Source organism: Gossypium raimondii, chromosome 7 (assembly GCF_025698545.1).
Source record: "Gossypium raimondii isolate GPD5lz chromosome 7, ASM2569854v1, whole genome shotgun sequence".
Taxonomy (NCBI): Eukaryota; Viridiplantae; Streptophyta; class Magnoliopsida; order Malvales; family Malvaceae; genus Gossypium; species Gossypium raimondii.
The window spans coordinates 32,520,021-32,592,109 of NC_068571.1; the positions used below are offsets into that span (position 1 = coordinate 32,520,021).

General features: G+C 33.2%; 2 protein-coding genes and 3 long non-coding RNA genes across 6 annotated transcripts in view; 3 read left to right on the top strand and 2 right to left on the bottom strand.

The window, feature by feature from the left end:
* Positions 1 to 5,173: 5,173 nt before the first annotated feature.
* On the bottom strand, positions 5,174 to 8,885 carry LOC128042585 (uncharacterized). Its single transcript, XR_008198033.1, has 3 exons — positions 8,809 to 8,885; positions 7,667 to 7,752; positions 5,174 to 6,844 (listed from the first exon to the last, which is right to left on the bottom strand). It is a non-coding gene; the product is annotated as an uncharacterized LOC128042585 (long non-coding RNA).
* Positions 8,886 to 21,822: 12,937 nt separating this feature from the next.
* On the top strand, positions 21,823 to 24,977 carry LOC105795487 (soluble inorganic pyrophosphatase 1). Its single transcript, XM_012625131.2, has 9 exons — positions 21,823 to 22,041; positions 22,961 to 23,093; positions 23,201 to 23,229; positions 23,500 to 23,565; positions 23,742 to 23,849; positions 24,101 to 24,166; positions 24,250 to 24,370; positions 24,488 to 24,569; positions 24,740 to 24,977. The coding sequence occupies exons 2-9, from the start codon at positions 22,961 to 22,963 to the stop codon at positions 24,780 to 24,782; spliced, it is 648 nt and encodes a 215-aa protein (XP_012480585.1). The 5' UTR covers positions 21,823 to 22,041; the 3' UTR covers positions 24,783 to 24,977.
* A 198-nt stretch (positions 24,978 to 25,175) lies between these two features.
* Positions 25,176 to 35,570, bottom strand: LOC105795473 (endoribonuclease Dicer homolog 1). Of its 2 annotated transcripts, XM_052633407.1 has the most exons (22): positions 35,370 to 35,570; positions 35,126 to 35,290; positions 33,768 to 34,868; positions 33,557 to 33,670; positions 32,596 to 32,806; positions 32,059 to 32,453; positions 31,723 to 31,954; positions 31,279 to 31,451; positions 31,059 to 31,181; positions 30,802 to 30,962; positions 30,488 to 30,721; positions 30,247 to 30,397; positions 29,976 to 30,158; positions 29,076 to 29,237; positions 28,896 to 28,991; positions 28,166 to 28,788; positions 27,738 to 27,838; positions 27,453 to 27,643; positions 26,454 to 27,371; positions 26,165 to 26,329; positions 25,703 to 26,073; positions 25,176 to 25,622 (listed from the first exon to the last, which is right to left on the bottom strand). In XM_052633407.1, exons 3-22 carry the CDS (start codon positions 34,836 to 34,838, stop codon positions 25,445 to 25,447), a joined length of 5,853 nt encoding a protein of 1,950 aa, XP_052489367.1. In that variant the 5' UTR covers positions 34,839 to 34,868; positions 35,126 to 35,290; positions 35,370 to 35,570; the 3' UTR covers positions 25,176 to 25,444. The 2 variants fall into 2 exon arrangements, with proteins under 2 accessions (XP_052489367.1, XP_052489366.1); XM_052633406.1 differs by having other exon boundaries at positions 33,768 to 35,570.
* A 910-nt stretch (positions 35,571 to 36,480) lies between these two features.
* LOC128042295 (uncharacterized) lies at positions 36,481 to 45,672 on the top strand. The gene is made up of 3 exons (XR_008197451.1): positions 36,481 to 36,804; positions 36,975 to 37,189; positions 45,348 to 45,672. It is a non-coding gene; the product is annotated as an uncharacterized LOC128042295 (long non-coding RNA).
* Positions 45,673 to 70,986: 25,314 nt separating this feature from the next.
* LOC128042293 (uncharacterized) overlaps positions 70,987 to 72,089 on the top strand; it is a 2,292-nt gene continuing 1,189 nt past the window's right edge. Inside the window, exon 1 of the long non-coding RNA XR_008197450.1 lies at positions 70,987 to 71,056. This is a non-coding gene — a long non-coding RNA (uncharacterized LOC128042293). The remainder of the gene's footprint in view (positions 71,057 to 72,089) is intronic.

A 72,089-nucleotide genomic window follows, 5' to 3' on the forward strand; every position in this document is an offset into this window, starting at 1 on the left:
AGATGTCCTGTCACTGTAAGAACCAGCATCATCTGTACAAGCATGAAAGTCTATTAGCAGATTGTTTTTTATCAAGGAAGAAATAAATTCACAATAAAATCCTAAATAATCCAGTTGCTTATGTGATTAAACAAACTAAGCCATGCATGACTTGATCACCTGAACCAGAATCCATTTTTGCTGAATCTGTCGGTCAAACTGATGGGCTTGCAAGCAATGATGACACTGAATCTATAGAAGCATGGCCTTCAAAAAAGGACATGGGAAGCAATTCTTCTCAATTTTGGAGGTACTGCCAGAGATTAGGGATCAATCGTACGTGTTACAACAATGTGAAAGGGAATGCTTTTACTAGGTTTCTTTTCAATCTTAACATAATGTGAGGGTTTAGGTTTTGTCTCTTCAGGTCTTCCATAAGCTTTGTGTTGATATGTTCAAGTGTCTGGCTTAATTCATACCATCAGACATGAGTTTCTCGCTGCTCCTAATAACTACATGAATAATGTGGAGGAGCCAATTCAAGCCTTTGCTTTTATCAACAATACGTTAATGCAGGTGAGCAATGGAGATTGTATTGCAGTCATATCTTGATATTCATATCTGGTCAATTTGAGCAAGTAATACTTCTCATGAATTCAGAATTGTCTCTATTTCTTGTTTTCACCTAACAAGATTTTTTTTAATGTTGTTCTACAAGTTTTTTGTGACATTGGTGCAGAAACTTAGGATCAAGATTGAAGTTCGAAAAGATTAGATTCAAAGTAATCTGGATGATTGACTCTATTGGGGATAAACCCGGTTTAAGCAACAAATAAGTAAAATCATGGAGAAATTGAAAAGAGCGAACACAAATATTTTACGTAAAAAAACCTCTCCGAAGATGATAAAAATTACGGAAAAAGATAATTTTACTAAAACGGAAAAAACGGTTTATTTATAGGCTAAATCTGTAGGTCAAATAATATGAAAATAATTTACACTAATAAGAGTTTAAGTAGGAAGCTAATATTAAAATAACTTACACTAATCAGAGTTTAAGTGAGAAACTAAAAATAGAGTTTAATTGGGAGAATAAAAGTCAAAAAATACGAGGCATAACTCTATAAATCTCCACCTTAACTCGTATTTCCACAACACCTTCTTCGCCAAAGCCTGCCATAGGCTTATCTCGAACTATGCAAGATATTAACTAAGTCGAAGTTGTGCTTAGAAGCTGGAAGACTTCTAGTCTTCGACTTGTGCACTGCCAAATCAAAACTGACCCGGGTCTAATTTTTACCAACACAATGCCTTTATCTTTTCAAAACCTGCACCCAAAAGAGAACTTCTCTTATACGAAACGATCATACATTTTACCTCCTATAACTAAGTTGTCTCTGCTTCAAACGAGTCGACTTCGACTCCTTAACAGACGAGGGATGTCTTGTTTCACCAATCACCATTGATCCTTCTAGAATATAAAAACTACCAATATTTTTACCTTCCATCAAAATGAGAGCCCCATAAGATACTTAATGTTGCTTGACTCGATGTTAATTCTACAATCCTTCGAGTCCAAAATTTTCAAGGAGATGAGATTTTTCTTTAAGTCAAATACATGTCTGACATTTGAAAATGTCCTAATTGTCTCGTCCTGCATCTTGATCTAAACAGTACCAATACCAGTTACTTTATTGGGTGAACCATTCCCCATGTGCACAACTCCACTTCAACTGAATTGTATGTGGAGAACCAGTCCATGTTTGGACACTGTGGAAAGAACACCCCAAATCTAGGATCGACTCGAACGTAAGCTAGAAGTTTTCACTTGTTGACACCAATAAGAAATCATCAACCTTGTCATTGGCCAAATTAGCACCAGCTAAATCTTTCTCATTGCTCTCAGCAGTCATTTTATTTCGCAGTTTGTAACAACCTGCCTTGATGTAACCTAACTTCTTACAATACCGGCATCTCTTGTCTCGCTTCCTTGACGCTACCATAATCGAGACTTGCCTGTCTGACTTTCTATTTGAACCAAACTCATTGTCGAGTTTATCTTTTGCTCAAAAAATGACCCTTCACATCCTCAAATAAGATATTATCTCTGCCATAATTGAAAGCATATAATGATAATAAGAAGAAAAAAAATTAAAGAACAAGGATTAAGAAAAATGGAATAAAGATCATTAAGTCTATAACACTTCACACTCGTTTTCAAAGATTCTACCAAAGCACAAATCAAAAGAAAATTTTAAAAAAATACTTTAGATTTAAAACTTCGAATCAATTAAATAAATTCATATAAATGAAATAAAATCAATTAAAAGGTTTTAAAATAAAGTTGAAATCAATTAGGAACAATTCACATGTAATGGAAAGTGTTTAGGATCAAAAACAAGTTTCAACGGGCTCAAAATACTCAAAACAGTGTAGGGGCTCTACCCAAGGGCTAGTTGTCGATACCTAAGCCCTATATTACAATACCTTATTGTAAAATTTTGTTTTAGAAAACAACTTTATTGAATTTCTCTATTTCTTAATTGCTATATCTTTTATTGAAATTTAATATGTTGAAGTCTTGTTTAAGTGTTTATGCTTAAAAATTTTCATGGAAGGTTTTATTAAGGGGGGTTATGTTTTGAAAAAATGTCTAAATGATTTAGGGGGGATTTTTCAAAGTATAAATTTCTCTTAAATTTTTTAATTTTTTTATATCTAAAATGTAACACTTCGAATTTGATTTGACACGTAGCTTTACGTCAGTGCCGGATAAGTGATTATATGAAAATTTGGAAAACAAGTCAGAAAATGATTTATAAAGAAATCTTGGATATGGGAATTAATAGAAAGAATCTTGAAAACGAAAATATAGCAAAAGGATCAAATTGCAAATTTTGAAACATTTAGGATTAAAGTATGAATTGACTAAAATGGGGAAAATGAAATATTATTGATTAATGGGCTAAGAAACGTATTGAGTTATATATTAGTGAGACAAAATTCAGTTTTAGACTAAACTAGATGAAATTCAAAATTATAGGGATTAAATTGTAAATTTTTAAATATTATAAGTAAATACTTATTAAATATTATAAGTAAATTTTGAGATTTGAGATTGATAATTGCCCATCATTGTGAAAAAATGTACAAAGAGTTAAGAAAAAAGGAAAAAATAATAATTTTACTCTGAAAAGACATTTTATTCATTTCTCAAAAATTAAATATTGAAAATACTATTAGATGAGATATTAGATGATTGAAATGGGATTTACACCTTCGGGTTGTGAAATAAAGAAGTGGATCACATTTGTAATAAATTTTGGGCCAAAAATTATTGGAGGGACTTTTAAGCCCACTTGGATTTCATTTAAAGGGGAAGCAGGGTGTAGAACCATCCCATCTCCTTTCATGCAGATCATCTCCATCCTTTTCATGTTTCTTTTCTTTTTTTTCTTTTTTTTTTTAAAAAAAATCTTTAAAAACTCTAACACTCACTTTAAAATTTTGTTAAAGTTACATGAAAAATTATCACCAACATCTATTTCAATCATCAACTCTATTTCATGGGTTTTACTGTGAGAAATCTTCAACATGGTAAGAGTGGTGTTTTCTAACTTTCCTAACATAATATTTGAACTTGATTATTGTTAGAAAGCTTAGAAAATTTGATATTAATTTAGGGTATATTTTCATGTGTATGAAAATTGACGAATCGATGGAAATGGAACTTCCAAGCTTAGTTTATAAAATTTTAAATTAGTAATGGTAAAATTACATTTTGACACTCAAAAATGATAAGATTTTGATTTAATTCTTTAAAAATTATAAATACATAGACTATTAAAATGATAAAATTACATTTATACTATCATAAAAAAATACAACCTAATTTCGCTCCCCTCTCTACAAAACTTTCTAGCTTTGCCCCTATCCAAAGGTAAGTTCCTTGGATGCTCTTGTCCTATGTTAAAGTTTATAAATGAAGTAATATTTAGGTGATAAGTATGGAAGGAAATAAAATAACTATGTGTAAACTCCATGGCTTAAAAGACATGAAATGAGTTAATAATGTGATATGGTGAAGTTATTAGTCATGACCATTATTCTTGAGTACTTACTAAACACTTTGAGCTTAACGCGTTAGTGATTTAAAACGCATAGGTATAAGACTTTGTTGAGAAGCTTGGAGTTCAACCCAGGGAGCATTGCATTGCTATAGAAGTTTTAAAGTTGTATTGGTATTTATACTTGTGGTTATTTTCTTTAGAATTATGACATGTATACTAAGACTAATTTGGTTAAATTTTACAAGTACAATTTGATTGAATTTCAAACCCTTTTTGTACCCCTAAGTAATCTTAATATACTACTTGAGTTTGGGTTTTTTTTTTTACTTGTATTTTGAGATTAATGGATATTTGTCTTGTTTTATAATCATTTCAAACTCAATGATATGATGTGGTAGTGTTCGGGGATATTTTAAGGTGTTTTTGAGTTAATTATTTTAGCTTCAAGGCCCTAGGGTCCAATACTCTTGTCAAAGGTATCGCACCCCATTTGGTAGAATGCTTCCCAAAATAGTACAGAGATGTACATTCAGGCCCCAAGGCCTTAGGTACCGATACCAGGGGTCTTGATAGTGCTACTGCATTGTTTTGTGAAAAGTGAGCCTTTTAAGGTTCATATATGGTCTCGGACTCTTTCGAACACCTTTAAATCGATCAAAAATGGCTTTAACATATTCTAAAACTTAAAAATTGATTTTATCTATTTTCTATGATTTTATAAAAATATTTTCTTAATTAATTTCTTAAATAAATTTGAGATTTTTTACACAAAAGTGGTTCGGTAGCATCTCTCATCTGTACCGATCGTCAGGAAAGGTGATAAGTGTTACAAAAAAGGGGGAGATTGTTAGCTTTGATGTCTCAAGCTTTTTATATAACAATAATTAAAATAAATTTTACATATCATATTTTCCTAAGTTGTTTGGTGAAAATATGGTTGAAAATTTTATCAAACATTTTTAAAGAATTTTAAAGACTTGCAATATACTCAAAACATGTTTTAAATGTATTTTGATTTATCTAAATGTTTTTTAGTTAATACCAAAGTGTTCTGATACTTTGGTAATCAAGTCTTGAGACATATGACTATATGTCTCGAGACTCGAATGTAGAAATTTGCTTCAGAGGCTACATGTCTCGAGACATGGCCTGCATGTCTCGAGACATAGCCTACCAACGACTATGTTTCAGCTTTGTTTCAATACATCTTGGCAAGTCTTGGGACTTGGGTTAATAGACAATTTTTAAGCTCGAAATTAATGCTTCCAACGGCTAGAATTCATCCCCAACGACCATAAACGTCCATAAACTCTTCCTTGGTATAAATACAAGTTAAATACACATCAAGACACAAGAGAAAAGTCTTCAAATCCTCATTATCTCATTTCTCTTGTAAATATTCTCTAAGAGCTTATTGTTAGATCTTTATCACTCGCTTTTCATTTCTTCAAGAGCTTAATTTTTGTAAACACACACATTGTAGAGGCCTCTTTATTTACTCTACTTCATATCACTAATTATAAATTGGGAGGATTTTAGTTGAGCAATAAAAACTAATAATGATTCTAGTTTAGCCATAAAAGCTAGGGGGAATGGTTCTATCCAAGCCTTAAGAAAAAGGTAGATTTGTGAAAGTTATACCTTCTACTTGAAATGTATCAATTCTTATAGTGAATTGGAAGTTCCTTAGTTGAGGTATACCAAGGTAGAGGAGGTAGGAAATTGGCGTTGAACCACTACAAATCGAACTATCCAAGCTATTCTCCCTTTCTCTTTTATTTTGGAATAGTTTGAAGAGAATTTTAAAATACCAATTCACACTCTCTTGGTATTTTCAGTCCTAACAGAATGCACGATAAAGACATTAATGTTAGGTAGCCACAATCTATATAGTGAGATGTGAATTATCAAGATTGAATTTGTCCCTCCTACATAATAATAGTTAATCACAGGCCACTTAATCGAGTGAGACTAGAATTGCATGGCCATACTCAAATTAGTTGATATGAGATATCAAACTCATTTGTTTCTTTTAGTCTACTCGGGGTCAAGAAACAAAAAATTGGGCTATATAAGTGTGACTACTCCATGATTGGTGTTCAATTTGGATATCAAGGACAAAGAGATATACTACATAATTATTATCACAGAAAAGACTATATCGAACCATGACTTCTTGTAGCTTAGGTAACCGTGGTGTATTGCTAAATGCACTCATTGGTCGTAATATTAGAAGTGTTTTAATATTGCTACCAATGTTGCATGATTCTACAAGGTCACGCCCTATAGTTGTAACAATCTGAACCCAAAATAGTTAGGATTATATTCAACTTGCCACACAAATTTGACACGATTAATATTATATACAGTATGTGTGCATGCTTGATGCATATATAAAGAAAGTTTAACACCCCCTACCCGTATCCGTCGCCGGAATAGGATACGAGGTATTACCAGATTTTACTGAATAAATTTTTTTTAACTCAATATAACCCGTTTATAAATATCTACTCTTCCCTAAAATTTTAAAACCGAGACCAATCCAACACAACCAATCCATTTCAAAATATTTTCAAGATAGATTTATCGTATTCATAAGATAATCTTATCACATACCAAAACCAAAATTTTTTAGCCATATTAATGGCTAACCATACATTCATTCCACATTAACATCTACTTTACTAGCTTATGCATGCCATTGATTTCCAAAATAAAGTTTCTTTATGTACCGAGATCTTGAGGTTGATAGTGTGATGTGTCTCTAACCAAATCCGACCTCCGAGCTCTTAACTCTACAAACAGGGGAAAAAGAAACAGGGTAAGCACTTTGCGCTTAGTAAGCTCATGTAACAGGAATTATACTTACCTAATAATTTTTTTTTATACAATGCAATAAAACATTCATACATCCATTCAATACATTATTCCCCTATCATGCACAAACTCAACATTCAAATTAGTCCAATAATTTCCACGTATCAATAATATATATCATGATTGATGAGCTCATCAATTCCATGATTTCCATTTCCTTGTTATTTTTCCATATTTATCCCGTTGAACTACTTGGAATTTCGATGGATTTTCAGGGGTACACCTAAGTGTACAAATTCCGGGTCCATCAATTCATATTCATGTGCGCACATTTCCATTTCAGAGAGCACACTCCCGCGAACCTCATCCTTACAGCGGGATTACCAGTCTAGGCTAAATCCCCTGTAATATAAACTCATAGAGTATTGTCGGGATTACCAGTCCAGGCTAAATCCCCTACAACGACAATTACTCTAATGAGCTTGGATCTGAATTACCAGTCCAGGCTAAATTCAGACCCTAATTCGGATTACCCGTCTGGGCTAAATCCATTTTCCACATATTCTTCGGGAGGGCTATATCAGAATAGGATCACTAGTCCGGGCTAGATCCTTTTTACCGTTAATTCCTTTTCAGAGATCCATCGAATTTTCCTTTCATTCAACCGAGATTTATTTCCTCTTTTCATCAAGAATATCAATACTTCATCAATTATCATACAATAAACATCCAAATCATATTCACATCAATAACAAACATTTCAAGCATTTAGGAATATAATTCAAGTTACACGAACTTACCTCGATACTTGTTCGTAAACAAAAAATCTACTAATCCCGAAATTTTTCTTTTCCTCGATCTAGCTTCATATTTGAACTTTCTGGATCTAATAAATAAATTTAATCATTAATCTAATACATTTCATGTTCATGTGTAAGATTCTCTATAATTCCATTATTATTTATAGTGCATTCAAAGCTGTCTCACTGAGTCACAGTCACTAAATTATTTATATCTTCAGCTACAGAACTCCAAATTAAGATCTGTTAATTTTCCCTGAAACTAGACTCACATATCTTCTTACCATAAAATTTTCAGAATTTTTGGTGTAGCCAATAAGTACAGTTTATTCTTTAAAGTTCCCCTGTTTCACTGTTTTACAGTTCCGACCCCTCTTCACTAAAAATTAATTATCTCATTGTACAGAATTTAGATAATGTTTTTGTTTCTTTAATCTGAAAATAGACTCATTAAGGATTCTAAGAATATAAATTATAACTCATAATTATTTCTGTACAATTTTTAATGATTTTCCAAAGTCAGAACAGGGGAACCCGAATTCATTCTGACCTTGTCTCACAAAACCTATTATATCTCATGATTTACAATTCTATTGATTAAACCGTTTCTTCCATGAGAAACTAGACTCAATAAGCTTTAATTTCATATTTTATTAATCCTCTAATTTAATCTCTACAATTTTTGGTGATTTTCCAAAGTTAGACTACTGCTGCTGTCCAAAACTGTTTTAGTGCATGATGTTAATTACTATTTTTCCCTAAACTTTCAATAAATGATAATTTCATCCCTACTCAATTAACCTTTCAATTGAGCTGATTTTTCTCAATTAACACTATATTCCATCACTTCAAACTACTTTATAACCTTTGGAAATCAGAATTTTAGCACTAGACTTTAATTCCAAACATTTTCACAATTAGGTCCTATAAATCAATTTCTATTGAAATTACCTAATAAAATCATTTCATAAACAAATTAAAGCTTCAATTTCATGCTATTTTATCATGAACTTACAGCACTCAACCATAGTGACTTTCAATTTCATCCATGAAATCAAAAACTAATGAATTTAGTAATAGGACCTAGTTGTAAAAGTCTTAGAAACACAAAAATTATAAGAAAAAGGCAAGGATTAACTCACTTGGTGAAAAAATTATGAAAAACCAGCTTGAAGAAACCCTTAGGACGTTTTTGGCTGATGAGAGTGCAGAAAATATGAAGAGAATTCTAGATATCCCACTTTAGTCCTAACTTTTAAAGCAAATTTTTGCAATATTCCAATTTTACCCTTAATTCTTCGATTCTCCTGATTTTTCTCAGCTATTGCCGCCCAAAATATCTCATTTTGGGGTTATTTTCAATTTATGTCCCTCCTCATTTAACAATTGAGCTATTTAATCCTTCTAGTAACTTTTACACCTTTTTCAATTTAGTCCTTTTTACTTAATTGACTACCCAAACATTAAAATTTTTTAACGAAATTTTAATATCATTTTACTAACACTTCATAAATATTTATAAAATATTTTTGACTCGATTTACTGAGATCGAGGTCTTGATACCTTATTTTACTCAATTTCTTTAATACTTTCTTTTCTAACTAACCACTAAATCGGTAAAATTTTTCTATCAATATTTTCATACGATTTTCCTATCATACCAATATTCATGCAAAAATATTAAAATAAATTTCTCTTTAAATCGGATTTGTGGTTACCAAACCACTATTCCGATAGCCTTGAATATGGGCCATTATAGAAAGGTCTAATTAAAATACTATGAAATGTGTTTCACATATTTTTTGGATAAATTTGTTTTACCAAATTTATTAAGTAAATTTATTTGATAAATTTCGATTAATAAAAGATTTAAAAAGATTGATATAATTTTGGAAACTATATCATGTGATCTTTAAAATCCCTCTTGTTGGATTAATGTCGATTCAAAAAGGGAATGCTAGAATATGAAAAGCGAAAACTCTTTAATTTTTTCCCTTATTATGCTTGGTTGCACGAATTTCTTGGCCTAACAACTATAGGGAATTTTGAAACACTTTACAAAAGTTGCGAGAGAAAAACTCTAATCGTTTCTCCAAGGTGGCTATGGTAGAGTCTCGAACTTGGAGGTTGTGGTTTCAGTTCGATTGTTGTTTCAAATTGCCTTCTGCCATCAATTTTTTTATTTTATTTAGACCAATTTAGGTCTACATTCGTTCCTCACTTTTAACCTAGGTTCATTCCTTACACATTAATCCACGAGACTTTCCAACATTCCAACAATAAATACTATTTGTTATTATGATTACCCTCCTTATATTTATAATTATATACTAGACGATGCCATTCATATTACCATATGTAAAAAGAAGATACATTAGTTTATTTTTGAAGTTTGGGCTTAAGCATCTTACACGTAGTTTGTTTTTTCTTCTTGACTGAAGCTTGAACTCTAGATAGTTGTGAGTGAAAGTGAAATGAAAGTAGTAAGTTCGAAAATATGTGTTAAGAGATGTGTAGTTCACATATTATTTCATTTACATTCTTCATGTTTCTTGACTTTAAATCATTTAAATAATTTGTTTTTTGAGTTAAACTTAGGATATTCACCGTCAACTATAATAGTTAATTTCCTCAGCGCACATGCTATTCGAAGCAGTAAATAACTAGCCATAAAATGTAAATTACTAGAAAGAATTATCTAGGAGCCATATTTGATAATCTTCATTATTTTATTTTTAAATGATATATTCAAATAAGTTAGTCAATACAATCGTTTGCAAGTTGATTCATAATTCAAGTTATTTATTGATTGACATTATGTAAAGAGGTATAAATTATATCTTTATTTCGTTTTATTGTTATCTTTTGTACCGATATGTGTATTAATATTTCATATTTAATTTTCACGCTTTATACTACTTACTAAATTGTAATAATTTTTTCTTTGGTAAAGATTTGATAAAGAATGAACAGGTTGAAAAAAACCTACCCAAGAATAGCTTGCACAGACTAGTGCGAACTCCCTCTACTATCTTGCTCCAAGTTGGTAGTTGATCAAGTACAACCATATTAGTACCCAGCATTTTTCTTTACCTCGCAAGTTTTTTGCGCAACTATTCACCTCTTGCTTCATATGTCGCAGTTGCAGCTGCCCATTTCTTCTACAGAGGTCTCGAGTTTGATGTACCTCTACTAATACATGAGGATCGCCCTGACCATTTTGCACCAGCTCAATCAGTAAAGAATTGTCTGACTCCACTTTTATTAGTTGTATCTCTCTGTCCCAAGCCAACATCAGTCCTCGTAGTAGCGCCCTTGCCTCAGCTTGGAAGACACCAGCAACCCCAATATTTCCAGCAAATCCTACAACTCAACAAACATTAGAGTCATGTAACGCAACACCTATTGAAGCAGTCCGAGTATTTAAATCCACTAATGCATCAGTATTCAACTTGATCCAAATGACTGTAAGCGATCTCACCATTCATTATTTGCATAATTCAGAAGGCCATTTAAGTGTAATATTAAATTTATCGGAAAATATTTACATGTACTATGAATTAATACTAAAACTTTATTTTTAATCAACTCTTTAAACCGGGCGTAGCTGAGTAATAATAACTTTAATAAATAAAGTCCATATCCATATATTGTGATCATTGAATGAGATTGAGAATACCCCGTTGCTCCTCCAAAGCTGACTTGTACACTGTAAAACAATCTATTATTGATAAGCAGGAAGATGAGGTTGTGAAGCTGTTTTAAATTTTAATTGAATCCAATGGCCCATCTTATAAATTTAATTTTTATGATTTTTAAATAATGAAAATCCTGAAAAATGTTGCCCTGTTGCAAACTTCCCCACTTTTTGTACCAACGATTCTGACTTGGGATATGCGACATCTATTTTGGCCTTTGATGTTAAAAGGAAATGTGCTGTAAATTGAAAGGTGTAAAATTAAAAATCCAAAAAAGATTCCATGGGACACCCCAGGAGAGGTTGGTCAGTAACCACCACGTGTTCCTGTACCTCTTGTCAGGCTCAACGCTAATTGCTTAGATTTTAATGTGGACTTTATCAATTTGCATTTATTACCATTACTAAAGTCGCTCCTTGATAATTTTTATTTTCAGTATTGAAAATTAAAAGTTTGCACTATCGTTAACAAACTTTAATAAACATTTACATATTTTAATCATCCTCATTAATTTAATATTATTATACCTTCTTTTTACTCACTTAACTTTAATAAATTTTTATTTTAAAAATTAATTTTACTTTTACAAAAAACCTATAATTTTTCTAAGAAATTAAATTATTCAATTATTTCCCATAACCTAATTCTCTATAAAACTTAATTTTTTTCCTCTAAAATCTCCGGGTTTTCCTTAAGGAAACATAGGTTTTTCTTTCCTTTTCCTAAAAAATTATAAATTAATTTTAAAAATAAAAGAAATTAGAAAGATAAAACGATTTTCTTTATAAAACCAAATACTTTTTTTGGTAAGAACCCAGGTTCTTTTCCTTTTATAGGAAAAATTAAAATTAATTCTAAAAATAAAAATAAAGGAAATTAAAAATATAAATTGGTTTTCCTATAAAACCCTGATAATTCCTTGTAAAATCTCATGTTTTTTCCTTTTATTGAAAAACATAAAAGTAATTCTAAAAGGAAAATAAAGAATATAGAAAAAATGATTTTTTGACAAAATTCAAGTTTTTCTAATAAAACTCAAGTAATTCTCTATAAAACTTAAAATTTTCCTTTTACTAAAAAATCTAAAGTTAATTCTAAAAAATTAAAATTAATTTTTAAAAGACAAAATAAATGACTAAAATAAAATTTATTAAAATTGGGATAATAAAATGAGTAACTAGCTGTGTAATTGACCGTAAAAATATAACTTTAGCCTTATGTTTAAAATCTATCTACTTATTTCCTTTAGATTTCGTAAGGTTTGTTATTAATTAAATTCTCAATTAAAGATGAATTTACATTCTATTAATTTAATAATTTTAATTAAATTAATTATTTATTTTACTAGACTTAATACATAATTTGGTACCTAAGTTTGACACATTTTGTAAATGTGGTAGATGTGTTATTTTCGGTCCAATAACAAAAATATACTTTGATACTTGAAGTTATCAATGTTAATTTTAGTGTTTAATTCAAGTTTTAGAGCTAATTTAATGAAAATTCATAATTAATTAATAATATTAGCAAGTAACTTTCATCAAATCGATCCTAAAATCTGAATTAAAACACTTTCAACGAATTGTATTTGACAAATTAAATACAAAATTAAAAAATTCACAAGTAACACTAAATTTATTCTATAAAAATCATGAAAAATTCAAAGATAATTTCATTAGCAATTAAGTTTCATCAAATCTATCCTAAAACCTAAATTAAACACAAAAATTTAACATTGTTACCTTCGAGTATAAAAGTATATAACTTTTTCAAATATAGATATCACATTATATAAAAAAAATTAACATAGATACCACATTAGAAAAAAGTGTCAAACTCGAATACTAAATAATATATTAAAATTTTTAATTATCATTATGTTGAATTATAAATTACTATACATTTGAAAATAAACATAGCTTATGCTGTAAATAAAAGAAAAGATTAAAATAAAAAAATTCTCGGTATTTGTAACTAGAAGTTATAAATACATAGGAGAGGTACATTTAACAAGGAAATGCAGCATTACATATACATGAATTTGCATAATCCATATACCATCAGCATACGTGAACCTTATAAATGTCTAGGTACATAGCCATACACTACATTCAAATGATGTATGAATTCTCCTTGGATGGCTATTCACTATGAATATGCCTCGTTAAACCTTGAAAAACTCAATAATATAAAAACTTAATGAAAAAAAAAGTACAATATTTATAAAAGATTTCCACTCAAATGTAACTAATTATTCAATGTCTTTTAAGAAAATGCATTCCTATATTTTGTACATTGTAACACCCCTAACTCGTATCTGTCGCCGAAATAAAGTTACGGAGCATTACCAAAATTTACAGATCAAGCAAACAAATATTTCATATCATATAGTATTCATATCAGAAGTCAATCATAAAGTCTCTTATATGAGCCCTCAAAGCCCAAAATACACATTAGAAATAAGTCGGGACTAAACCGGGTACTCAGAGAATTTTTCGGGCCCGTGTGGTCAGCCGTGTGTCTCACACAGTCAAGAGACACGCCTGTGTGTCAGGCCGTGTGGGCATTCGAAATAAGGGCACACGACCGTGTCTCAGCTCGTTTCCAAACTTGGAAGCTCTCTAACTTGGGTCACACGGCCAAGCCACACGCCTGTGTGCTAGGCAGTGTGAGCATACTGACTTGCACTCTCTAAAAGATACAGGGGACACATGGCCATGTGTCACACACGGCTGAGACACATGCCCGTGTGGACGGAAATAGACTATTTTATAAGCCATTTTTCTCACCCAACAAGACATGTACCTATAGTTATCATTATACATACAAACAAGCCATATTATGGCATCCAAAACAAGTAAAAATCAAGCCTTAAATATATAATATCTTAACATACAACCAATATTTTTTAGGCACCTCAGATGACAGATTATAACATGTGTGTTCATGTATTCAATATATTCATATGTACAACTAATGTATATGCATAACTGTACCCAAGGTTTACCAAGCTAATTTGCATTATTTCAAACTAAGTCACTTACCTACCAAAATTTACCATCTGGTGTCAAAATGTATTTTATATACTAATATATTTAAATATACTTATACCTTATATATTAAGGTACCGATTCCTAATCAATTCATCACATCCCAAAACACATGCATATAATTGCACTTTTAGCTAACATTTTACCCTTTTATCATACAATCATAAACCAAATCACACATCAATCATATAAGGCAAATATGCACCAAACCAAAATGTGCCAACACACAAGCCAAATAAGTAACTAATTTTAACAAAACACATGTAGGCCAACATTAACCAGAATACCTATACATGTCATTATAACCAAAATTAAAACATCCGAAAGTATCGATAAAACTGTTGGATAGTGTTGTATATCTCCGACAAGCTTCCAACCCGATCGAGCTTCCGATAATCTGAAAAGTAAAGGAAAACAACTATGTAAGCAATGAATGCTTAGTAAGCTCGTATAAACTTTAATCATATCAATTCATTTCAAATATGAAATTTATACATATCAAGAATAATCTAATATTGACACTGCAATACTCGTGAAGTTATATTCAATAACTCACAAGGTGAATAAATCCACAACATCACTTATACATATTATTCCTAGCATAGTAGGATTTTAAACAACTTTAACTCTTCCAAATTTCTTTATTTTCATTTGCATTTCTTTACTTTCCACACTCATTCCATATGCATAACACACCAGTCATAAACATATCATTCAACCATAGCCACAAGCTAGTGCATTTAAACATAGCCTTTTTCGAATTAATCACATGATAAGTCATTTCATAAGAAATTGCAGAACTTAAACCTTACTACTCTTTCATGAGCACTAGCATATTTTCATTTGGGTACTTACCCTTTAAATGCATCATATAAATAAACATATTACCATTTAACCAATAGCTTGGCACTTGCCTAAGCATCAAACAACAACAATTGTTAGTGTATTTAAGCATATTTCATATAAATTCAACATTGATAATCTTATTTTCTCAACATGTCACACCTGAGTTTATTACTCGTCTCAACTTACATAATTTCCTTGTATCGTCATATCAAAAATATTCATATATGTACATATCGTGATACATATCATTCTCTTATTGTTTCTTCATAATCATATATCATTCATTTCATTATATCAATATATCGTGTACCATCATTTCCATGTATTTCAGATAAATATCAAGACACATGTATGAGCTCAATAATAATCAAATTTCCATGTTCATAAACTTTCCACATCTTGTATTCATATATCAATTCCATATATTTCGGGTATATATTGGTATAGTACATTTCAATTTCATGTTGTCTTATGTCAGAACTTTGCCTGTTGAATCATTTAAAATATCGATGAATACACGGGTAGTACACACGAAGTGTACAAATCTGAAATCTGTCAATTTATATTCGGGAATGCTCATACGAACACATAAATGGGAAGCTCTTTCGAGCCATATAACGGGAAGCTCATGTGAGCTGTATAACGGGAAGCTCCAAAGAGCCATTAACGGGAAGCTCATACGAGCCAATATCGGGAAGTTCAAGCGAGCCAATATCGGGAAGCTCCAAAGAGCCATATTTCAGGAAGCTCGTGAAAGTGCCTTTAATCGGAAAGCTCCGAAAAGCCATATATTGAGACGCTCATAAGAGTTGCGGTGTGTCCACAACACATACAGGACCACAACCAATCGGGATGCTCTGAAGAGTTATTAACGAGAAGCTCATAAGAGCTAATAACGGGACGCTCTTTCGAACTGTGGTGTGTCTGCAACACATGCAGGACCACAACCAATTCGGGAACCCGATATCCATCGAATTTCATTTATTCAAACAGGATTTAATATTTGTCGATCATCGTCGGATATGCGATTAATTTCATACATGGAAATTTACACAAATCACATACACAACATTCAATTTAAAACATATAAATATACAATTTAATTACACGAACTTACCTAGCTAAACTGCAGAAATACCAAAGTTCAGGGGCATTTTGAAAAGTTTCTATTTTCCTCGATTTTCCACTCGATATTGATCTAAATTAATAATTTAATTCAATATATTAATTTAGATGATAAAACAATTTATTTCATGCGATTTGGTCTTTTTTGACATTTTTACAAAATTTCCTCTAAAGTTTTACTTTTAATTCAATTTAGTCACTGAACCCAAAACATGAAAATTAACCATTTTTAATGCAAACCCATGCTAGCTGAATATTCATGGCATTCAATACAGTCCATTTTTGCAATAATTTCACAACAAACCCTTGTATTTTTACTAACTTAACAAATTAATTCTTAATCGAAAAATTCATCAAAATCACTTAACAAATTACTTTTAATTAACAACTAATATCTCAAATTAATCATTTAACATAAAAAAATCATATATATTCATCAATGACAACATCCAAAATATTTAACAAAATAAAAAACAAAAGTAATGTTTAGTTGGACCTAATTGTAACAATCTTAAAAACATAAAAATTACAAGAAAAAGAACTAAATTGACTAACCAATTGAACTTGGAACTTTGAAACCCTTAAGGCTTTCGTCTCCTTCTTTCTCCTTTTTCTTTTCTTTTTTCCTTCTTTTTCCTTCTGTTTCGTTTTTGCTTTGTTTCTTTTTAATTCTTTATTATTATTATTATTATTTTGTTTTATTATATATTAATATATAATAATATATATAATATATATACTTAACACTTAAGGTTTATTTCATAATATATATAATAAATTCACAAAAATCCACCTTATGCTGCCTCATAAAGAAACAATGGCATAATTGCTTCTTTAGTCCCTTTAATTTTTCTTTAATCTATAACTCAACTTTCACCCTTTATGCATTTTAGTCTTAATACCTAATTACTCTTAATTCACTATCAAAACGTTAAAATTTTTCAACAAAACTTTAATACCACCTTAATGACACTCCGTAAATATTTATAAAAATATTTACGGCTCGGTTTATAGAAACGAGGTCCCGATACCGCATTTTTCAAAACCACTTGAACTAGGGTTTTATCACTCGAATCTAATAATTCATTATAATACATAAATTATTAATTTAAAATTTTTTTAAAAATCATATTTGACTCGTAAATATTAAATAATAAAATTTACGAGCTTATTCGCCGGATTTGGTGGTCTCGAACCACTGTTTCCAACACTACTGAAAATCAAGCTATTACATACATGCTTCTTGAAAATTGAAGTTGACAATGCTCTTATGAACTGATCTATTGGGTTATCAATTGAGTGAATTTCGAGATATGTTTAGTTCTATCATCCTTTACACAACCACTTTTAATTTGTGAAATGCATATTGCAATATTGTTGGCTTGCCATTATCAACAAACAATCTACACACTTTTTTTATATGTTGAATTGTTGTCTGTAACTAAACATTTTTGTGACTTTCTTCATAAAGAGCCAAAATTTTGAATGGTTTCTTAATGTGGCAGTGACTCTTTGCTTTACAAATTTCCATGAAATAGTAGTATCACTACATGTGAAAACATAACTTGTTTGTGATAAAGCTTTACAATGATCAAAAAGATATCTAGTATCAACATACTATTGGAGATATTGAGTGGAGACGATAGATCTGGAGACTATATGGAATTAAACAGTAGACTTCGAGGCGCGGGTAATGCTTTCCAAAAAGAACTATTTGCCCCCGCACAAAGTTGCTAGAGGGTTAAGACAGAGGTCCTCTTGGGATATAGCGAAGCTTTTGAATTTCCTTTTATTAGCAAAATCGAGGAATTCTCTAACTCTAGAAAATCGAGGAATTCTCTAACTCTTACTCTAATTTCTAAAATTGAATTGATTGTAATGTACTTTGTGAGCACCATAGTCCCTCTATTTATATGCACTCAATGGATACTATTTTGAAGAGCCACAACCCTTAGCTGGACATACTTCTTAGAAAAAACATGTCTCATGGAAATGTATCCATTAGATGATAAATCATCACTTTTTAATTTGAATAGTGCTCATGAATAATTAATTTGCAATCTACAATTTCCAACACATACCTCATCGATTTTGATTTTACTCCATATAAGAAAAACAAACTCATATCAAATGTGTAATGAAGATAATGAATAACATGTTTCACTCCATTATGATATGTTTGTGTTGGTGCAGAACTAGATCTTGCAAGTAAATTGACCATAAAGGTTTTATCTATTCTAGTACAATACTTCAAGATCAAGAACTTTTCACACCATCTTCTTGTGAATGAAACAAATCTTTTTCAACATCAAGCGAAAGAACAACTATATGAGAGTTTAATGGATAAGACTTATCATGTTCAAATATTTCAGTTACCTTTTTATATAAGTTGATTAATGAAGAAATATTTTACTTGCTAAATGTTCAACATGAAATCCAAGACAAAAATTATTTTACATCTTTCATTTTAAATTCCTTATTTCAATAGTTAGAGGTGCAAAGATCTCTTCTAGAATCCTTACTATGTTTAAGTCATCAACATAAGTTGCAATTATAGCAAACCTAAAGTTTATTTTCTTGATAAAAACATAAGGACAAACAACATAATTTTTATATCCATTTTTCATAAATGTTCACTCAAATGATTATACCACATACATCAAGATTGCTTTAATCCATACAAGAATCTTTATCATTTAATAGAGTATGGTTGTCGAGGTTTTAATTATATGCATCATGCATCTTAAGTTCTTCAAAGATTTTTTATGTAGATTTCATTATCTAATAACTCATACAAATAAGTCATTACAACTTTCATTAATCGTCGATTTCATTATCTAATAACTCATACAAATAAGTCATTACAACTTCCACTAATCGTCGCATTTTTGTAGAGTACAAGTGAGAGATTCTAAAGAAAACTTAGAAAGAAAAACCTTATAATCAATTTTCTTAGAAGGAGAAATGATAAAGGATTTAAAAGCTAAAGTATTTTTATTAATAAGCCAGTTGAAATCACGTAGTTAATATATATTATATTGTATATGATAAACAATGATTTAACGACCATATCAATCATCCTTAAAGACTTGACTTTAGTAATTTAAATGAAAACTTTTGAATAATTCAGTTTTCATTTTATAATTTTTGAAGTTGAGTGACCAAAGTGTAAACTTATTAATAATTCAATGAACTTGGGTATAATTTACCTTTAATTTTATGGTACTTTGGTATAATCTTAAATTAATTAATTTTTATTATTTAATTAAAAATAACGAATATAATAAAAACATGATAATAGTTACAAAGATTTTATTATTATTTAGAAAAATTATATACGCAAAAAAATATTTGAAGGTAAATAAAATTGTTTTTAGAGGTGCTCATATGTCGGGCTAGGTCAAGTCCATACAAGGTATCTAGATTAATTTTTCAATTTTGGGTCCAACTTAAAAAATGGGCTTACGCTTTTGTTCAAGCCCAACCCAATTTAAGGAAGGTAAATCCGGGTCCGATCCGGTCTACCCATATTTGACTTTTTTTTAGATTAGTTTTTTATTTAAAAATATTTTTTAAATATACTAAAATCACTAAAAAACTCTAAAATAAAATTTTCTAACACATTAAAAATATTTATATTAAAAAAACTACCATAAATACAATAAATGTTTTATTATATTACAAAACACAAATAAATATAATAAATAATTTATTGTATTAAATATATTTTTTAAAATTTTATATTTTGGGCTGGGTTATTTAGTTGGGTAAGTTTTATTTTTAGGTTTTTGATAATGAGTTCAATTGTTATTGGGTTAGTAATTTAATATAAATAATTATTATTTAATATATTCGGGCAGGGTCGAGTCGAGCTCGAGCAAAAAATCTTATCTAAGACTTGGCCCATATAGAAAACAGGCCTTAAATTTTACCCAAGTCTATTTTTCAGGCTTCGAATTTTTGTCTAAACCCTCTCATTTTTCGAGTAGGCATTTGAACCTAATGGGTGGTCCGATCTATGAATAAGTCTAATTAGTTATACTAAACCTTTAAGATAGTTGTGTTTTACCAATATTTTATACTTTTATAATAGTGGAATAGATTCTAGGGTAAACTATATTAATAACCACTCAACTATTAGTGTGTTTATGATTTGATCACTCAAGTTTAAATTTTTTTTATTTCAATCACTAGCATTATCAAAATTTAATATTTTGGTCGCTTATCCGTTAAATCACTAACAAAGTGCTGATGTGACTATTTTTCATTAGCATATAATAAATTTAGCCCTCCAATGTTTACTGAGTTCTATCAATTTGGTTCTAATTCTAAAACAAATTTAACCATCAACTTTACACGTTATTTCAATTTAATCTTGATTCTTAAAATAATCAAAAATAGAAACTTTAAAAATAAATATTATTTTAAAGTTCATTTTTTATTAAAATACATAATATTTTATAAAATACATATAAAATTATAAAAATTAGTATAAAAGAAAAATTATAAATAAATGAATACTTGATGTTTTTCTTTTTCTAACATGAAATTTATTTATTAAAATAATAATTTTATAAATAAAGTATTTTTTAAAAACCCGTAAGCAATACTTAAACCAAATTCAAACTTTTTTAGTTTTATTTTATAAATAATAATTTGTTTATCTAGTGTTGTTCCTTAATTCTCGTCAAATTTATCTAGTGTTGGGCACCACCTTCACCTACAACCACCAGCACCAATAACTCTTACTCTAAACTCTTCGCTTTCCGCATCCTTCATCATCTTGCCATCAAATTAGAAATCAATTGTGTAGTTGTCAGCATAACCTTCCACCTACTTATATATCCCCAACGATACTCGCCTTCAAGCACAAACTCAAATGTAATAACCTAAAGACATCACTTATTATTCTTTTCAAACTCAGGCCATAGTATTTTACCTAACTTGAATACGGTGGTAGTTAATATTAAAAAGAATTGATTCTACTTAAGTCTTTTTTAAGATTTTTCCCTTAAATTGTTTTATTTATAAAATTTTATTTAATAAATAAATGTCATGTTAAATAATCGAGAAAAAAATTAGATAAATATTTTTATAATTTTATATATATTTTTATTAGAAAATGAACTTTTAAAATATTTTTTTGAGGTTTTAGTTTTGAATTTTTAAGAATAAAGACTAAATTGAGATAATATGTAAAATTAAGGGTTAAATTTGTTGTATTTTTAAAATTAACACAAAATTAATAGAGTTTGTAAATATTAAAAGACTAAATTTATTATTATATCAATAAAAATATCCATATCTACACTCCATTTATATAATTTAAACTACTAAAATATTAAATTTTGATAATATTAATAACTAAAATAAAAGTTTTTGAATGTAAATGACAAAATAGATATATGGTAATAGTTGACACAAAATCTCTTTTGTCAGCAGCAGAACCGAGCCACTGCCTACAATCAAGGGACAACTTATTTTCTCCCATTCTTTAACATCCTTTGAAGACTCCATTCTATAAATATTTTACCTATAACATCAAGCGCAGCTTCAGGCTCATTGCATCCCTTCCTATTTCTCTTCCCTCAATAATCAAAAGCTTCTTCTTTCTTTCTTTTTCTGTGCGTGCACCCTTAAACCACAACAAACCAAGGTATGCTTTCTTTCACTTTATGCCACCGTTTTGGATCACTAATGGAAACCCTTTTCATTGTTTTTGTCTATTTTTTATAGATCGCTCGTTTACACTTTATCAATTCCCGTTTCATGGCCGTTTCGTTTCTGGGTTTAAGTGCAAAGGCACAAGTTCCATAGGATCTTATTGAATCCTTTACTAGAACTTATGAACAAGAATCGGACTTTTGGTTCAGCATAGATGTAAAGCATTAAAAAGCTGTCGTTTTTGTTTTTTAGTTTTACTATTTGAGGAAAGAGATTGCTGAAGAACTAGATATTTAACCAACTCGCTTTTTATGGTTAATTCATGTTTGTACTTGATTGTTGCAGCGACCTTGATACAGATAAATAGTACTATGAAGTAACCATCTTTTATAATATAGTAATGAATAAGCATAAACACCTGACCCTAGTAGCCGATCCGGTTATGAGAAGACATGTGTGCCATTAGACCAGAGTGTAATTGATCAGTTATGTCATTTTTCTTCAATTTTGGTTGTTTAATGAGAGTTGAGTAAAATTGTTTGACTATTAAGAGAGCATGTAGTATTGGGCTAAGAACTTAGGATTGAGATGTCGATCTATTATTTAGTTTATTGCCTTACTCTTGAATATCATGGTAGCTAATGTTTGTGCCAAATTTTGCAATAGAATCTGGTCACTTGCATGGCATTCATTATCTGAGAAATGGAACAGCATATAGTTTTGTTTTTTGGAAATTCTGTTACCAGTCAGATCCTAGACTTAGTCTTCCAAACACTTAGCAGCCTTTTCTTTTATGCATCTTGTGGCTATTATAAATTCCCGTATAACTGGATCAATTACAACTGATGAATAAACTAACATAATTACTGGGTTTTGATTGAATGTTGATGCAATTTATTGTTGTGGAAAAGATGAGTGAAGAAGATAAAAATGAAGCTAAGGTAGTGGAAACTCCACGCAAACCACCCCGTCTGAACGAGAGGATTCTTTCGTCTATGTCACGGAGATCAGTTGCTGCACATCCTTGGCATGATCTTGAGATTGGTACCCTATCTAATGAGTGAATATTCTGATTTGATGTTGTTGCTAATATTGTCCGAGTGAATAATCAGATTTTGGGAACTGACCTGTTTCAAAAATATTGTGTTCAGGACCTGGAGCTCCAGCAATTTTCAACTGTGTATGATTTCTTTCTAATTTTATCAGTCTGAACTTGTTCATAGAACATTTATGGTTTTAAATAAACTGAGAAATAAACATAATTTAGCATGCTTTACATATATCAATAACATTCATTAATTTATTAGTTTCACCTAAACTTACCCTGGTTTTCCTATTGGAAGAACATTCTTAAGGTACCAAGAAAACATTTCACATATTAAAGCCGAAATGTCTAACCTCCAGTCACTGCTAATTGTTTGCTTATTGAATTTCTTGTTCAACCATACAGGTTGTTGAGATACCAAAAGGTAGTAAGGTCAAGTATGAACTTGACAAGAAGACAGGATTGATTAAGGTATGAAAAGTTTTGCATCTTTAAAGATAGTAGTTCCTGGTACATATTCCTGAGCTACTATGTCAAGGCTTTCCCTTTCTTCCAATGAATTCCAGTTTAGTCATGTTTATTAGAAAGTTTGCCACTGTTACAGGCTCCATATTGTAATGTTTTCTTACTGTCAACATGAATATCAGGTTGATCGAGTTTTATATTCATCGGTGGTCTACCCTCATAACTATGGTTTCATCCCTCGCACACTTTGTGAAGACAATGATCCCTTGGATTGTTTGGTTATCATGCAGGTGAAACACTAGTAAAATTCCCAATAACTTATTCCTGAATGTTAACATGTACGATTAATTTATTCACTATAAAAGCCTCTTATGTGTTCTATTGTTGACCATTACTTGTACCACCCCAGTTCCGTTAGCCTTCTTCCCCTATGCACTCTGAACCACCCGCATTGCTTTTAAGGCATTTCATCGAGTTCATCTTTGAGCTGCATATTAACAGTGATCTAGAAGTACTCAAATTATGTTGTTTCTTCAAATAGGAGCCTGTTCTTCCTGGATGTTTTCTGCGAGCCAGAGCCCTTGGACTAATGCCAATGATTGACCAGGTATTTCATTGTAGTTTCAGGTTAACCTTTTGACACTTCTTCCCTTCAGTTTGTCTGATATCTGCTTCATAATTCTTACCTAGGGGGAGAAAGATGACAAGATCATTGCAGTTTGTGTTGATGATCCTGAGTACAAGCATTACACCGACATCAAAGATCTTCCCCCTCACCGCCTGACTGAGATCCGTCGTTTCTTTGAAGACTGTATCCTTTTCAATATCAAATTATAAAACTCATTCCTCGATATTTGAGCTATTTATCAAAAGAATGTTCAAGTTTGTTCCCTGATGCAAGGAATACCGCTTTCTTAACACAGCACAGACAAGAAAAATGAGAACAAGGAGGTTGCAGTCGACAAATTTTTACCAGCAACCGCTGCCGTTGAAGCTGTCCAGTATTCAATGTATGCCTAGAACTATATTATACCTCCCAAGGATGGGTATACATAATAATAGAGGGAATTCATGTCCAAAGCTAACGGGCATTTCCCCCTTTGGTTCCGACATCCTTGGTCTCCGTTATTAATAATTTTTGTTATGCTTCTACTGAGGTTCTTGTGTTGATCTGTTGCAGGGATCTTTATGCCGAGTACATTATGCAAACCCTGAGGCGATAGGCTGAAAAAGGGCAATCTTCCATCATGGGAGGAAATGCACCACATACTAAATAAAACATTTATCGACAGCATTTGGATATGATTTGAACTCCTTTCCCTTTTTAGCTGTGGTTCTGTACGATTATTATTACCCGTTGGATAAAAAACTTTGTTGTCGGGAAGAGATTATATATGGAATTTATGACATTACTAGAATGCGATTTGAGATTTTTGTTAGTTATCATCACTTCATCGCTCATTTTCCCATGTTTTCCTCCTTGCACACCTTGTAATCTTTCCAAAAGCAACGGAGACATATTCAAGAAATGCTTTTCTATGTTCAACTGTTTTTGGTGCTACAATTCAACTTCAAATCAAAAACATTCATAGAATGTAGCGAACAGTCAACGAGAATGAAAAAGAAGAAGAAGACAAATGTCTCTTTATCTCATTCAACTGTGTATGTTCTGGTCCTGTTCCCCGATTACATTTGAAATCAACAATTCATGCAAAATTATAAATCCATTTACTTATAATATTTTCCTTTGGCCAAAAGCATAACGTTAATTAATGACAAAAAATTATAAGAATTGTGATGCACCTCACGACCAATAAGGGGGCTATTGAAAAAATAGTGTTGGGAAACTAAGTACCAAAATAATCATTGTCCTCAATATTGTCTATCATGAATACCATTTGTTTAAAAGTTCCAAGAGAAGCACGGCGGCTGAGTCCTTGGCCTTCTTAACACTAGGCATTGGCTCACCTATGCATTCATCGGTCCACCCCCTGTCAGTGGTGTTAACCTTGACAGCAAAAGTAAATCTCTTTGCATGGGCAGGGCCCCCTTCATTCACACACCTAAAGATGACGCATCAGATCAGTTGCATGTTGCTGTCCAAATATAAGAGGAAGAAAAGGTACCAACTGTAATTTCTCACCAATAGAAGGGCATAGGCCAGTTTCGACGCAGGCAGATATCATTCAATGTTTGTCTGGTAAATGTCTGGTTGCCATTCTTCTTTTTCCCATTCTCCTCACATTTCTCCTTAGCTTCAGCTGTTTCTTTCTCCTTCAGAACAGCAAGTGCATTCCTTGCAGCTAGTTTCTGTGCCATCTTCTTTTGGGGATTCTGAGCAACTCCAACCTGGACCCCATCAATGAAAACCTCCACAGTGGCCAAATTGCCACTTCGACTGGCTTTGTATTCCAAGCCTTCAGCTTGTTGTTGGCATCGTTCTTGTAGTTCCCGGACAGGATGCATCGGCAATGTCTCTGGAGTCACCATGGGATGCAACAGAGGTTGAAAAACCTGGAAAGCAAGATCATTTTGTTCTCTTATCAGATTGTCTTGTTAGCGTGTGTATACATATAGCAGTAAGAAAAGTCGGTCCCAAACTAACCCTCCAGACAACTGCAGTGTCACGTCCACTGTCGAGAAAAATGGCACCAGCAATGGATTCAACAATATCTCCAAGAACTTTTGGTGCTTTGCAATCTCCCAATCCAAAAGAGTTGAAACCCGGCTTTAATAACTCATCCTGAACTTCCTTCACGAAGTCCCGAATCTGAAATAGAAGCCAAGGGTACCAAGTCAGAAGGAACCCACCCATGTGCAGAACAGACATTGATATGGGTTAAACTGGCACCTTCACATTAAACAAGCAAAAGTGAAGGAATCAGATAGCAAACCTGTTTCTCAAGGGCACTTGATCCATGCCGAAGGTGCACATGCAACAGGTGCTTTACTGCAACACGTGCAAAGTTTTCATTGTTTACGGCAGCAGCACGCAAATCAGTCAAGCGACCTGGAGGCAAATTGGTGTATGTAAAAAACAAATGTCTTGTGATAAGATGATCCAAGACTGCATCACCAACAAACTCCAAACGCTGGTAGCAGGATACTCCCGATGATGGGCGTGAAGCATGAGTAATAGCTTCCACCAACAAGGCCCTATTTTTAAACTCGATTTTCAATGCACCTTCTAAGGCCTCAAAATTTACACTCCTGAGTATGCTTTCTGGAACATTAGATGGCTTCACTATAGAGTCCATCTCATCAGGATCAGACTCCACCTGGATCCCAATCCATTTCATGAGGTGGTTAGCTGCATGCTTGCCACCTTCAACATAATAAACTCCAATCAGTGCTTCAACCACATCTGCTAAGGTCTTGCTAGAGAGGACTCTATAAGAACTTGAGTCACTCTCAATCTCACCATCTTCCATATCTTCATCTTCAAACCCATTACCATGTACTTTTACTGGTAAAACATCAGCAGTTGCATGTTCTTGATCAAATAAGGACGTGTCACCATCTTTTGTATCCTCGTCAAAGACTGGCAACACCCCAGGAGCAGCCCATCTAGATGGTGCAAAGCGATCTGCTTGGATGTATGATTGAAGTCCCTTATTTAATGCATATTGATACAATACCATGTTACTCACCATTTGTTGTCTCATCCTGGTCAGTTGACCTTCATGTTTCTGGGGATATTTAAGAAACAGAAAACGACTGACTACCCATTTCAAGTAAGCATCCCCAAGAAGCTCAGCCCTTTCATAGCAAAATGTCTCCTGACAAGAAGCAGCAGTCAAAGCTTCCAAAATCTGAACATATAAAAGAAAGACACAATTTATTAATCATCTGAAAGCTGCTTGGAATTGATCAGCCAGAGAAAAATATCACACCTTTGAAGCAGGGACCGGAAATTGTATTATGTGCTTAAGTTGAATTGCAAGAAGCATGCTCTCAACCCTCCTCATAATAGAGGGCAACCTCTGGGCACCTCTAACAAGTGATCCAGGAAGTGGATGAACAAAACATAGCTCAGGCGGAAGAAACACGTAGTATGTTTTGTCAAGTGCCTCCTCCGATTCACCTTCATATGGTACACACATTAGGTTTAGCAAAAAAATGACCATAACCGATGCAAACCTCACGTTAGACACAAGCATAATTTTTCTAAATAATACCTTCTGAGTGCTCAAATCGAGGAGATAAGAGATTCTTGCAGTATGAAACACCACGACCTCTTATCAAAGCTTGTTGCTTGCAGCTCAACTCAACACCATACCTGGAAACAATATATAGAGGACTCAATAGCCTAATGCAACTTTGTTGTGCGGGAAGAAACAGAAAGCATATTTGATCTGTAAGGACATCCAATACTATCAGGTGGAAATGTGACAAAAGCTCACATATTCAGCACCTAAAAGTAGTCAACCATGTCCTCGACAGAGTAGGACATGCTTTCCTATTCTACACGCACAACTGAGATACATTTAGGTTATCTCATCCATTAAAAAGAAGCAATTAATAGGCAGGCAATTGCTATTTCTAATATTATTAAGCCGTAGGGAAGAAAATAGGAATTTAAAGGTAAGAGATATCAAATTCATACTTCAGCTTATAGTAATCGGCATATGAGCTGTACTCGACAGGACCAAGATAGCCCTCTTTCCTCGGAAAGGAGGTCTCTGCTGACATGTCATAGCATATTGTATCTACATAAAACCTCTTCCCCGAATGAGCGGCTGTTATTATTCTTCCAACAAGATCTTCTGCACGTGCAACACCATCAGCCATTATCAATTTGCCTTTGGTCCAATCCCCTTGTACCTCGATCGTATCACGACTAGGAACCACCCCGGTAGCTTTAACAACATCAAATGGGGCTACGGCTCCTCTGATACCATAAGTAGGATGAGGTTTGTGCCCAAAAGCCAGGCCATGACGCAATTTCCCAAATCCGTACTCCCTTCTGTCACCACCAAGTGTCCTCTCATTTGTCCCAAGGAAAACATCTGGCCTAGCTCTCTGAAGGGGATTGCTCCACGCATTTGTAGTGATTATATTATCTACCAAATCCCAATCAACTTCTTTTATAGGATCTACAAACTTATCGCCAACCACAGGGACAAACAAATATGCCTTGGCAGGATCCCAAGGAGTAGTGGCAGGATCAACATCCACATCCAATACAATGCTCATCATTCTTACGTGAAAATTTTTAAGGGATGCCATCTGCACATAAGCAAAATTGTAAGTTATACCATAAGCATAGTCTAGTACAAACAGCAAAAACATCTCAAATAGTAATCATTATTCAAACAATTTAAACAGAAACTCACCTGACTTTCAGTTATATCTATTGATCCCCTGAAGACAAGAGATGCCTTTGTTATCATGGCTCGAACGATAAATAGATCCACCGACATCGATAACACCTAAATGGTGACAAATGTTGTTTGAAATTAAAATCCTATTTACCAAATACAAGTTATGCTCATACTGAAAACAACAGAAATTACCTCTGCATCCAGCTCTTTGCCAAAAAGTACTGCAAAATCTGAGACTTTAGTTAAGAATGGATCTTTTGAAGAGCCATTATTTACACATTTGATAGTATACATGTACAGACGATGTATTTTGGAGTCATCAACACCATCTCTTCCAGATAAAATCCATTCTCCCTGTGGACCCAAAAGCATTATAAACTTGAAAGCAAAAGGCATATTTGTTAAAGGACATGTTTTTTTTTCCCTCTCCACATCATCCCTCCACCTTCATAAGCACAAAAGAAGGCAAATCCCATTACAATACATACGTACTAGACTGTAGTCTTACCAGCATTGAAGCTCCCTAGAAAAATGTTGCCAAAATCATAATCTATGTTGCTTTTAACCAAAACTTCAGGAACAAGGCAATATTGGTGTAATGAACCTAGCTCTCACGCAATCTATGCCAGAATACAAGCTTCTTTTTTTTTTTTGGGGGGGGGGGGAGGGAAGGGGTGGGGAGAGGGTCATCGGCAGATTGCAAGACGTGATCCTCCTTTTATGTCTATGATTTACTTTCCAAAGTCGGCCATTACTTTTCATATGGCTGTTCGGCAGCCAAAAGTATACCAACACTAACACATACTACTATTTAATAACCAGAAAAACAAAGGAACAGGCACTTTGAACTTTGATGAGCGTATAAGTATTGATATAAGGTTTGTATGAGCAACAGAAAGGAAAACTTGGTCAAATTATAAAGACGAGGAGCTCAGCAAGTTGGAGGGGAGAAACTATCCAGTCAACAGCATTATAAAGGTGGCAGAACATAAAAATAGACACATGCACTAGAATGCATCTCAAAAATGAGAAAAGAAACAACTAACAAGGCATGCAACAAACCGCTATAACATATCCACAGAGGGGCCTAACCTGGAGTATATCTGCTACACCTTCTGGATAGAATTCTCTATGCCTAGCAGTTCCAGGAAGTGGGTCTCCTTCATCATTCTGGTCAACCTTCTCTGCTTCTTCCCCGCTTCCTTTGTCGGGCAAGAGCATATCAGTAAATGCTCCCATCTCATGGAGCTTCTTGCAAGCAGCCAAACATACAGCCTACATGTTACATGTGTTATGGACATCAGAAATACTCTGAATATAAATTTGATAAACAAGTAAATGGTGACAAGACAGCATAGCATGCCTGCTGGGCAAGACGCATAGAACTGCACATGGGACCCTCGAGCTCTTCAAATGGTGCATTACAGGGGAGCTGAAGCTTGCAAGAATATTCAGTTGGACCCCCTGGCTTCTCATGCTTCTTCATAATAAACTCAGGACGAAGTATTGAATATCTAAAAGCCAAAAGCAATGCCACCTAAGTAAAAGAAAGAACCACAATAGAAACGAAAACAAATGTCTCTATCTTATAAGGAGTACAAGACCTGTCACTAGGAAGCTGAGAGCAGTAAAAATGGACTAGTCCAACAGCAGAATTCAAGCTAACAATGGCACCAGTTGATTCAACCTGGTACACAGTACCTGGTACCATATCCACCGAAATCAACCTCGAAGTATCCTTCAAATGACTAAGGTCGGTTCTCTCAATTGCTTCTTTCCGCAAGGTCTCCTCACTATTCCTCGCATTCCTTAGGAATGTAGCATGCGATAAATTTCCTCTGTAAACAGCATGAAAGTTAGTTTGTCTGGATCAGTTTTTGTAGAAAGAAAATGATTAAAGACCAAACCCAACAAGTACCTCTCAACCATCAAGATGTAATCTGACCCAGGCTTCCTTGCACGACCTCTAGACTGAATGTATGCCAAAACAGTTTTTGCAAGATCAAAACGAATGACAACATTGCATTGCCGAATATCCAATCCTTCCTCAGCAACACTAGTTGCAACTAACAATGTCACCTACAATAGAAAGTAAAAGCATTTATCAAATGTCTATATTTGCATGATTCAGATCTTTCATCAGCTGAAGAGAGGAAGCATGGAATATGAACATACACGACCATCACGGAATTTAGCAATTGTATCCTGCATTTGTCCGGTCCGCATTTCTTGACTATTGTTGTGCCCAATTAAACTTGCACACCTGATGAAACTCAGAGACGGAAGCTCTGCAAAAACCTGTCCATTCAAAAAGAAGTAAAAGAAGCATTCCTAGGAAACAGCAAGGGGGTGAAATCTATCATTGAATATGATTAAAGCAAGACAATGGTTCTACCTTAGGAAGAACTAAAGCAGCCACAACTCGCTCAACAAAGATGATTGCTCGAAAATCCTCTGTGTGCTGATACTTCAGAAGTATTTTAATCAATGACTGTACTTTCGGGGTCACTTTTCCATCTGCTACAGCCGCTCCAATGATCACATCCACATGCTCTCCACCAGAGACAACTATGACAAAACGGTACATGAGTTGAGAATACACACCAAAATGTTTTTAAAATATCTTTTGTTTAGAAACATCTACAATGATAAGAATTTTCCTTAAAATGGATGACAAGAAACGCAACACAAGCAAGTAAACAATGCATGTTTTGTTCTACTTAACGTTGTATACATTCAAAACCTGAGGATATCCTTTTCAATTATATGTCAGTCTCAAAATGTGCTGGCAAAAAAAAAAAAAGTAAAAGAAAGGTAGAAAATTAAAGAAAAGACACACCATGACTGTCAGGGAGCTCTCCTTCCTCAATCTCATCAGTATTGGTCCCATCTTGAGCATTACAGTTCTCTGCTTCTGCATTGTTCATGTCTTTTTCAGTAACAGCTCCCTCTGATAATTGGCATTGTAAGAGGGAAACAACTTTGTTTAGGTAAGATTCTTGAAACTTGACATCAAGCTGGTAGTTTGCCCTCTCATCATTTTGCAAAGCTGTCAGAAAAGATTGTGCAACCTGAAAAAGAAAGGCAATGAAAGGAAACAACCAAGATCATTTCTGCACAACCAAGAAAATAAGAAAAAGTTGTGGTAACCTTAATTACTTAACACATATGATACCTTATAAGCACACCATTGGCCCAGTTCACCCAGTGCATAATTAACAGCCCTCAACTTTTGTATCAAATTAGCAGCTCCATCACTTTCTGTTCTTTCAGATACACCATAAACTTGGTGAAGCTCTTCCTTGGCTCCTGCATCTCTAGCTCCCATGAACTGCCATTTACTTCTTCTAGAGCTTGACTGTGCAGCTTCTTCAACTGTTGCTTCCATTTGTTTTATTTGTTCATGGAGGGACCATAAACTGGCTGCTTTGTCATACTCTACCACAACTTCTGAAGGCATTGGCACATGTTTCTCGAGTTCCTTGCGGTCTTTGATGGTACAGACTACAGAATCCAGTTTGCTTTCTAGATTACGAATTTTTATAGCACAATCAACTTGACTTGAAACACCTGAATATAACATTTCAAAATATGAGTTAAAGGGGGAAATTTTCTTATAATCAAGTGAAAGAAAATTTTGAAAGAGAGACCGCCCTTGGTCTCAAACAGAGATAAATCTGAAGAAGACAACTACTAGAAAACAAAAATATACCCTTCAAGTTAACAGGAGAAGCGGTCATTCCAAAAACAGAAGGTCTCTTCTCCTTTGGTGTTGTATGATAGAATTCAGACATAACCAGTGAATACGGATGTTTCTTCACAGCATGATGACACTCGTCCAGGATAAGGAGATTGATTGATTCCATTTTAATTATGCTGTGTCTCAAAATATTCAGCAGAATTTGAGCTGTCATAACCAAAACCTGCAAGAAAGACATCAAATGAGCGAATCTTATGGACATATAGACAAGAGTCATATATGCAAATGAACAGCTACCAAAGACTCAAAAAGATACAACCATTTGAGGATATCTATGCTAGACAGCCTACTAAAGATGGTTCAATTACATACAGATAGACAAGAATTTATAAGCTCATAATACCTTGTTAAAAGAGTAAAAAAGAAATAAAGGGTGCTGAATGTGATAAAGGTATACCAATATTAATAGCTCCACTCAGTTCCAACTCTATAGATTAGGCATATAAGGATCTTGCTAATGGTCGAGAACCATATTTCAATTTAAAGCTTTGTTATGCTTTCCCTCTTTTCCTTTTAGGACAGGACAAAGGGTGGATCACTGATATTTCAACTAAATCCCAGTTCTGGCAAGTACACATTTAAGGATCTTGCTAGAATTTGAAAGCTATATCAACATCATCCCGTTCCTTCAACAAAATTGAGCAAAAGGACATTGGTTCAAAAATCTATCCTAAGTAATTTACGAGTAAACTAACTAGGTAAAGCTGAGTATACTAAAAGTGTTACCAAAGACTGGATACAGAAACACTTTTGTATCGCTCATTATAATGTCATATCTTAAAATTACTAAAGTACCGTACCGCATTGTGCTTTAGTGCCGACTAGCATTACAATAACGAAATTACTTGGAACATTAGAAAAGCTCAAATGACAGTAAAGCAGGAATTTTCACAAAAGGAAATTGACAAGCTACCTGTTTTGATTCAAACTCGCGCAGCCACCTACGAGCATCCCAAAAATCTTGACCCATCTCCCCACAATAATGACCGACTTGGAAACCAGTTCTCTCGCGAATAACTTCAGCTTGCTGAAAATGGAAAATAAAAAATAATAATAAACTGAACCTGGAAACAACAGAACCAATCAAATCTTAAAAGAACACTGACATTCTATAATTTGACTACCTGATAAACTAGTGGAACTTTAGGAACCAAAAAGACAGAGAGCATTTTTCTGTTGTGCTTTTGTAAATCATCAGAAATACTTTTCATGAGGAGAACAGCAATGAGGGTCTTCCCTGCCCCGGTTTCAAGGAATGCAATTGTGTTTTTCCTTTTTGCCTGCTCAAGAACATCCAATTGATATTGACGAGCTTGCTCCTCCAAGAGTTTTTCCTTCGGCTGCTCAACTTTCTTCTCCATCTTTCCATTGCACTCGGGAGTTTTGTCATTAGCCACCTTCCCTTCTCTTTGCCGATCTGCTTCCCAAGTACCCAGCCTAAAAACCATCTCATTGGACCCTGACCGTTCCCTCTCCCAATAACCCCTTGGTTCTCTCTCTCTCCCATCCCTCCTATTGCCACCATAATAATGTTCTCTTCTCCTAACATGCTCTCTATCTCTCCGATCAATTTCATCCCAATCTCGAACCCTTTTCCTAGCAAAACATCTCTCCCTATCCCGGGGATAATATTGACCTCTACTAGAATACTGCCTATCACTCTTGCAGCCATTCGCACGAGCCCTCTTGTTACACCTCTCTTCACTATCTAAACCCCTATCTCTCGACTCGGATGACCTTTTATCGTCTCGATGAACTCCATTATCCTTATTAGAATAATCAAATAAACTGGAATTACTATCATCGCAGCTTTTTTCCTGCCCTTTGCTTCCAATCTTTTTTTCAACTCCATTAGATGGCGGAACTGAGTTGTCAGGTAAATCCTTGGAAACCCCAGAGAGCTCATTGGGAGACCATCCATCTCCAGCAACGGGGTCGTGAATTCCATTTCCATTGACGACAGAGCTATCACTGTTACTTCCCACCGGAGGAAGTCCCACGCCGTTCTTGAAGCTATCGAGAATGTGATCAATTCCTCCAAAGAAATCTTGATTGGAAGTATTGTCAACGGAGTCTTGAACTATAGGAGCATCGAAATCAACAAAATCGCTAATCAAGTCGCATGATATGTCCTCACAAGCATCCAGCCAGTAAGATGACCCATTGCCACCAGAAACCCTACCTTCTTCCTCCATCAATAAATTGCCCAGAACTCGGATATCCCACTTAAAAAAAAACAAAAAAGGGAAAAGAACCAAGAGCAAGAAGAATTATAAAAAAAAAACCCAGAAGAAGAGAAAGAAAGCAATAGTTTTTATAAAGATTCAGGAAAAAAAACAGAGAGAAGAAAAAAGAGTGAGTGAAGACACAGATTAAGAGTAGATAGACCGCAGGAAACACGCAAGAAGTGTAGTTAAGGAAGGGGATTCATTTAAAAAAGTGAAACAGAAAATTGAAGGGGAAAAAAAACATAAAACCCCACCAAAACTTTTATGTGTGATTCTTAGATTCTACGGTCTATCAACGCCTATTCTGTTATCTTCCGTTTCTCTTTTATTTGACTCCCTTCAAGCGTGCGCCTTTCTCAGTTTTTTGCTTTCCTCCCCCACTCTTTCTTTGATTCTTCTGGGTTTTAGCTCTGTTTTCTCTACGAAAGAGAGATGGAGAAACAAAATTAAAATAATAAAATAATAGTAAAACCCAAAACTATGGGTTTCTTTCCTTACAATTTACAAAGAAACTTCTGTGACTTGAGGCGGTTCTGTTTTTCCTTATAACTTTTCCGAACTCGAAAGTACAGAGCAACAGTGCTTCAACCAATATGATAACGCCACGTTTGACCCAACAAGGGTTCCCGGATTACGTGGTGATTTGTGAGTGGATGGCAGGATAGGGTTTTATTGGAACTACGCTCTTCACTGTTCAGTTGCGTTACCGTAGGGAGCGGGGAGATGTTAAGTGTTCTCTTTTTGGCTACCAAGGACATGAGAACAGCAACGCATATGGAAAAGAACAGACACGTGTCAAACAGTTGGAGTCCACTGGTAGAACCCAGCAAAAAAGAAAGCTTCTGCAAAGGTCAAAGATGATGGAACATTCTCAGCCGTTCGATTTATTCTTCATAAAGAAAAAATAATTATAACAGGGGAATAGAATAATTATTCCCCTTAGATCAGGCTGAATATTTTTTTATCCTATGAGACCAGAAACTTTGCCTTTGGTGGGTTGGACACAGCGAAAACCAATTGGCCTTTGGTGTAGTGATTGGGTGAATTTTGTTTTGGGTGGCTCCACTTTTTCTTCTTCTCATTACAATTAAATGTTTGCATTTATTTCTCACACATTCCATATGAGAAAATCTTGTGATTTTGGGAGAAACGAAAATATGGATAGGAATGTTTGTTAAGGTTATTTGGGTATTCTATTTCTATTAACAGTTCCATTATAGGAATATGTTCCTTCTGTTAAATTTATTAATCAACTTTTTTTTATATTTATTGATTACATATTAAATTAATACTAATTAGTTTACATACCAAAAACAAGATTTTAATAAAATAGTTTTTGTTACATAAAAAGTTTGTGATTTAAGGAATAAAGTAAGAGATTGTTTTAAATTGAAACTTATTAAATATCAATAAAAGCATGAATCAAAATATCTAATCTTTAACATTATCATTTTGATGGAAGAATAATAATTATATTATTAATTTCTTAACTAAATATTTAATGTAATAATTATATTATTAATTCCTTTTTTTCTAATTATAAAAGTTTCATTAAAAGGATGGGTGCAGCTGTGCATCATTCACACCTGCACATTTCAGTAGAAAACCAATAGACTAAATACCCCCTTCTCCAAAAGCTATAAAAGGAAATCCCCTCGCATGCAAAATAGTGAAAATCCGAATAAAATAATGCCGGCTAAGTTCAATATAGTTCCATCGGAGTGCAGCCAACAGCGTCCCATGAGCTAATACTCCCACTTCACCCCTCATCTCAACCTAATCCTGCATCTAGTCTAATGAGTTAGTCTATCATCGATCCGCCACTCAAATCTCAGGTACCTTTGCCAGAGCCTCCTCCACCCAAAATAAGCTTTCTTCCCTGTCAAACGCTTCCTTAGCCAGCTGGTGCGCCGCCCAATTACCATCCCTTAAAGTATGTTTGACTTTACAAACTAAGAATTGGGAGTTGAGAGACCTTGTATCATTAATATAAGCAGTTACACTAGAATGATCCACGCTGTTAGATATGATCCATTTGATTACCATCCGAGAGTCACCCTCCAAGACCAAGCGCTGAAACCCCATATCTTTTGCAAATTGCAGGGCCTTCACACATGCAATGGCTTCAACGGCAAAGACAAGGGGAACGAAGCAACTTGTATGAACAAAAGCTCTCAAAATCATTCCACTATTTTCTCCCGCAATCACCTTTGTGCTGGATGTATTAGAAGCGGCTCTGAAGCCCACATCAAAGTTCACCTTGACCATATTAACCTCCGGTGGCTCTCATTCGGTTGTATAACCATCTCGTGGCTCAGGTATGGCTCTTGCAACACTTTTTGTCTCAGTAATATAGGACCGAATAAACCCCGAAATTCCATGAATTGTCTCTTTCTTTCGTTCATGCACCCATTTGTTCCTTGCAGGCCACAGAGCCCAGTAAATAGTGATAATCGTTTTGCATTCATTCATATTACTTTGTTTCACTAAGCGAGCTAATTGGTCATGAAAATCCACACTTTATTACGAGGTATACTAGACAATGTTGAACGCTACCCTGACCCTTCTTCCTAGATCACAACTTGTTATCGCATGCACTATTGTTTCCATCGCAGCATTACAAAATGGGCAGATGAGGGAAGTTTCCACACATCTATTGTATAAATTACACATTGTAGGCACAAATTCTTAAAAAGTCTCCACAACATAATTTTAAGTTCCAACGGACACGGAACTTTCCAAATTTTACAGTAAAATTCTTTGTAATTCTGCGAATACCTAGCGATGATTCTTTCCTCAAGTCCCTTTGCTACCAAAAGCTTATAGCCGCTCGTACTGTGTATTCTCAAGTTTGCTCCCCTCAATCAAGCATACGTATCCTAGCTCACCGTAATTGATAGGGGAACACAGAATTTAACGAGTTTCATTAGAGGTAAATCCTAAGTTAACAAACTGCTCATCCCAAGTTTTGTTCCGTGCATTAATCAAATTAGACACCCAATGTATATTTGTTCTAATATTTGTCTCATAAACGAAAATAAACAAATTAATTGAAAGACTAATGTGTCGTCTATCAAGTCCAATTGAGGAGATACTTTATCTTGAGTGTCGGAGCGAATGATTCTCAGAAGATAGAAATATAGATGTGATTAATTAGACTGATAATATATCGGAAATGACCCAAGTAGAATAGATCTTGTATCTCTTTATGGATTTATTCATTTGTGACGTTCATAGTGTGACATACATTAATCCTGAGTGGATGTTGAACTATGTATGAGTGACTCGTATACTTTGATGTAAGTAAAAGTTTGAGTTCAAATAGATAAGAAAATGAAAGTTGATGTGTGGAGTATACAACTTATGCAATATGTAGCATCATTTATTGTAGTGAAATTCATAGCCCAAAAAATAGATAAATGATATCCTCTCATCGACATTACATGATATATGAAAAGTAAATGTGGTCACGGTTTATTCGTCTTTGTGGTAAATGACTTGATTACTATTTGATAGTTATTAACTTTTCATGAAAGAAGATGTATTAGTTACTATGAAATAAAATAGAATCATACTAGGAGAACGGATTTATCCCCAAGAAATTAAGGATATCCTATAAGGGTAACAAACTTATGAGAAGGTCACTAGATGAGCACTGATTGAGTAGCTTTTGTTATGGAATGTAATAAGAGAGAGCTCAGTCACGATACTATAGTGGAATGACTTCGTGACTAAATAAGTTTATAATTAATAGATGAAAAGCTTAAACTTAATTACAAAATTTTTGGGCCCTAATTACATATGTCCAATTGGTCCCTCTGCTAGATCGTTGAAACCAAAAATCAATTGCATAAAGAACCAAATGGATAGAAATTGATGGAAATGATACATTTAGAGAAATGAGTCACATTCGCAAATGAATATGTTTTTTCTTGAGTATAGAAATGACTTGAGAATTAATTTAAGTTTTTCAAATTACTATTTAATTAAATAATTTAATTTCAAAAATAAAATAAAATAAAATAGTAAAATATGAAAATTAAATATATTTTCTCATAGATTCTTTTACAATGAAGTTGTCGTGCCTTTCTGTAATTAAAATTAGGTTGAAAAATTAATTTAATTTAATTTAAATAAATAATATTTATTTTAAGAAATAGAAAAACATGTATTGGATTGGATTAAATTATAAAATCTTAGGTTAAAAGTCTGGAAATCATATATAATTGGATTCAATACAAGAGAGACACAAATCCCCTCATATTACATATGAGGGGATATAATATGACGGGCAATAACCCTAGTGTATTTATCTAAGGTGTGCCGCCCCCTCTTCTAGTTCAACCTGAAAGTAGAGAAAATTTATTTTTCAAGTATAAATTATATTTTCTTAGAATAACAATTCTGTCGGTTTATATTGAGAGAGAAATACTTTCCTACTGAAAGTAATAAATCATTTTTGGTTATGTGTTTGGTTCGTAATTGTTCGAGCCCATAATCGAAGCAATTTGTGGTACGAGAATAGCAGAGAAGGTTGTTCAGTTGAAATTTAGGGACGTCTAGGATCCGTTTTGCACAAAGCACATGTATTTTTCAGGAAAAAGTTTATTATTATAAATATCACAAACCAGCTTGGTTTTCAAAATTTTAATTTTTCATTGTGACAGAAAGCCGTTTTTTGAACAGGATTTTTCCAACACAACCATCTAAGCCAAATTGAGACTACTTCACCCATGCCAATCTACCACCCATTCTCATTTCTAACAATCGTTGTGCACTCCAAATGCTCCGCTAAGTAAGCGATGGGTAAGCACCTAGCCTTGATCTCATGAAATCCTTCGTTGGGAAATATTTTGCTTTTAGTATCCCTAACACTATTAAATCTAGTCGCGTTAATAAATGCCAACCTTGTCGAACCAGTAACGTAATATTAAATTTCCCCAAGTCACAAAAGCCCATACCTCCATCCTCTTTTAATTTGAACATATCAAGCCAATTGCACCAATGAATACCACACCTAGATTGTGAATGGTGCCACAAAAAATTACCAATAATGCTTTCCAGATATTTACTAAGGCTTGATGGTAACAAAAAACATGACTTAGTATATGTAGGCATTGCTTGTAGAATCAATTTAATAAAAATTTCCTTACCTTTGTGAGACAACAAACAAACATTCAATTGTTAGCACTAACCCACATCCAGTCCTTCAAACCTCGAAAAGCCTCTGACCTCTTAAGCCCTACTATAGTAGGGAGTCCCAGGTAATTCTCCGAGTTATTGGTAGTTCAAACATTCAAGATATGCAAGACTAAATCTTTGATAGTAGTAAGGACATTGGCACTAAAGAATATTAAAGATTTCTCAAAGTTCACACATCAGCTCAAGCAAGCCTCATACTTCTTAATAGTATCATGTACCACTTTAGCTCTTACCTCAGATGCTTCCCCATACAAAATACTATTATCTACAAAAAAATAAAAACAAATGGGATACTCATAGACTTCCACGACACACTTGAGCCCCTCAAAGTCACCCCTTAGGTGCCATACATAACAAGGTGAAAAAACCCTTGCTGCAAATTAGAAATAGGTATGACCTTAAAGTGTCCCATTAACGCAACCCTCTTGTTGAGATGATTTTACTAGTAGACTATCCATTCACCATAACATTATAAGAAGTAAATGATATACAATGCATAACCAGGAAAACCTATGTAGAATCAAATTCCAATTTAAGCATCATTGGCTCCACAAAGTGCCATTCCACCCTATCATACGCTTTACTCAAATCCAACTTTAGTACAAACGATCATTTTCTCCCCATTCTCTTCCTTTTAAAAGCATGAAAGATCTCATATGCTACAAGAACATTACCAGAGATTAGCCTGCCTGGAACAAATACAATATACACAATGTCAATACAATAATGTGAAATTAATTAAAACCGATTAACTAAAACTTTGGAAATAATTTTATAAATTGTTGTACATAAGCTGATTGGCCTCAACTTTTCTATAGTTGTCGGATTCAGCACCTTTAAGATTAAAAGAAAGGTAGTTCAATTGATGTCCTTAATTGATCTTTACCTATTAAACACATCCAAACAATAAGTCTCAACCTCTCTTCCTATTATATGTCAGTATTTTTGAAAAAATAACACGAGCATCCCATCCATTCCTAAAGCCTTAGTTGGAGGAATCTTTTTAACTACCTTCACTATTTCCCTCAACTCAAAAGTTATTGTGAGTGCATTGTTCATCTCATCCGTAACAAAACGTTGAACTCCTGACAGTGAACATGACAAGTCTCCTCACCCCTGTGAAGTAAAAAACATAGAAAATAGTTATAAGCAATTTGCAACATTCCCTCCATATCTTCCATCACTCCACCATGGCCACATTCCAAACAATTCAACTTGTTAGTCCACCTCTATTGAAATGCAAATCGGTGAAAGAAAACTATATTTTTATCCCCTTACTTAATTCAATTAGCCCTCACATGTTACTCCCAAAACATTTCCTTTCTATATACTTCTAATCATAAACCCAATTGTACATCAATAATTTTAGCATACACATCATCATTAATCAACAAGTCATTCAATTCATTTAGACGTTGCTACAGCGAATGAGCCTTTGCTCGACAAACTTATTGTCACTGCCGATTCCACATCTCCAACCCCCAACCCAAATGCTTTATGCACTCTGGTAATTTCCCCTGTTGCTCCTACTAAAATCTTTCAATTACCACATCGTAGTAATTATCTAAAGTCCAAGACACCTTAAAGTGGAAATGTTGTGCATCTAGAGCATTCCAACCCGAAAAGCTTATCCTCCGATTTAAATTAGAAGTTGGAATTGGTCCCAAAACAAAATAGGCAAATGTTTGACACTAAAATCTAGAAATTGATTCCACCAACTAAGATTTGCTACTACTTTATCTAGTTTACAAGATCACAGTCATCTAAAGCTATAACAACTCGACTTTTAGTGGTATCGAAAACGACGATTCTGGAACCCCATTTTCGTAAACCAAGTTTGTAAATATTAATATATTTATGAGACTAATATATAAATATATTAAAGCTTGGTCTAGTAATTTTTCCGAATTGATATTTTATTAAGGTACAATTACTAAATTGTAAAAGTTTATCTTTTTAGATTTTTTAATGACTAAAGGACCAATTGAGTAATTAAACCATTTTTAAATGGTCAAACGGTGGTGGATGGTATTAAGAATCTACTAACCGTTAATATAAGTATTGATTAATTAAGTTAATATAAGTATGAAAGTTAAGTAAATGGATGTTATCATCCTTATTTCCTTCTTCTTCACCGAATGAACACAAAACGTAAATGGGAGAAAACCATTTTAGAATATCAAGCTTCGATCTCAATTGGCAAGCCATTTTAAGTCATTTTTTTGTAATTTTTATGTTTTAAGGTCATGAGAGCTTGATTTAGCTAGCTCGTGTACCAATTTACAAAACTGTTAAAGTTTTTAAAAGTTTCCATTGTTGATTTCTTGAAGAAAGTGGTGTTAAATTGTTATATTTGAAGCTTAGATTTGAAAATGGACTAGATTGTCTTGTTTAATTAATAGTTTTTGAACATAAGGACTAAAGTGTAAAATTAGATATTTGATGTAAAAATTTTGTAATTATAGATAATAGAGGTTCCTAAAAGGATGTAATTGAGATAGATTTTGAAACCGAAGCTCAAAATTAAAATTTATGGTTATTTCGGTTTTAGGAACTAAATTGAATAAAATGCAAAACTTTAGAGGGCATTTGAAAAATAAAATTGAACTGGTTCATGCATATAATAGGATGTTATAAAATGTTTGGTATTAATAAATTGAACCAGTTTATTGTATAGATCAGAATTGAACTAAACTGAAGATAATCAGGGAAAAGACAAAATTATTGAATAGCCCTTGAAGTTCCAATTGCTGATTTTTTTTAGGTAAGTTCATATGGTATAGTTGTGTTTAAGTTGTTGTGTATTTGAATTGTAATCATATATGTGTTTGGTTGTGAAATGGTATAAAGATGAGATTTAGACTAAATTGTCAAGGAATGTAAACATGTGTTAAAAATACCCGAGTAAACTTAGTAAAGGTTAGGATGCAATGACATGTCAATAGGGTATTGTGCACACTTATACAAATTTATTACATGTGATTATCGAGATCCAAAATTGGTTGCGGACTCGAAGATACATGTGACACAGGTTTAGCTTGGATTAGTAACCTGATGTCATTTTAAAGGTTTAGCTCGGACAGGTAGTCTGACATGAATATTTTCAGCTTGAATAAGCAATTAAATGTGTCATAAAGGTTTAGTTTAGACTAGTAACTTAACATGAATATATTTTGCTCGGACGAGCAACTGATGTGGTTGAGTACCTATGTATCCGATGTAACACCCTACGCCTGACCTGATTGTTGGATCCGGGTATGAAGTGTCACAGGTTAACCCGATTAGAAAACACACATTCTACTCTTCTATGAAGAAAAAACCATTATCCATTTTGGTGGATACCCCCTTTACCAGAACGATATTCATTTATGTTAAGACCACTTTTATTTGAAAGCACGATTTTAGAATATCAACCCGCCACATTTAAAGATTTAAAGATGCACATATTAATCTATGGTGGCTGCTTAAATTTACATCAATGAGTCATAAATAACGTTATGCTATCAAGGCTTCCGTTCAACATTCGAAGTGTTGAAAATAACATTCAATACAAATTAAAATTTTTAAAATGACGATTTCCAACAGTTGACCTAATGGCGATTTCCAACAATTGACCTATTACCCCCAACAAATACATGTTACTACACAAATGGCCACATACCTGGCTATATCCCTTTGATTACCACACTTAACCTAAAAGACAGAAGAAATTGGGTAAGTTTGTAAGAACTTAATGAGTTCCTAGGAAGAACAATCCCATCAGGATTACTACCAGACATTAAGAAAAAGGGATTCGACTAGTTTGTGATGGTTGGCAGATACATTACTCTGGTATGTAGACCAACTGGCAGATGATACCATAATCAAATCAGCTTATTGGCGAACAACACTAGTCTCTAAACTCATATATGACAGTCACGAGCACATCTGCTCCGCGAATACGCCACTAGTATGGACTTCCATTTATGACTGACATGCTTACTGTTTATGTTTTTATGCAACGTGCATCACCACATGCACCTCTTTTTCCACGTACCCTCTTCCTTGTGCTAGCTTTTGATCTCAGTTCTCGAAGAACTAATTTTTCTTGTATCTTCATATCTACTCAACTAAGCTATATAACAACATCACCTCCGTATCTTCCTAACTCCAATGCTTGTATGAATACATAAGTGTTCTCCCGTAAGGTCGGGTTTTCACCAATCACAGTTTGCATTTAAGTGCCATCCCGGAGGCAAAACATTTTATCCTGTATTATTTGTATCATAATATAAAATATCCCTCTGATACCTCCTTACACCTATCTAGATGCAAAGCTTGTGGACCAAGGAAGGAGTACTCCTACTGTGTATATACTAGGTTTTCCGGGGTTTGTTTACCCGTATTTAACCATGTATGCACTAACTCTTTTATTGGGTTTTTTCAGACATGAACACCAAAGACAATTTGACAAAGTCACTTACCTAACTGTACAATATTTAGGAGTACATGAATTAGCACAAATACCAGACACAAGGTATAAAGGAACTCACCAGAATACTTTACTTAGAGCTTTGTCTATTCTACTGGTTCTTTCCCTTTGTTATTAGGACCTTCTCTCATTTCTTTGGCCAAAACAATAAAACAACTTCTTTAATCATCGAAAATGACTAAAACTTTATGATTTAGCAAGAATCTATAGACATGCAAACAATTTTTGTGTAAAAATTTCCATCATACCCAATATTCCAAGAAATTCCTACCAATCCTTTCTTAAATTAGTTTTTATCTATCTAGTAAAGCTTAAAGGAAGGTTTAAAAATTTACCAGCAAACAACAAGCACAAAATTTCTCCTAAGCTTTTACAGTTAACACCTTTGTTAGCAAAGAAGAACTCTCCTAGTTTCGTCGATGATAACAAAGTTTAGTGGAGAAGATGAATCAGAAATCTTCTCTCTACTATCACATTATCCTATTTATAGATAACCCACGTCCAAATCCCAATCAGGATTATCTCTAATTATTACTCATTCTTGCATGCTTCCACTAATTAATCACATTTTACGAGGTTCTACAAGTGACCTGCTGTCAAATATAGTATTTAATTTGGGTCAATTCCACACTTAAGGATCTTATTTTCTAATAAATTTAGGATTTTAATTTAGTTTTCAATATTTAGGCCTTAGGATAAAAAGTTAATAAAAATAAGTGTTTTTAACACATTTTGTAGGTGTTTTAACCCAATAGACTGACACGGGCCTTAAGTTGTGCTAATTGGTTTAATTGAATGTGTAGGATGGATATATAAAGGCCCAATTGACGTGAAATCAAAGGTCGAGTGATGCATAAGCTTCCCGGGACATCAAAGCATCAAAGAAATGACACAAGGCAGTATTTAGGTGTCATGTCGCGCGACACAAGGCTGATGTGCTGCCCAAGTATTTCGGGATTATTTTTATCCGTGAAATCAAACTTATACGAAGACTTAGGATGTGCTGAAGACCTAATTTAGGCTGCCATGACCTCTATAAATAAGACATTAGGGGTTGAATATAATCAAGTTGTCTCAAATGCCTTAAAAAACCCTCGTAGTTTAGAATTAGTTTTAGTTATTTTTCTTTTCGGCTTTTTAAATACTTTCTTATTTTTCTTCTTGAATTAGTTTTGATTTAAGGACTTGTTTATTTAATTAAAGTATTCATTTTATATTTTCTGTTGCATTTGTTTTATTTCGTTATTCCAATTGAGAGATTTACTACTATGTTTCCCATTCGGTACTCAATCTACAATTATTCACATCTCTTTTCTTCTTTGAATCGATCATGTTTCTCACATAGTTTATTCATTCGAAGTTAAGATTATGAATAACATGAGTGACTAAATCCTTTAGAGGAGATTAACAAGTGTATGAGAATGTGACTAATGGTCTAGCACCCCAAACCCAACTGAGACGGATCAACCCGAATTCGGAACATCACATTAGCCACTTACGTGACTTTCCTTACCGGTCATCCAGACACATTACAAACCAAGCATCACACCAACTAAAAACATGCTTAAACAAGTAGTTTTAATCAAACAAGCCTAAATCATGCTTTGTCTAACATAATACAACAAAATATAAACAGAGGTAAAATCATCATTTTACACGTTAAAAGCAAAACTCGTAGTTCATGAAATTTAGTTCATTCAGTGCTTTGGGCATTCTATTTTAAACCATTTGTAAAAATTTTAGCTTAAAACGAAATTTAAGGACTCAAATGTAATTTTACAAAATATCCAGATAAACCACTTTAAGAAATTGAAATTAACATTTTGGAATTCAGTGTTTATAACCAAGTCATATAAATTTTCAAAACATTTTGTGTTGTTTAAGGCCTCCAATTTTATTGTATAAAAATCAAAAGTAATTTGTAATGGTTACAAAACAGCCGTGAACACATTGGAAGTCTCGTCGCGACCACACGATTTTCATGTCGCGACATCATCTGGTATCGCGATATCCTATAGGGCTCATCGTGATACCGACTCGAAAATTTGTAGAAAAATTTTAGCACTTACATATAACACTTTGGTACTCAAATGTACATACCAATTCGAAGTTTCATGCCATTTCCCTATTCTAACATATCATATAGCATACATAATACACATAAATCATGCTCAAATACATAAGATCATACATTAACATGCTTTGGCATCTAAATAAAAAACCTATGCTAGCATGCTTTTCTAAAGTCTCAATTTAATTTACTCAACATACCCAATTTGCATATAAGGCGATTTAAGGTGCATAATTGGTACAAAACATACCAAAAGATCATTTTGGACTTACCTTAATGCTCAACAAGCCAAACCACCTACATTTTACATGTTAGCTAATAACAAGTACACAACACCTTACCAAATCAACCAACAATGCGCCTTCACAAACCATCCATTAAAAACATCCATCCAAACCAATATTAAAAGTTCCAAAAACCATTTAAGCAATCCATAACGTCCATTTACAGACCATTAACAATTTAAAAACTAAAACCCTTTAGATCAGCCGCTCATTTCCTTCCTTATTGAATGGAAACACATCAAGCATACTGAAATCATTGCCTTACTTTGGATCACTTGGAAGGCTCACTCCTCCTCCTCTTCTCAAGCTATTTTTTTGAAAATTGCTTATAAAGAGTGTGAGCTTTTTCAAGCTCAGTGAGTGCTCAATGCTTACTATAAATAAACACATTATCCGTTTTTAAAAGAAGGCATACGATCTCAATCAATCATGGCAAGTTATCTAGCATACCTCATAGCATTCACATTGATATATTGGCACAATTGTGACTAAGAAGCATGCATATAATATAATGCATTGGATAAGTGGATCTCCAAACACACCAATTGACTCATAGAGTCCATCACTATCTTCTTTAAGTGTAGCATGAAGCTAACACTCTCTAAACACCACATTATCTTTTTGAATGGAGCTAAGCTCACATTCCCTTATCTCTCCAACACTATCTTCAACCTCAATACCCAAACAATATCAATAAGTGGTGAGTACTCATAATCTTATGACATGTCAATGGTTTCAAAAGGTCACAATGCCAATATATTTTGTAACCCCCAAACCCAGCCTAGACGTTATGGCCGTATCTAGCAATGTCACACAATAGTGTTTTTGAAACCTCGTTGTTACGTTGAAAACATTACATGTTATTATCTTTAGTAAACATTTGTTAGAACTTAGAAAGACATCTTTATTTATTTAAAACATTTGTTTTGAAACATCCCTCGTTGCGGAAGCTTTAATAAAACAGTCTAAGTGGTCATACATTTAGAATTTACTTTAACTTTTTGAAAACTGAATTTCCTACGACCAGCAGGTATAAATCCATAAAGTAAAATAAATAAATAAAACCCAAAATTTAAAACCAAAGTCCTAGAGGGTCCTTAAATTACAACCCAAATAATCAATAATAATTAAATCATAAAACGTAAATTAAAAACCATGAAGTCCAAAAATTTTAGTGGTCACTGCCGAGTCCTCGGTCGCACAGATTCGTCTAAGTCTGGGGATTACTTGTGCACATTAAACAAAAAGGGTGAGTTTACATAAACTAAATGTGTAATCTCGCAGAAACAAACAAACAATCAGTATTCACAGTGCACAGTTGAATTATCTAAGGCCTAAGCCCTTTTCAGTATCAGTGACAGTTTGAGCCTTAGCCCATCTCAGTACAGTGTCAAAAAAATGCAGTAGGGTCTTATCCCATCATAGTATTAGTAGCAGTAATAGCTATGCAATAGCAAAATCCTACCCAACCAGCCTCTACACACCATCTCCGTCCAACCCTACACTCCATGTGGGGATATAATCAACCCACCCATCCCTACGCTCCAAGTAGTACCGAATGTGGGACAAAACAATAGTTTGCAGCTGAGCTGCCAATAAATTAGGCTTAAAGTCTTTTAGTACACTTCCTCCGAATAACAACCCCCAACCCAATATAATGCAACATACCATGGATGATTTGATTTTATGCAATTTCAGTACATATATTTAGTTCAGATATTAACATGCTTAGTACAAATATCATTCAGTCAATTTCACACATTTAGGGGTCTAAGTAGTGGTTACCGACCTTACAGTAAGTTCACAGTCGACTTGGGCGACCCGTGCAACCTTACAAACATTCCGGTAAAAATGGGCCCACACGCTCGTGTATGCCCGTGTGGCCCACTCGGCCCAAATTGGCGTTGGCCATGTGATCCATTTTTAATGTAACACATGCTACTTAAATATTTATATATGTTTTCACTATTTACTTATATGTTCATTCAAAGCTATCTACTTGAGTCATTATCCCTAAATTATTTATATCTTGAGCTACAGAACTCCAAATTAAGATCCGCTTGATGTTTTCGAAACTAGACTCAAATACCTTTCTATCACAAAATTTTTAGATTTTATAGTTTATCAAATAAGTACAGTAAAATCTTCAAATCTATGCCGATTCTGCTGTTTGATAGCTTCAAATTTTCCTTACTAGAAATTATTTATCTCTTAGTACGAAATTCAGATGATGTTTCTGTTTGTTTTTCTTGAAAATAAACTCGTTAAGGATTTAAACATATAAATTTCAGCCCCTAATGATTTTTTTACAATTTTTGATGATTTTCCAAATTCAGAACAGGGGAACCCGAAATAATTCTGACATTGTCTCACAAAATTCATTATATCTCATAACTTAAAACTTTATTGCTTACACTATTTCTTCCATGAAAAACTAGACTCAACAAAATTTAATTTCATATTTTATGCAACCTCTAACTCAATTTCCACTATTTTAGATGATTTTTCAAAGTTAGACTATTGCTGCTGTCCAAAACTATTTTAGTGCAAAATGTTGATTTCCAAGATTATAACACCCTTATTTACTTTCTCTACAATTTTTCGCATCATTTTCTCTTATTTCTCGATAGCAAGCAATTTTGGCTTTTCACCAAATCCCATTTTCTATGTTTCGGGTACACACCTGGTATCGTTTCTGATGCTTAAGCACTCCTAAGCCTCTAGAACTTAAAAATCGACCAACAAATCTCCAGATTAATCACTTAATTCATTTTTAATCAACCAATTTTTGAAGGAACTCGATTAAAAACCTAACAAAACCCTTACCTCGCTTGAGTAACCATGACTTTGTACAATCCTGAGTGGATTCAAAACCACCAACGCCTTGATTCACTCCTAAACACCAAAAAGGAATCCCCCTTTCAGAGATTATCCAAGAACAATTAACAATAGACAAAACCGTTACTTACCGAACACATGCAGCCAACGATGAACAACCAAATCAATTGGAAAATAAAGAAAGAAATGGAAGGGGAGAAAATAATGGAAATTTTGGCAGCAACTAAAGGAAAGAATCGGCAAATGAGGGAAAAAAGAAGAAAATGTCAGAAAAAGTTTGGGTAATTGGAGAGAAAACCAAAACTTTACTTTTTTTCTGCAACAAAAAGATAATCAGATTATTTTCTGATAACCTCTCCCCCATTATCTCCTAAAATCACTCCCTATTAACCCACTAAAACACAACTACTCAGAATTTTTCCCCAACACAACTCTTAGCCGAAGTTGGAGCAAAAATACTGTCTTCACACCATCATAGAGAATTGAACACAGGACCTCCTTCACACCAACACTCCATTTATCCACCAGAGCCAGCAGGCACATTTTATTAATTATTTGCCAACTTTTACTTAAAAGCCTACTGACCAAAGATAATTCATAAAAATACAAAAATTTTCCCAAGTCCTGGCTTATACTTGGGACCTCTCACACACCCAGAACACTTAACCACTGAAGCAGATACACAGTTTTGTCACACCTTCGCAAGAACAAAAATAAAAATTCTAGGGCGTTACATATTCACTTATACACACTTATTTTCGGGTGTATGCACACTTTCACTTATCAAGTTCATATCACTTATCACATTCATATAATGCACTCCAAGTGCAAACACATTACTCAATAAGCCAAATACACTTCCATATTATATGTGCATGCATAAAACTAGTTTTTCACAAAGCATATTCAGACATATATTCAACACATATATTCATATCACACACTTAAACATATCCCAACACATGTAAGCTTATTTGCAAAATAACAAAGCTCATGTAAGAACACTTACTCCTAGGACTTAGATTAGATGATTTGATCACCTAATCCCCCTCTAATTTATTGTTTTGTACATGAATTATAGCACATCAAACCACTCACCTTAGCAACTTGCTTTAATGGTAAAGCTCAAGTAAACGTTTGCTTGCTTTTGTCTTTACTTGTAGAGGCTCCCAAATTAATACATACACATCAAACACAATGCATTACAAACAACAACAAACAAGATTAATTTATTCTAAAATCACAGATCAAAGCCTTTAGATCTCTATACCGAAAATTTAGCTAGTTTTGTCGAAAATACAATTCACCACACAAATCTTATTTCTAAACCTTAATTTTGATACTAATATTCCTAAGAATCATTTAATTACATATTTAAACCTTCAACTTTGTCCAATTATGTGGATATCATTTTTTGAAAAAATCAAGCCAAATCAACTTTAAAGTAAAGAGATAATTCAAATCTTTCAAAAATACTTAAAGACTTGTTAAATTGAGTTTAAAAACCTTTTAATAGGATCAAAATATGTTTAAAATATCTTTGAAACAATAATTTAACACAATAAAACGAGATCCACCATTTTCAAGCTTGAAATCAACTTAAAATAAAAGGATCTATTGAAATCTTGATTTAATCGATTAAAACTTAATTTAAAAAGCTAACACACTTAGTTTAATCATGAAAAGTCAAAATGTTACTTCAATTTTACAAAATCAATGAGCTACGAAGCTAATTCGAGTTTGAAAACCTAAGTATTCTTTAAAATTGAAAGGAGATTTTGTGTTTTGAAAGCTTTAAAATAAAAAAGGATGAACTAATTTCGGGAGAAAAAAATTTAATTTGTGCTTGGCAAATTTTTTGAAAGAGATGATAAATGGGAGGAAGGAAACGGTGGGTGGTTTAAGAACCAACAGATTTTAAAAATTGGGCATTTTCCCCTTTGACTAACTACATTTTTCTCCATTTTTCCAATTTTGTCATTATTTTTCAATTAAAGCCAATTTTAAAATTATTTTCAAATCCGATCTTGTTTTTAAAATCTGTTTTAACTAAATTAATTCCTGAACACTCAATATTAATTTCTTAACCTTAAATTTTTAATTCTTTTTTATTTTTATATTTTATTTAATTATTCTTATTTAATTTCATTATCTAACCTAAATACGATTTCTGATTTACTAACTCAGATCTACTAACCTGATTTTGAGATGTGACAAATGGAGGATTTGAGATTTCTCGAGATGGGTTAGTTGGTATAAATTATGTGTTCTTAAACTGTTAGGCTTGACAAACCTAATAAGTTATCATAGGCTAGATAATATCAGAAGATAAGTCAAACAGAGTAAATCAAAATTTATCCTAGTTGATAAAATGAGGTCGGAAGATAAGCAAGTACCAACTAATCGATTAAGTTAATTAGAGCCGGGAGCTAATAATTTCTTGATCGATGATTAATCACTCTAGACCCCTAATCCAAAATTAGTTGTAAACCCTGAAGCGAGTTCATCTTCCTCATTGGTCTATTAATTTATTTTGTTTGTTTATTTTATTTTACTTATTTTTATTCCTCTTAATCTATTTTATGATCCATCGTAATATAAGAATGAACTATTCCTATATAGACTTAGTATTGTAAAAAGTATTTCATTATTTATTCCATCCTCCCTTGGGTACGATCCTCGGAATACTTCCAAATATTTCATTGTACAATCTATATTACAATTTGACTCTTGTACTTGTTGACACTGCCGTTATTAACTCTTATAATTTTTGTGTATTATTTAACTTGTTTATAGGCGATCAAGTTGTTGGCGTCATTGCTGTGGAGGTTTCAGTAATAAATTTTGAAAATAAATTTTTTTTTACAATTAATAAGATAAGTAGGAACGTTAGGACCTGTAGATACGATTTTGATTTTTGTTTATTTTTGTTTATTTTTGTTTCAAGTCGTGCATAACCTGAAACTCCAGCACTCAAATTGAACCATACCTAGATCTGGAGCGAATACTTAGGCGTAACCGTCAAATAATGGATAACGATCCACCCATGATAATAAATTTGCCTCGAGAAAACCCGTTATTTGAGGAGCCATGAGAAAAATAAGGACATAATTAGGAAGAGATCCCAATGGCTTAGCGGACATTGTGCGAATACGCCCTACCTACCTTACATGCAATGCGAGGAAACATTGAGCGACCATTGGTTAAGGCCAATAATTTTGAGATAAAGATGGCCACGATCTAGATGATTCAAAACACACCGCAGTTTAACGGAAACATGATTAAAGACTTGAACTAACACTTGAAGTGATTTCTTCAACTATGCACAACCTTCAAATAAAACGAAGTATTCAGTGATGGTATACATCTTCAGTTATTCTTGCTCCCATTATTTGATAATGTAGTTGATTGGTTAGACTCATTAAAACTAGGTTCCATCACTACGTGGAATGATCTAGCGAAAAATTTTCTTCATAAAATTTTCCCAATTAGTCAAACCATTCAGCTCTGACGGGAAATAAAATTTTTTAAACAATATGAAGTTGAGTCTTTATACGAGGCATGGGAGCATTTGCAGACAATACTAAGGAACTACCCATACCATGTGTAACACCCATAACCTGCCTCCATCGTCAGATTAGAGTTACAAAATGTCATAGCAAAGAACAAAACAATTAACAACTATAAACTTCCTATTGTTTACTTTAAATTTAACCAATCAAATTATTCATTAAACATAGCAAACATACATATTTATGCCTTAAATTGGGATTAAATAACTTAAATATGAATTTCAAATACTAAATAAAAAATTGAAATATTTAAGAAGTTTGTAAACATTTGGAATTGGTATCAATACCAAAACGATACATTTTGAAATTGATACTAAATCGTTATACAATTTTTGTCAAAACCATAAGTATCTATAGTTAATTTATGGTATCGATATTTAATAACCAATTATCAATATTTAATTAAAATCTGTACCATTTTGACAATTTGTTTTACCCAAAACTTTTATTCATGGTAGGTATCAATACCAAACGCCAAAGTATTGATACCAATGTTTCAAATGGTAAAATCTTAACTTTAAAAGCTTCTTTCATGGCATAATCATTTTCTTTAAAAACTACTCTTTTACCTGATTATAACCTTCCAAAAGATAATAATTTTAACTTAATGCATGTCAACACATTCAACTTAATTATCTAACCAATGTGCCCTCAATGACACCACAATTCATTTACCATACCAAATGTCATATTTCATACCAAATTAATTTGCATACAAGGTACTCAAATCCATTCATTTTATCCATTTAGATTTCAAAAATCAACAACATTAACAACAGGCTTAACCTCATATATCAACCAAAATACCATTACCAATCATGACTATTAGCATATATTATCAAAAGGTCACTTTCACCAAAACATATATCAACTTACACATAAAGACATTTAGATTCAAAATACCAAAACATCCACAACCTTAACAAAATATCATCCTGTATACATGCCATTTATAACCAGGCCAAAATTTATAAACAACTACCGAATAAGATGCCGGATAGTGTGATCTCCAACAACTTCCAATCAACAGCAAAAGTCCGACAACCTACAATAACGTACAACCAAACAAAGTAAGCTTTCAAATAGCTTAATAAGTTCATAAAACAAACATCACATACCTTTTACTTGTTTATAAAACATACAAAGCATGTAACTAAATATTGTTTCTAATATACCATCATTTTAACTTCCCGAAACACTTAGACCTGGATAATCCAAATCATTAAAATACCATATGATAAATAATCATAAAGCAAATCATCATGATATTAGTATATCATTTCAAATAATCAGAAAAAAATCATACTCATTCGAATTTATTTTAACCAGCTCACGATGTTGCTCACACAAGCTTTAGAGTATCTGCAACACATGCAGGATCTCAAGCCATCATTACGGCCTATATCACTGGTACACAATACCTGCTAATAATTCACCAGCTCAAAGCTTGCTGAAATAATCACCAGCTCAAGGCCTGCTAAATAATCACCGGCTCAAAGTTAGCTAAATAAACACCAGCTCATAGCCTGCTAAATAATCAACGACTCATAGCTTGCTAAATAATCACTGGCTCATAACCTGCTAAAAAAATCATCGGCTCAAGGCCTGATAAATAATTTCTTCACGTACACACCATATTCAATTACACTTTATTTTCTAGTCATTCAGTAGATAATACTAACAATAAATCTAAATATAATAAAATCTATTAAGAGTAGAAATTATTATAAAACATAGGAGTAATAGTACAAACTTACTTGTGCAGTGACAACTAGTATCCAACAACGTCTACTTAGTCATTTTTCCTTTTCCGCGTATATCTATAGAACCATTCGTTTCTTAATCTAAATATAATAACTTAATCAATTCAGTTAAACACCTTAAAAAAATCATTAGCACAAAAATTCTACAATTCCTTGATTAAGAGCATTTTATGCAATTAACCCTAAAATTTTACATTATTTGCAAAGTATTCCTTTTTTTTAACTTCTAAATTTAAACAAATTGAATTAGAAAGGCTTGTACCGAATCTTCTATAGTCCCTAACTAACTAGATATTAGCTAGAAACCCTTGAAATTTAGACATTAAATCAATTAAGCCTTTAGCTTCAAAATCGAATCACAACTACATTACAAGACCATCTTAAACCATCCTCAAACCTATAAATTCATTCACAAAAAATAAAACACTTAAATTCATTCACGGTAAATTCACAAACTCTTCACAATTCTACAAAATGACATACGGGTTGCAAGGGTTAAGCTTCAACAATCATAAAAATACAAAAATTAACAAAAATGGCGGTCAATTTCCCTTACATGTAAGCTTCTCATCAACCGAAACTCCCCCCTTAACAAGCTGAAATTTCTTCTTCCTCTAATCAGTCCCAAGCTCAAGAAAGATGATGATGTTTCTTTTTCTTTTGTTTTAATTCCACTTATTTGTCTTATTACTAAACTAACATTTAAAATTTAATTAAATTTCCTTAAAACCAAAGTCACCACTGTCCACTCATAATCAAATCTGTCTAATTGCCATTTAGGTTCATATGATTTCATTGCCATAACTAATAAACTCCTTTAAATAACACAACTAACTTTTACAACTTTCACAGTTTAATCCATTTTCCTTAATTAACTATCTAAATGCTAAAATTTCCCAACCAAATTTTTATATAACTTTCATATCACTAAATATGCTTTAAATAAATTGTAAAATTAACTCACTATCTGAAATTGTGGTACTGAAACCACTTTTTTGACATCACTGAAAACGAACTATTACACCATAGATTGCAAGCATGGCTCTAGATAAAAATATTTTACAACGGTGTGACGTATAACCTTGATGGAGCATTTGGCGGATCTATTATGTTTCACACATACGAACAAACCTACAAAATTATAGAAGACATGGCTATGAATTCGTACATGTGGCTTAACGAGAGAGTTTCATATACAAATTAAAGTCACCAACGGTAAAAGCTGAGAAGAAAGAGAGTGATGATGTTTGATTCCAACAAATTCTTGAAAAACTTAACCGTTTGGAGACACCCGTCAAGCCGATGAGAGTGAAGCCACATTCAGAAAACCAACTAGAGGAGATGAGCTATATAGGCAACAAAGGTCGAAACCCTTATTCAAAGACATACAATCCTAGTTGGAGAGATCATCTGAACCTCAAGTGTGGACGTAACCAAGGAGGTACAAACTAGGCCCAAACTCGATTGAATCATCCTTATCAACCTTTACCAGTGCAACAATGAGCCATGGACAGTGTATATGCAGTCAAAGATTTGATCGATTAGAGAAGTTGATACACACAATGAAGACGAATATTTGACAAGTTCAAGCAACATGCAGACGATTTGAATCCCGAATGGACATCTTCTGCGATCAAATGAGCCAATTAATGATGATGTTTGAAAAATAAAATGGCCAGAGCCTTCCTAGTAACATAGAGAATAATCCTTAGAGAGATGGGCAGGAACATGTAAAGGTAATCACGGTACAAGTGGGAGAGGAATTGAATACGCTAACCAAATCCGGCTATGAAGAAGAGAAAGTCACAAACGAAGTTAACAAGCCTATGAATAAGGAGAAAGAAATCGAGCACCAAGAACTAATCAAGGTGAATGTTGAACCAATCAAGGTACTCAGAAGGCACGAGAACGAAACAAATAGTGAGATCCAAAAGAAAACGAAAGTAATTGGAAGAGTCAAGACGGTCATGAACGACAATTGAAGTTGATGGTAAATTTAAAAACTTATTAGACACGTTCGGTAGCATGACATAAAATTAACCATTGAACTTTAATAAAGTTATATAATTCTGTAAATCAGTCTCAATTTCTAGCTTATAGTAAAAATTTAAGATGATTAGGATGTAATCACACGTTAAGATCAGTAGAACTCAAGTTTTCAGACATAACGAGACGAAAGAAAGCTAAATAGGGTCTAAAATGGGCGATTGAAGGAAATCAACACACCCCAAAGTATTGAAAACAATGTTGTGTTGAACATTGCATAGGCTGTATCACGACACAAGCATTTTGAAGCAAGGGTACCTGATGTTAAAGGGTTGTGTTGAACCACACACAAGCTAAGGCATGACAGGAGGACTTCAAATGCAAAATAAGAAAATTAAGGCATTGTGTCACGCCACGCACAAGCTGTGGCATGACAGGCCTATATTTTTAGTTGAAATTGGGTCCTTTCAGGCATAAAGCCTGTTGTAATTCTATTCATAACCACCATGTTTAGGCATAAGAACACACGATCTAAAACACCCAAAAGAGAAAAAAATATTTCTTTGGAGCCACCGCACATTTTCCCCGCTACCGAGTTTTGATCTTTCGCATTCTTAACCACCGATTATCCTAAGTAAGTGTTCATTTTCTCTTTTCATTTTAGTTTTTATTTTTCATTTTGTTCCATTCTATATCGATCAGGAACCAAGGCTAGTTGACAACCGTCTAAGGTATCGTGTTCTAAACTTGTTCTTTATCATTTATTTTATTTGGGTTAGTTGTTATTTCACTGTAATTTGAAAATAGCACCAAGAAAACAACGACCTTCCACTCAAGCATCGAGTAACCCCAAGGCCAATCACTTCCATAATACGAAATTTAAGCGGTTCTTCCTTCAAATGAGTGGATGATCATTTATACAAGAACGTGTGTGTAATCCCACTATGTCTGCTTATGACAAGATTTGGGATCTAGTTCGATCCCATCGTTGGAATAATTTTTACTCAACCCCAACCAAACCGACAGTTGACGCTATTGTATATAAATTTTATGCCTCCTTAAAAGATAAAGAAAATCAGAAGTAGGAAGGTGAGATAATCACCCACGTGACTGCCTGGGGCAAAAAAGTGTCAATTGTACCTTGAGATATTTGTCGATTCTACAACACCCTATATTATACCCATGACTTTTTAGAGACCTTTGACTTACATTTGAGGACTTTGACTTGGAGGGTATTATAAACTACTTGATGAAGGGCCATGACAAGTGGGCTTGCCAAGCTAACTCTGAGGTGTCATTGAAGTTTAACACGACCATCATGTTCTTGATGGCCAAGATGTGGATGCAATTTATTTGCACTTGCCTTGCACTGACCCATAGTACCCTTGATGTTACCACCTATCAAGTGGTTATGCTTTACTCAATTTTGCAGAGAAATGAAATTTGCATAGCCACTAGATATACGAGGAGATGCTCAAGTGCATACGACATCAGAAATAGAGTATGTATTTCCCGTATCTAATTATTGTCTTATGTCGCTAAGTCGATGTCCTCATGTCACATATCGAGCCATTTACGAGACCCACTAGATGTGTAATTGTGAATAACTTACACGGCCAATTCATTGAGCTCCCGGGAAAGCAAAATCGCAAGAAGGAGCTCCAAACTAAACAAATGAGCAACATTCAGGGGCCCACAAAGAAGAAAGGGAAAGCAAACACGTCGAGGAAGACGGACTTCATGGATATGCCGATATCGGAGTGACAAAACTGTTAGATGTAGGACATGCGAGACATTCTGATCCGTATTGTAGAACAGAATAAGTGGCCCACACTAGTGCCACTTCCTAACATGTTCGAGAGTTTCCCAAAACCAGTCTCCTTTCAATTCGTTTATTCCTCCATTATGTCAATTTTTACTATTTTTATCTAGCCCGTCAAAATAACTCTTCACATACTCCGTATTTTTATAATATACAATTCACACATAACATTCCATACGTTATTATAACAAGGAGTACACCATATATCAATACCTCTATTCACAGTTTTATCACACAATTCAAAGATTATACTTGCAATCATTCATGTATTCACACAGCCTTATGTATGCATGACTTTCTCATTCACCGTAATCATATGTAACTATAGAACTCAGAGTAGACATATAAACAAACCATACAAGCAGCACAACAACCAGCAAATACCCAAAGGTGGAGTACAAAAACTCACCTACTATCCTTCGTCTTTACCAGCTTAGCTTTTCCAAATGCCAGTGCCTCATTCGTCCTAGCAGTAGTTGGCTGGATTCTCTACTTTTCAAACTCGAATCTTACGTTTATTGCCCCATACAGATTTTTCCTCAACTTTCTCTTCTTTAGAGCAACCAAAGAAGATGTTGTAGAAGAGAAGAAAATAAAACAAAAATGAAAAGAATTCTACCTTCAGAATAATCCTCCTCACACATTTATATAACCTTTTTTACGCATCATCTGTAACGCCCTTAACCTGTATCCATCACCGAATTAGAGTTACGGAATGTTACCAAACAAATTATTGTTAATATCAACTTAAGAACCTTTTACCATCAGTTCAATACACAACAATCAAGCTAAAATTTAATCATGGCGAAAACGTAGTTACGAATTCCTAATTTAAACATACGACCTCACAAAAATATGTTTGGAACATTCAGGGACCAGATTGAAACAAGTTAGGAAGTTTTAAAACAAACTAAAAAAAATTTAAAAACAGGGGGTCACACGGTCGTGTTGCCAGGCTGTGTGGCATAGACCAGCCGGTGTTGCCTAACACATGGTCGTGTGATCGACACACAGGCCCGTGTGGCTATTACACACGGTCGTGTTTCCAAACCGTGTAACTCACTGACTTGAGTCGCACGCCCATGTCACAAACCGTGTACTAGGCCACGTAACTCACTGACTTGGGCCACACGGTCGTGTCCCAGCTAGTGTGGAACTTGCGCCTATATCTTTAAATGACACACGACTGTGTGACATCCTATGTCACAAGCCGTGTGCAACATGATTTGCCCTTTAAACAATCAATTCCGTACCTTATTTCTTTCACAACAAGATATACCTTAATTAGATCAAATCCTATATTTCAATACACATTTAAAACATCAATTTCATGCCAAAATAACCTCCATCCTAAGCCTAACCAATATGCCATTCAAAGGCACCTCAAACAGGTTTAAAACAATCAATTAAGGAAGTTAAGTACATGCATAACTCAACCCTATCATTCACACTCAAGTATCCACCAAATGACCAAATATAGATAAACATTCATTTATAATACCATTTCAATAATGATAACTAAGCCTAGAGTAATGATTATGCTTAACCACCTAAATTGCACATATATCAAATCAACCACTTCAAAAGTATAACCATCATAACATTTACATTATTATCCCAAGGCAACTATATTCAAGCATTTATCTAAGTTAACACATCATTCAAAAGCTTAGAAAACAACATTCCACACAAGTAACTTTCACTAGAAATTAACTAAAATCAAAGGTTCATCACTCAAAACATTGGCATCCTAAGTGCATGCCAAGACATAAAAGTAAACATCACCAACTTGAGTTCGGGATTGACGCGGGATGCTGAGTCGTTAGTCAAAATAGATACCTAACATGCGCACAGAATAATGATCAAATACTAATTTCATTTATTAATTCAAGAACTACTATTGTACTCTATAATCGTAACTATATAAAGCACACCATGCAATATTCATTCCATTTGTTCTATCATTGAGTTCAACATGAGCATACATAACCTTTTCATAATAACCTTCATTTACCAGTATGAATTAATTTGGTAATGGTACCCGGGGCCTAGTGGATAAACCATAACAAAGTTTTGTGTCCAGCGCTAGTCAAATAAACCGACGATATCAAATGTGTGCCCAGCACTAGTTGAATAAACCGACAATGATTTGTGCCCAGCACTAGTTAGATATACCAACGAAGATTTGCTCCCATCGCTAGTCGGATAAACTGACGATATAAAACATGTGTCCAACACTAGTTGGATATACCAACGAAGATTTGTGCATACAGCTAGTCGGATAAACCGACAATATCAGATATGTACCCAGCATTAGTTGGATATACCAACGAAGATTTGCGCCCGGCGCTAGTCGGATAAACCGACGATATCAATCACTCCTTTGCAAATTCACATTACCACCATTCATAATTCAACTATTTATCTCAAATAGCTAATAATAACTCATTAATCCATTTCATAACCATACACATATATAATCTCATCAAATATCCATTCAATAAAATTTATTCAATTACATATATATATAGAAACATAATTAAATAAAAATCACAATTAGGCTAATTAAAATAAGTAAACAAAGTTCGAGTCCAAAGACTACAAACTTACGAAATTTACGATAACTTTCGGTAATTGAGGTTGATTAATCGATAACTTTCTCCTTCACTCGGTTAACGACTGTTTTACTTGTTACTTGATCTACATATGATAATCTAATTCAATTAAATAACTCAAAATTACAATAATTCAATTTAAACATTTTATCATAAAATCATATTTATACATTTAACCCTCAATAATTAGCAATTGTAATACTCAGTCATTAACATCAAAATTACCTTAATCACATCTTCATCTAATTTCCATAGCTAACCGAATATACATATAATTCATTAACAGTCTCTAAATTCTTGAAATTTATAAATTAACACCATGCTAGTTTAATTTATAACATTTAACTCCTTAAAAGCTAATACTATCAAAACCCATGGTACAAAATATTTTAATTGCTCACTAAAACTTAGTAATTCAACCCAAAATTTTCCAGCACAAAGAACAACCTTCAAAACCAGTCCCTAAGCTTCACATAATTAAACAATTTAACCCCATATTTCAATTTTTTCCACAATTTAATCCTCAATGCATGATTTCATGAATTGACTTTACAAATCATCCCACTTCACTTCCAACTTCAAAAATTTACCAAAATAACATTAAGAACTTAGATTTTTCTATGATAGTAACTTCTATTAACTTCAACAATTCTAAAATTTTCAACATGGGTAATTTAACTCATGATCTTAGGGTTCCAAAAATACAATATTCATGTAAAGAAGACAAAAAATTACTGACCAAACTGAGCTTCAAAACATGGAACTAAATGGCTGAAACTCTTCTTCCTTTCTTTCTCCAATTCAGCATGCAAATGGTTGAGAAAGCCAAATGTGTTTTCTTTCTTCTCTCTCTCTCTCTCTCTCTCTTTTTGTTTCTCTTTCCGTCCACTATGCTAATTGATTCTATCTTATTTACTTATTTCATTTTTTTTCTTTTTTTATTTTAGTATAATTTAATTAACTAAGTTTTTAAAAAAAACATAAAGGCAATACCATGACCGACCACCTTTAACCCAATACATATTGGTTTATTTGCATAATAGATCCTTTACTTATTCAATTTTAAATGTAATTCTTTGAAAATCCTTACTTTTAACACTTATGTGATTTTAGTCCCTGTACCCTAATTGGACACCAATTAATTAAAATTATCTAACCAACATTCAGTTTATTTCTAAGGTAATCCCATAAATATTATATTTATGAGCCTAGTTCACGGAAACGGATTTCCAAAAATACATTTCTCGATATCTCTGAATTTTGAGTTGTTACACCATCCAATACCCCAAATAACTATTCATCGGTAATCACTTTGTGTCCCACTAAAGAACCAACCGGTTCCAACTTAATTGAACCAAGATTGAATCCCAATTATTTATCCTTCAAGCCACTAAAGTTTACAGATTTCTCAGTAAGGTTCGCCGGACTTACAACCACCTCCAAAAGTGTGAACGTTTAGGGTAAAAATCGTGCAAATAAAATATATAAAATTAAGTGTGGTATCTACTAGCGAACAGGTCAAATTGTAATATAGTTTTGTGTTACAACAGAACACTGACAAGTATTTCGAGGATCATAACCAAGGGATTGCAGGTTGGAGAAATTTATTATTAAATTAATTACAGAAAACAATAAATAATCGAATCAATTTACAAGTTAGTAGTATGAACCCAAAAATAGCGGTTAAACTAATTAAATTAATTACCCTAAATTAACCTAATGGAATTTCTTATTCCTAGTGTCAAATATGCAAGCTTTAAGCCTATGTCTGATTAACATGTAGAATATTAACTTGCTTTAATGGTTATAATTAACAGGAGAACTCGAGTTTTAATAATGAATTAATTATTAACTAGACAATATTACCTTTTGGCCTCTACTGCCTAACTAATCGACCAGTACATGCTTACCTCTCGGCCTTACTTTCTTGACCAGAATAAATCCACGATTTACTCGGTAACCTCATCTCTCAATCCGTTTACCTATATTACTTCCTAGGTTCGTCACTTCCTAGGTTTTAATTACACATGAATTTATACCAATTAGTTGTAAGAGAAACCCTCGTTAATTTGTTAACTACTCATACATCCATTTGTTAAACTACTTAATCAATTAAACAATTTCATAACCGAAACATGCTAGACATAAATAAAACATAATTTATTCTAATATTCATATAAACATCGGTTGATTAAGCTAACGAAAATATAAATAAAAGAATAAAAAGTAGGAAAAATCTCTTGAATAAATATATGTGCGGTTCCGGAGCAATCCCCACTCGCAATCGTCTTCACATCAGAACAAGGAAAATCTTGACTAAGCGAACATAAAAATAAAACTAAATAAAAGGAAATAAAACTGTCTAAATTTCTATCTAATGTCTAACTTTCAACAACCTTTTAATAGAAGTATAAGACTATTTATATAGGCACAAATTAAGGCTACCTTAGGGTAATTTATTTGTAACACCCTGCTTGGCGTAGTCTTAGTTGGTGGGTTGTGTGGGCAGATTTCTGGCTAAGTATAAGCCAAGGAAGGCTGATTTACACCCTATTCACCAAGTTAAGTTAATTCTAGTTGTTGCGCCAGATTAGTGGATTTTTGGCTAATTGGGTAAGTTTGTAAAAACTTGGTTGAAGGTTCGTCTTTTGGCGAAGTATAGGTTACTGATCTATACGTCTTGGCGTGGTCATTGTGGAAAACCCATCAATCAACGAATTCTCTTGGCAAGCGTTGTGTTGGTAGACCCTTCTGTTAGTATTCACTAATGGCAGATTGTTAGGTCATGGCACCGATAGTTTTCTTTATAAGCACATAGGTTTATGTTTAGTTTTTGTTGGTTTTCTATTAAGATCTAGTTGGAAATTAACTAGAATGCAATGGATGTTTAAGGTAGGATTGGCCTAGAAATTATTATGTTTGCCACAAAAGAGTGTTAAGTTAGCTTTATATGGTTGCCCATGTATAGGGTTATTGTGAGAGCTATGAGGGCTATAAATATCAGTGTGGCTAGTGTAGTGGGGGTTCTTCTTTTCTTTCTTCTGTTTTATTTTTATTCTTGTACCTTGATAAGAGAGAAGAATCTCATTGGAGAAGAACTAACGAGTGTTTGAATAACAAGTAAATATTGTAGAGTGTAGCAAAAGACTTGTGGTGTAACCAACTACTTTGAGATCTTCTATGAGTATCCAGTTTGTGTTAGTCATGTGTGAGTTTCCTCTAAGTCTTTGTATACTGTTAAGTTCTGGTTGTCATAGTTACAATTTATGAATTCAGGTGAAACCATCATCATGAAATATGGTAAGCTGTTGCATGTAATCATTTACATGTGCATGTAAGTGACAGAAAATAGACACGACCTCCTTAGTGTGAAAACTTGGTATCTGGATAAGATAGATCACTGGCAGGGCATGTTAGTTGCTAACCAGATGGGTGAATAAGGTGGGCCACTGGTAAGGTATGCTAGTTGCTAACCAGATGGGTGAATAAGGTGGGCCACTGGTAAGGTATGCTAGTTGCTAACCAGATGTGCGAATAAGTTGGGATACTAGTAGGGCATATTAATTGCTAACCAGATTGGTGTAAGTGCTGGGTCTCTTGTAGGGCATGTTAGTTGTTAACCAACCTAGTGATATGGGTGCTGCCATAAGTAGGGCATGTTAGTTATTAACCATGTCAAATATCTCTGAACTCATGGGAACACGGATGTGTTTGAAATAACATGAAGTATGATATATGTTTTGATGTGTGAATATGAGATTCGAGGTTAACATAAGGAAGGACAAGAAAAAGAATAAGAAAATGTGAATCTGGATTTGTTGTATGTTATGTATATCTGAAGAGAGGAATGAGACTCTGAGTAGGAAAATTTGGTAATGTACTTATAGTGTATGATAATATTGTATGATAGGTGGTAAATCTTAATCCTATTACTGTGTTGTGTACATAGCGTATCCATCAAGTTGTTGTGCTTGGTGTACAATATTTGCCCTAGTGAAAGTGAATTTGATAAGCGTGTAAGTACCTGTCAAACAATATGTCTGAGATAAAAAGGGTAAGACTTAGTAGCATTCGTGTTGCTTACAGGAAGTATCCGTTCTGTTGATGTTAAGAAAACTGTTCTTTGGGGAAGTAGGGGTGAAAGTATTCCCCTGGTAATAGAGTCTGCCTAGGGATACTATCTATCGAGGATAGGTATCCGCCATTGATCTATGTATGAGGGTATATGCCCAAATTTCTTTGCGTGTAAAATGTTGACTTAATAATTTAAATGTATGTATAAGTACATGTTTTTTATCCCTATTCATGTAACTTGATTGGAAAGGGTTGAGCATCTTAATTTTAGAGCTCATTAAGTTCTTTCGAACTTACTTCCTTTTTTTCCTTTTTCCAGGTGGTAACTTGGTGTAAAGGGCTTATAGAAGGGGCTCAGCTAGATAGAGCGACCACTGTTGTGGGCCTCGCCGATGTTTTTTTTGTAACATGCATATACTTTTGTTTTTGGGCGGGTGGCGAGTAGCTTTATTTTGTAACCAACATTTGTAATAAGTTACATCTTTTGCCAAATCACTGTTTTAAAGAGAATGTTTACGTACTCTTGAAGTATAGGTTAAACCTTTGTAATATGGTTTATGAAACCATCTTTAATTGTATACTCCAAATTAATTCAGACAATATTTAACTATCAATGATGCACTTCAAACTTTTGTGTAGAAAATGACTCACTTTAAGTTTTATATAAACCTAGCAAATTTTGTAAAGCTTCTATCGAAAGTTTTAAATTATGTTTTATATTATATGGTGTATCCCTGTTTTGATTGTTTTGTCTTTTAAAATCTTGGGTTAATGCCCCAGTTCAATGAGTATATGCCGAAACCTTAGTAAAAGTATGAACCAAGTTTAAGTTTATCTTCAGTGTAATGTCTCAGTCCGCCAACGGAGGTTGGGGTGTTACATTATTCCTAAAATACCCCTAGCTTAATAAACAAATTACAACTTTAAAATTCTATTCACGTAGTTGTTGACATCATCATCTAGTCATTCTTACGTCACAATGCTGCAATGACAAGATCCTCACGTTGTGATGTCAACCTTGTTTTAGCTCTTGATGCTTCTAAGTTCAATGTCACGATGCTAGATGTTGATGTCGCGACATAATCATCGTTTCTTAATACTTAAGCCTAAATTGATGCCCTGCACACTCGAGTAACCCATTATTCATACCCGAGGCCCGAATTGGCTTTACGAGTCATTAAAAAGCAAAAAGTGCATAAAACGCTTATTTTACCTAATTTAAACTAAAACTACTGAAAATGGAAAATGAAATAAAACATATAAAAGTACTAAAAAACTCATTAAGTATTGAAAAGACTCTAATTTGCCACTACGAATTATGGCAGATCAACTTACTAACTTTTTCAATTAGCTACCAATCCTTCCTAATTTCAGACTTTAATAGGAACCGGGTGTGACAACTCTCCTACCCTTAAAAAAAATTTTATCCTCAAAAATTCTTCTTGTGACTAAATCCAGAAGCGGACTTAGAGTATTACTATTTTCTTCAATAACTCCATCTTGTCTTAAAGGTAGACACCTCTACTCTTCCCTGATTCCTTAGCGTTGTTTACTTTATCATGGATTCACCTTCAACTCATTCCACTTGAATGGCGGATCCATCTATACTTCACATGAAGCGGATAGTCACATACAAATATACTCGTGGTTTTCTAATGGAGCCTTGGCTTACACCCGAACCGAATAGTTACCTAATATAATGCTACTTGGTGGGTTCTTTAATAAAAAATACCAATTGGTGGGTACTTGATAGACAACTGGCTCTGGCATATATTCTCGCTTTTTTGAATATCTAAGGGTTTAAGAAAAAGCTTTCCCCTGGCTAACAAGTGTCAGGTGTTGATTTGGAGAATTGAACAATTTATTACAAATTTGAAATCTTCCGGGAGACGATTGGCTATATCTTTCAAGATGTAGAGAAAGGGAAATCCTTACTTTTGAAATCATTTCCCCCAAAATTTCCTTATCGATTAAGTTTCTTTAAGAATCCCTAAGTTTCCTTCATTTGCTTTCTTTGTTTTCATTGTCTGAGTCTTGCCTCCCTTCTTCATTAGACAACTTCTCAATTTTATTTTTAGGTAATCTTTTAATCTTCTCTATTTCTTTCCTTTTACAAAAATGATTAGGGTTAAAGACAGACCTAGCAATCAAGAGATAAACACCTCAATAGAGACCCCTTTCTTTTAATGTTCAATGACAAGAAACGAACTGATCAAATATCTGGGTGTTAGGGGAATACAGTTGCCCAATTTCGCCTATGACTGTAGTCTAGTTCAAGGAGAGTGTCGACTAGTGATAGCACTGATAACATCATTCTTCCTCTTTATGTTTTCGAGGTTGGTTTTCAAATCCCTCTACATCCATTCTTCTGTAATGTGTTGATTGGATATGGGATTACTCTAGGACAACTCGCTAGTTTATCATGGTGGACTTTGGTTGCATACTTCATCTATTGCAGTCTGAGGAATGAGCCACCTATTCTCGATGTGTTCCAACAGATCTACCGATTGAAAGTTACCACTTAAGGTGCCACTGCTGGGATGGGGCACTTTAGTACTTGCCAAGGACGCGCTCCAATTGTCAGAAACTGGGCCTCCAACCTTCACTTTAACATAAACAAATTCATTCATGTGAGGAGTAAGTTGAAGGTGGGTTTGGTTTCCCAACACAGTGGTTAATCTCCTGGGAGTCCGTCTATTCTCGTAGGCAACCACTCGATAATGAGGCTGCTAAGGAGCAAAAATTGCTCCAAGATGCAATGCAACTCTGAGCACATGTCACTCTTGAACCCTTCTTGAAAATCCTTGAACCAAGTATCCAATTTGGTATCTATGTCCACTCAAAGCTAAGACAACTCCTGCTGCAGCTGATTCATTTCTTGTAGTCACTCAGTCGTTGGCCATGAGGAATGTACGAGCTCTGATACCCTTATAACGTGCAAAAAAAAAAAAAAGAAAAGAGAATAATAGATGAATAAGAAGAGGAAAGTAAAGAGAGCTCTGAGAGAAGAAAAGAAAAATTGTTTTTCAATTTTCATAACTAACCAATCACCCCCTAATTCATGATAAAAGGAGGAAATAACGACTAATTACAGCTTGACAGTCTGTTAATTCAACTACCAAAAAGCATTATTTCATCAAACAAACCTTGGACCTAAAATGCAACGTTTTCGCACTACAACTTAAACAAAAAATAAAGAGAAGAAAACAAAATTAATAGTCATTTAAATTCATTAACCATTGCAGACAGTTGTTTCATAACAGTGAGGATGTTATGTTGATTTGTAGTTCAAAATTCTTTGAAATACGACTTCTTAAATAAAAAAATAAAATGTTCTTAAATTTCTTTTCAAAAGACTCCGGAAATGTTGAATGAACCAAGAAATGTTCTTCCGAAAGTAATTCAAAATAAAATTTAAATCGATTCATGCTAAAAACAAGTTGATGGAATAAAAGCTTGGATTAAATGAAAAGATGATTTTAAAAAAATTAAAAGTAAAAAATAATATGCTTTTTAAGTGGAAGAAGAAACACATTTTTGGTTTTTAAAATAAAATGAAATTTTAATTTCCATTTTTAAGTTTATTTTAATTAAAGATTATTAATTTTGAAAAGAAAAACGTTAAGATTAAAAGAAAAATTTTATTTAATTTTAAGTGCCCAATGCTTTATTTAAAATAAAATATTTTTGACAAAAAGTGACACATGATAACCTATGATCGGATTGCATGTCATGACAAGTAAAAGATTAATAGTTAGTTAGAGCTACCGCATTGATAAATAATGTTATAGTTCAGATATCAAAATTGAATTTTAAAATTTTAAATACCACATTAAAAGATTTGTCAAAATTAAGATACCAAAATAAATATTAAACCTATATATAATCTATAGCAATGTTTTGAAACAAAGAAGGAAAGTAGACTTAAAATGGAAAATAGTTTTAGTGGATTAGGTGTAATTTTGACAACTCTTATTTTTAATAACTCATTAATTATAACTTTAGAATATCAATTAAGACCGACGATTAATTATTTTACAAAAGTCAATTTATAAATGTATACATTTATATTATTTAATAGTTAAAAAAATGTTTTTTACAAAGTTGATTTAATAATATCGCTTATACTTATAACTGTTTATGGGCCGAGTTACTTGGCCCGACCCAAAGGTCCGCCCGAATAGTGAGTGAGTTTGGGCATATAGATTCAAAAAATGGGATTGGGCAAAAAATAAGACCCGTTTAGAAAAAAGGGTCGAGCCTTGGGTAAGGCTTTTTTAGCTCGAGCCCGACCCAAATTTGCAAAAAAAATATATTATTTTCTTACTATTTCTCACTGTTTTGTTGTTGTTTTCTCACTATTTTACTGCCATTTCACTATTATGTTGCTACTATTTTGTTGTTATTGTTTGGATATTGTGTTACTCTTATTTTATTGTTAATTTTGCTACTATTTTAGAGACATTTGCTTGTTAAGTTGCACCTATCTTAGTATTATTTAAGTATAATGATTTTTTATTAAATTTATTTCAATTTGTTGGGAAACATTTATCTTAATATTTTTAGTGTTTTGATATAATATATTTTTTAAAAGAAATGATATAAAAATTTTAATATGGGCGAGCCGGATCCTAGTTTTAGCATTTTTATCCTAGCCGGACTTGGACAAAATTTTAGGTCCATTTTTTTGAAACGGACCAAACTCAGGTCTATCAAACAAACCGAACTTTTTATCAAGACCCAACCCGTATCCGACCCCACCCATGAACAATTCTACTTATACTGAACCAAAATTCTCACAATAAATGTATACGTTTATATTATTAAACATTTTAAAAATAAGAATAAATAATATGATGTATACATTTATGTAATGGCCTAAATTCAAGGTTATCGAAACAGTGGTTTCGTAACCACAAATTCGATTTAAAGATAAATTTATTTTAATATTTTTGTATGAATATTGATATGATAGGAAAATCGTATGAAAATATAGATAGAAGAATTTTACCGATTTAGTGGTTAGTTAGAAAAAGAAATTATTGAAGAAATTAGGTAAAAACAAGGTATCGAGACCTCGATCTCGTAAAAACGAGTCGGAAATATTTTTATAAATATTTATGAAGTGTTAGTAATATGGTATTAAAATTTTGTTAGAAAATTTTAATGTTTGGGTAGTCAATTAAGTGAAAAGGACTAAATTGAAAATTGTGTAAGAGTTACTAGAAGGATGAAATAGCTCAATTGTTAAATGAGGAGGGACATAAATTTCAAATAAGCCCAAAAGAAGATATTTTGGCGGCATAAGTTAAGAAAAATCAGGAGAATTGGTGAAATAAGGGTAAAATGGGAAAATAACAAATTTTACTAACATAAAAATAAGACCAAATTGGAATATCTAGAATTCTCTTTATTTTTCTGCATTCTCATCAGCCAAAAACGTCCTAAGGGTTTATTCAAGCTGGTTTTTCATAATTTTTGCACCAAGTGAGTTAATCTTTGCCTTTTTCTTGTAATTTTTGTGTTTCTAAGACTTCTACAACTAGGTCCTATTACTAAATTCATTAGTTTTTGATTTTATGAATGAAATTGAAAGTTGCTATGAATATGTGCTGGAAGTTTATGATGAAATAGCATGAAATTGAAGCTTTAATTTGTTTATGAGATGATTTTATTAGGTAATTTCAATAGAAATTGATTTGTAGGACCTAATTGTGAAAATGTTTGGAATTAAAGTCTAGTGCTAAAATTCTGATTTCCAAAGGTTATAAAGTAGTTTAAAGTGATGGGATAAAGTGTTAATTGAGAAAAATCAGCTCAATTGAGAGGTTAATTGAGCAGGGATGAAATTATCATTTATTGAAAGCTTAGGGAAAAATGGTAATTAACATCATGCACTAAAACAGTTTTGGACAGCAGCAGTAGTCTAATTTTGAAAAATCACCAAAAATTGTAGAGATCGAATTAGAGGATGAATAAAATATTAAATTAAAGCTTATTGAGTCTAGTTTCTTATAAAAGAAATGATGTAAGCAATGGAATTGTAAATCATGAGATATAATAGATTTTGTGAGACAAGATTAGAATGAATTCGGGTTCCCCTGTTCTAACTTTGGAAAATCATCAAAAATTGGAAAAAAATAATTAGGGGCTTAAATTTATATATTTAAAATACTTAATGAGTCTATTTTCAAAATAAACAAGCGAGAACATCATCCAAATTCTGTACAATAAGATAATTAATTTTTAGTGAAGAGGGGTCGGAACTGTCGAACAGTGAAACATGAGAAACTTTAAAGAATAAACTGTACTTATTGGATAAACCAAAAATTCTGAAAATTTTATGGTAAGAAGATATGTGAGTCTAGTTTTGGAGAAAATTAGCGGATCTTAATTTGGAGTTCCGTAGCTCAAGATATAAATAATTTAGTAACTATGACACAATGAGACAACTTTGAATGCACTATAAATAATAATGGAATTATAGAGAATGTTACATATGAACATGAAATGTATTAGA

Excerpts from the sequence above, each read along its gene's own strand:
- LOC105795473 (XM_052633407.1), bottom strand. The coding sequence starts at position 34,838 with ATGGAGGAAGAAGGTAGGGTTTCTGGTGGCAATGGGTCATCTTACTGG. Across the intron at positions 32,807-33,556 it reads GCGAGTTTGAATCAAAACAG|GTTTTGGTTATGACAGCTCA; the intron begins GTAGCTTGTCAA and ends TCTTTCTTGCAG. Across the intron at positions 25,623-25,702 it reads TGGCCTATGCCCTTCTATTG|GTGTGTGAATGAAGGGGGCC; the intron begins GTGAGAAATTAC and ends CGTCATCTTTAG.
- LOC105795487 (XM_012625131.2), top strand. The coding sequence starts at position 22,961 with ATGAGTGAAGAAGATAAAAATGAAGCTAAGGTAGTGGAAACTCCACGC. Across the intron at positions 23,094-23,200 it reads TTGGCATGATCTTGAGATTG|GACCTGGAGCTCCAGCAATT; the intron begins GTACCCTATCTA and ends TATTGTGTTCAG. Across the intron at positions 23,566-23,741 it reads AGAAGACAGGATTGATTAAG|GTTGATCGAGTTTTATATTC; the intron begins GTATGAAAAGTT and ends CATGAATATCAG.